Source organism: Mixophyes fleayi, chromosome 4, assembly GCF_038048845.1.
Source record: "Mixophyes fleayi isolate aMixFle1 chromosome 4, aMixFle1.hap1, whole genome shotgun sequence".
Classification (NCBI taxonomy): domain Eukaryota; kingdom Metazoa; phylum Chordata; class Amphibia; order Anura; family Limnodynastidae; genus Mixophyes; species Mixophyes fleayi.
The window spans coordinates 320448266-320520354 of NC_134405.1; the positions used below are offsets into that span (position 1 = coordinate 320448266).

The 72089-nt window shown below is 40.9% G+C and overlaps 1 protein-coding gene across 1 annotated transcript; it reads right to left on the reverse strand.

Moving 5' to 3' along the window:
• Positions 1-10165: 10165 nt before the first annotated feature.
• Positions 10166-46006, reverse strand: CRY1 (cryptochrome circadian regulator 1). The gene is made up of 14 exons (XM_075210186.1): positions 45009-46006; positions 24438-24546; positions 24105-24247; positions 23346-23530; positions 20377-20465; positions 19536-19676; positions 18521-18832; positions 17231-17382; positions 16368-16570; positions 15956-16051; positions 15569-15655; positions 14814-14882; positions 13998-14105; positions 10166-12054 (listed from the first exon to the last, which is right to left on the reverse strand). Exons 1-13 carry the CDS (start codon positions 45164-45166, stop codon positions 14002-14004), a joined length of 1848 nt encoding a protein of 615 aa, XP_075066287.1. The 5' UTR covers positions 45167-46006; the 3' UTR covers positions 10166-12054; positions 13998-14001.
• Between the last annotated feature and the right edge of the window lie 26083 nt (positions 46007-72089).

Below are 72089 nucleotides of genomic sequence, written 5' to 3' on the forward strand. Positions count from 1 at the left end.
TGTCCCGCCAAAATCAGGACTGTTGTCAGAGTGTGATGCGCTCTCCCATCTGTTTTTGCAGCTTTTACTATGAGCTGCTGCTGGTGTCTTAAGTCCTGTGGGTTCTTGTCTAGGTCCTGGAATGTTGGTTGTCCTGTTTGGAAAAGAGATTAGGGGCTAGATTTACTAAGCTGCGGGTTTGAAAAAGTGGGGATGTTGCCTATAGCAACCAATCAGATTCTAGCTTTCATTTATTTAGTACCTTCTACAAAATAATGGCTAGAATCTGATTGGTTGGTACAGGCAACATCCCCACTTTTTCAAACCCGCAGCTTAGTAAATCTAGCCCTAGGACTATTCAGCTGGAAAGTTGAGCAATGAGTGAAATAACTGTTCCTTCCTCTTCTCTACTAGCCTCAACATTCATTCAGTAAAACCCACATTTGATAAAAAAGGCCTCCTACACTCCAAACAGCCCAACATTAAATTAATAACACAAACATTTAATAAAAAGGCATCCTTCCCCCCCAAATAGTCCCATTGTTAAATTATTAGCCCCCACATTTATTACAGAGACCCCACATTAATTTTATAGACCCCTCCTTCTGCTATGTTACATGAATAGCCCCCACATTACAAAAATAGCCCACAATAGTCTCCACATTACATAAATAGCCCTACCTGTTGACACATTACATTAATACCCACCACCACCGCTACACTTGCCTTGCCTGCATACCTTGAATGCTATGAGAGACAATCTTCTTAATGAAGGCCAGGGCCATCAACGATAAGTCCAGGCCCACAGAACAAGGCCTCGATTTCCCCCCCCCCTCCTTCACCACATGCCAGTTCAACTGTGAATGCAGGGTGGACCTATAAACAAGGGGGGCCGGCATGGATCTTCTCACTGCCTAGCCTGCAGCCATGGTGGTTACGCCAATGACTGTATCATGCACTTGCCCAGCAGTAAAATTATCCTGGAATTTATTTGAAATGTTGTTTTGAATAAATATTATGCATTGCTGCACTCTGCTGGTCGTTGTTGGTATTGAGTATTTTTCGGTCTGAAAAATGTACTTGTTTCCGTTAAGTGCATAACTCAATGCAAGCAAGTAGGATATCTGGTATTTCAAGGTATATCTGCATCTCTTTACTTCTTTGCGGCAAGTTATACTTAAATGTTGTTGTTTCTTTTTTTCTTAAATCTATTTTAAAATATTATTTTGTTGTTTATTTATAGTACTACACTCATACTGCACTAATTAATTTGCTAACTAATACTGCAAACTTTCTTTTTAGATTATTGTAAGTATCGCCATATAGCTTTGCATTCAGTATGTGTTCAATGATGCGTAATGCCACCCAATGTACATTGAGCTACATGCATATCATTGCCGACTCTGCGGTCATGGGTTCCAAGCCGACCAGGGCACTATCTGGGTACACTGGTTTCTTCCCACACTCCAAAAACATAATGGTAGGTTAATTGGCTTCTGATGAAAATTTACCCTACTGTGTGTTTGTGTCTTAGACAGTTTAGACTGTATGTTTTACTGGGGGGTAATGATTGATGTGAATGATTAAACATTCCTTGTAATGTGCTATATTATTATAACACTCTTCCAGAAGTCCAGATTCTGGAACTAAATTAGCAAAAGGCAACATTGAGGTCCATTGACAAATGGAAATAAGTTTGCTACTGGTTGGGGCCAGTGCAGAAGGAGGTGGAGATACAGGAGAGCAGGATCCTAAGGTAACTTGTGGAGTCACAGTTAGAAGAACGGGTAGTGGGAACACAGTCTAGGAGATTCTGATACAACCCAATAAATATTTAGGATGTCAGAAGTAGCACTGCTTGAAAAGGATACCAGAAGCACCCAGGGTAACATCTGCTCCAGTGAAGATGGCTACAGTGCTGGTGAGGGGAGCTTCAATTTTTACCGGGCAGGTAAGGTAATCTGTTGCCAAGACCGTGAATGCCGAACAGTTTGCTGACTGCCGGGCAGTTGGATTCGATATGGTGGATCAGGTCGATAGAGTGTTAGAAGGGGCTGGGAAGGACCCCGTGATAATGGTACATATCGGTACTAATGACAAATTTAGAGGTAGATGGACATTTCTCAAAATGATTTCATGGAATTCGGCTGTAGACGTAAAACAAAAAAAAACAACTTACCTTTTGTGGTCACCTGACCGTTCAGGTCATGTGGTCAGGTGGCGATGCTGCTCCCTCCATGGTCCCTTCTTCCGTGCTGTGCTCGCAGTGAATGTCGGGCGTGACGACAGCGACGACTCAGAAAAAAGAGGAGAAGGGGATCGGACTCGGAGAACAAGGCGATTGAAAGTAAGTTAAGGGGGATTTGATTCTCTAGCTGAAGGGACACTGAGTGAGCACATGTAAAAAAAAACTGAGAATATACATATATATATGTTTAGGAAATATAGGAACTATGAGAAAAGAGAAGGGGTTTGTGTATATATATATAAAAATCGGTTTAAGACCTGCTTAGCTGGAGAAAAACTGTAAACATTATGATCATGTAGATTTCTTATGGTTAGAAATACGTGAAGTAATGTACTGACTGGGGTTTGTTATAAGATACTTATCTTAAAATGTTCTATTATTATTACAAATTGAAAGGTCAACAAAGTGTGGTTATTTTTTTTGGTTACTTTATCTATTAAGAAACTAAACTATCAATCAACAATGAAACTAGTGGTTCATTCAAAAGAAGACACTTGTTACCTATTTTAAGACAACTGGCCAGTGGTAGTAGGAACCAGCTAGAGGAAGAGTGCTGCTGGACTTATTACTACTGTACCAAGTACAGCAGCACTCCAGTTGTTGACTGTCCAATTGTTTTCCAATTGTAAAGTGCTGTGGAATTTCCTGACACTTTATAAGTAAATGTTGATGATACTATCTAATAGAACATATATGTTATCTAATGTACAGGCGAGGAGGCCTTTAGAGAATAGTACTCATGGTAACATTTGACTTGAGGTTTAATAAAATGTAAGGTGAGGGAACGACACAAAGAATGAATTTTAGAAGGGAAAAGTTTAAGCAGCTCACATAAGCATTGTATTCTTAAATAAAAGCAGAGACCAAATGGGATTTTTTTAAAATTATTTGAAATAAATTCTGTTACAAGTGTAGACTGTGTCGGAAACAAAATTTCTAGGAATAGGAGGCAATAAATGTGCTTTCATAATAAAATATTGGAGGCATGGCCATAATTAGATATTTGTGAGCCCCATAGCAAAATTTTGTTAGGGCCCTCCATGTACAACCCTAGGGTGAAAAAAACATATATACACAAGGTGTTTTGACAGTAGAGGCTCCCCCGCAACCAGGTCTGGGCACCATAGTAGCTGCCCTCCCTTCTACCATGGCAGTGAATACTTCTTGTCTGAGGCGCACAGTGTTGTGGGTCCTCATTCAGCAACAGGCAGCCTCGCGATTGACTGCTTTTTGTTTTCCACTGACCACCAATAACTTTTATTGAGATGACCCTGCCCCTGTCTAGTGGCAAACCAAAAAAATTAAAAAACAAGTGATGCGGCTGGCGATGTGTCCCGGTGTGGTGGCGGTGGCATTATCTCCATGGGCCCCGGTGTCATGCACTGCCTGTACCGCCGGTAGATCTGCCCCTGGAATAAGTATATTCTAGGTTAATGCAAAAGATTTGTCTAACAAGTTTCATGCCAAGAATGGGTGTCTAGCTAATAGAGGGTAGTATGGTGGTGTTTGAGCCGGGAACTTTTTCTATTGCCATTTTTTCTGGTCAGGAAAACATTTTATTTATATTTTTTCAATTGTGAGACTAAATTGTCAGTTATAACACTGATGGTTTTGATTTGCCTTCCTCTGGATCAACACAAGTAGTGTTCATGATGAGTTCAACTTGATGGACCTTTGTCCGTTTTCAGCCTTACTATATAACCACAGTCCTATGCCCAGCATATGATGCTCCATGTCCCGAATATCAGTCTCCACTTAATGCCCTGTGCCAATATAGCCAGTTTCAAGTGGGCCTCCAGCTGGACAAGGCTTCTCTACAATTGGTGAGCCTGTGGCTTTCACACTGTGTTGGATCAACAAAACAACTGGAGAGTCACATGCATGTTGAAGAGTCAAATGTAATTTTTTTTTTTTTTTTTTCTCACCATCCTTACCCAACCCACTTAATCCTGACCCATATCCTCCTGTTATGCCAGACTGCAGTGAGGAGCCATTGTCTGGGTATCACTGTTGTTAGATTCTATAAAGCGTTTGTGTAATAATTAAAGAGTCAAGGACTGAAGAGGTTCATTTTTTTTTGTAAGGTTTGCAATGGTTAAATTTGTATCTATTTGTAATTAGCGCCCAAGGTTTAATACAAACTTTTTAATGAGCTTTTGCAGCTGTAGAGATAAAGTACATCTTTGTGTACATGCTGACCAATGGAGTGCATCTTGACCTTGATTTTTTTTTTAGCTAAGATCTTAAATTTATTATGTGACATGCTAAGTAAACAGTGGTGGTGGGGTGTTATATAGATATTGTTAGATAAGTTTAATAATTGGATGAAGGTGGTAATCAATATTTTCTGTGCACTAATATTGGTTGCGATGCAATTAGTACACAATCAAATAATTATTATTGCAAATAACAACATGCAAATAAGCTTAATCTATTTATTTTAGTTACTATAAAGTGGTAAAGAGGCTGATTAATATTTCCTACATATAAATTGAGTTGGTATCATTTTGTTCGCAATTGCATGAGAATGTCTCCGGTGTCATTTATGTAGCGTTTGCACCTTACGAACGCTGGTTATAAATAATATCACTTTTTCAAATGCCAAATAGCCAGTACACAGGGATCATAAAAAACAGTCTATACAGGTCTAGAGAAGGACACCTGGCAATCTCAAGGAACAATGACCAGGGAATCCACCAATGCCAAGTTGAGTTCTAAGGAGGTCATGATCCAGCAACCTATGAATGAAGACTTTAATACCGTAACTGTGTATCTTTGTGATGCCACTGCTTTTATTTTTTCTTAAACAATTTTATTGAAGTTCGGAAATGCACAATTGACAATAATATGTCATGTGTTGTCAACCATTTTCAAATTCAATAAACATACATGTACATATAAGTTATTACATGCTTTGTAGGTGCGACAGGAGGAACATGGATATATTTAGTCCACCCCCCGCCCCGTTCACAGAAGCAACAGTCCCAGTTCCTAGAAATGAGAGGTCCCGTCATATTCTAGCAATGAAACTTTGCATAATATAACTCTGACTAAATCAAGAATTATAATATCACAATAGCAAAGGATATATGAAAAGCTCCGCTGTCCACATTTTACACACATAAAGGTAACAAAATGGAAGACTTTAGGCGCGGAGAGAATGAAGAGGAAATGAGACTCAACACGTTCTCCTCTATATCAATTGGAGGGCCTTGAAGAAACACTCTGATTTCATACCTAAGTGTTTGGTAAAAACATTCTCTAAGCTGTACCTGCCGTGGAATAGACAGTATGTTGATAGAACTCTCCCAAGTTTCAAAGAACTTACGGGTTAGTGTGCCCTTGTGTAATGACATTTCCAGAAAATTCATTCGCAGAAGATAAAACATTTTTTCCTTTAACATATCTAACGTAGGAGGGGAGTTCTGTACCCACATATGGAGAATGGTTTTCCTGACTGCAGTAATCCGCGTGCCAGGTAGGAGTATGCCCAATACTGCCCATTCAGGGGTGAGCGGTAAGTAGTTCACCAACTCTGCCATTGTAAATCTCCATATGCGGGTCCAGAAGGCCTTAATCCTGGGGCAGGCCCATAAACAGTGGTATAGGTCGGCTCGAGAGTCGCCACATTTAGGGCATCTACAATTACCAAAGAGACCAATTGTGTGATAGGTATCCTCTATGGAATATATTGAGGAACATTTAAGTGTATGTGGAGGCCGGGAAAAGCTTAATTGAGGTAGCTAATGCCTTCAATTACTTTTCATCCAGTAGGGGAAAGAAGGTCAGCCACCTACTCAGACCTGATTTGACTTTAGTATGGTCTAGGATAGTCCTCAGGAAGGTATAATTAGTGGATATTGCTCATCATTTGGGGGGGGGAGTAGCTAATAACAGGGTGTCATGAGGGTTGTCCCAATCAACTGCGGTAAAGAGGGAGATTACTTCACGAGCGTAATGCTGGGCTTGAATAAAAGAAGGGCCACATGGGCCTTAAAGGGGGAATAATTCCTGTGCATTATTATAGTGGTGTGATTTTTTTGCTAGTCTTGTCTAATAATTGACCAACTGTCCGCAGTCCTTTCCTCCCCATCTAGTGATGGGTGGGCTGCCATGCCATTTTGGAATTCAGGACTCTTAAGAAAAGGTAAGTGAATGGATTTATAGGGATTAAGGTGCAATTTATTTCTTAGGATATTCCAGATTTTCCTGACTCAGGTGACAAGGGGATTTTCAAACACATAGGAAGGTAATTCTTAGACGTGGAGATGGAGAAAAGCCCGGATATGAACCTCCGGGAGAAATTGTTTCTCTACTTCTAGATTGGTGTAAGTACTCTGATCCATTAGCCAGTCTCTTAAATAACGCAATTGACTCCTCTTTTTCCATATAAATGATCAGAATAAGTAATTGTTATGTTCAGAGTCTTTCTGCATTAGCAAAAGTGGCAATGTTTGCAAAGGGTACAACAGCCTAGGAAATATTATCATTTTCAAACATTTTCAGGAGGTTAGTCCTACCCAGATGGGAGGTTAAGTTGCTCACATCCTGATAGTTCCTTTTGAAAATCAGCTATGGCTTCTCCAATATTCAGATTGCAGAGAGTGGCCATGTTCTTTGGGAGCTGGACCCCCCAAGTATGGTATTGTGACTAGCTCATTGCAACAAAAGGGCTTGAGCCCCCCTAAGTTTTACTGGACCCCGTCTCACAAAATAGCTGTTGATTTGTCAAGATTCAACTCAAAGCCTGACACAGAACCAAATTTCTCAGTTTTCTTCATTATGGGGCCTCAGGTTCGAAATATGAAGCAGGATACTTTGGAGTGGTTTGGCCATAATGCGAGAGAGGATTTTAAAATCCAAAATTTAGCAATGTAATAGGGCAATAGAAGGACATCAACATAGGATCCTTGTTTGGCTTTGGTACAATGGTGGTATAGCCTGGTGGGGGCGGTGATGGTGAACAGTTCGGTAAAGTTCTAACAAGGTTGGAACCAGTCCCACTTTCAAGAGTTTATAATATTTGCCAGAATATCCATCAGGGCCAGGGGAGTTTCAGTTCCAAAATAGTATCTGAGATATCTTGTGAGGCGATATCAATATTCAATAAACTTTGCTGAGTAGAGTTTGGGTAATTTGGCTTCTTGTAATAAGTCATTCAAAAGGGAGTTGTTATGTGGGGCGACATGTCACTGCTTTTTACAACTGTACTGTGCATAAATTGTTCACCTCTGGCTTTGCAAACCAGAATGCTCCTATAGAAGCTGGTGTTAGTACTAGCAGGCGCAGGCATATGCATACCAAACTTTGCCTTGTAATATATTTTGCAAATAAAACTTGTGCTTTGGAACCACAGTGATTGCATCGGATAATCTTTATTGGTGTCGATAGTTACGGGCATAACATTATAAAAACTATAACGGCAAAACTTTCCTTTAAACACATTGCCGTTTTAAATTTTCCTGTCAAAGTTGCTGAATATAGGCGATTTGCATAAACTGGAGCAAAATACATTTACCCCAAGATGTACTACACAGGAAGTGGAACTTCTGTATTACGAAAGGTCACACCATACTGACAGATATGAATAATGAGCAGATTCTCCTCATGCAGTCATTGCGAGGAACCCAGCTACGTTAGAGTAAGAAGGAGGGTAATTGTAGGGAAAGACAGGCATTTTGTTTTTTGTTTACATGTGTCTCCGTAGCTTTCAAGCTTAGTGCTCAAAATTCTAAATGCTCTAGCAGCCTCAAAGACATTATTGACTCCTAGCTGTAATCAGTGGTCGGAATATATGCAATGCAGAATTTGATTGTAGAGTTTGGCAATGCTTAGTGGGCAGCCAATTCAAAAATAGACCTGGAGGTAAATTTATCAGGCTGCGATTTTCCAGAAGGTTTGAAGAGTGGAGGTGTTGCCCAAGGTAACCAATCGGATTCTAGCTACCTTTATGTAGAAACAAATGATAGCGAAAATCTGATTGGTTGCTATGGGCAACATCTCCACTTTTCAAACCTGCAGTTTGATACATTTACCCCCCCCCCCGTCAATGGCCCATATTACACTGGATGTGGCCAGCTTGAATGGGCTAGTCCCATCTTCCTTAGGGCCACCAGACCACACCAGTATTGTAATAGACTCATGCAGATTTCTTGTGGTTTAAGGTCACAAAAAAAAAAAAAAAAAAAAAAGCAAAAAAACAAAAAAACTTAGAAATGTAATAGGACTATTCTTATTTATAAATTTGCTTCAAATAGAAGTAATGCAAAATTGAAGGTTAGTATTCTGTGGAGACATATATAAAGAATCAATTTGCCTTTAAGACCCATGTTTGTTTACTTGATGGACATGTAACAGGTAATAATATCACAATATTTAAATGGAGTTGTGTAATTTTAAGACTAGTACATCTATTTTAGAAGCAAGGGAAATACAGATGTCAAAATACAACTCCTACGATCAGTCAGTCTGATACTGGTGAGCAATGACAAGTTATTCTTCTACGAACTAGAGACCAAATGGTTACCAGTGGGAATGGTGTCATTGGAATAAATCTTAAAACAAAGGCTTTGCAAGTTCCCGAATCTGTGGTAACATCTCTGAAATGAGTTCTAATAAGTTTATACAGTTTTAAAATGGAAAAAATATTTTTTCTTTAACAAGAAAACAATGTTTCAAGAATTGTTTCTTCACTTCACAAATACACACAGGGAATAGGCTCCTCCAATCACACAGAACAATTTGGGTCACGGTGTCAGACATGCTGTTCTCCTTCAGGGCTAATATGCCCAGGTACCCACCTAATGAACTGCAAGTGAATATTACAGTGTTGATATAGAGCTCACCTCATTGTACCCTGCAGAGTAAGGAATGACCAAACAATTTAAAGAAACGGAAGCCTCTTTATTTCATTAAGACACAAGCTTTATAATTTGGGTACCCTGTATTGTACATGACTCTGTGGCATTGCTGTAACTAGCCCATATATGTTCATTGCTTCTCAAATCTAGTCCTCAGGGAGCCCTAATAGTGCAGGTTTTCCAGGTCACAAATATAATAATTATACCACCTGTGGATTTGTTCTAATGTGCCAATCAGTAATGACTACACCAATGCACTGTTTGAATGTTTCCAAAACTAACAGTATATTTATACTAACTGCCCCAACATGCTGTTTGTCCTTTATCTAGAAAATTAAGAGCTCCACTTAGCCACTGTGCACTCAGTATGGTGGCTTAGTGGCTAGCACTTCTGCCTTACAGAGCTGGGGTCATGATTTCAATTCCCGACCATGGCCTTATCTATGTGTAGTTTGTATGTTTTCCCCATGTTTGCGTGGGTTTCCTCTGGGTGCGCCTGTTTCCTCCCACACTCCAGAAACATACTGGTAGGTTAATTGGCTGCTATCAAAATTGACCCTAGTGTCTGTCTCCCTCTCTGTCTGTGTATGTTAGAGAATTTAGACTAAGCTCCAATGGGGCAGGGACTGATGCGAGTTCTCTGTACAGCGCTGCGGAATCAGTGGCGCTATATAAATAAATGGTGATAATGATGGAGCTCTAGTCTAAGCTTTAACTTAACAAAGGGTTTGCATAATAGAATTGCAGCAAGGACGAGCAAAAAGTTTCTAGTCGCTCCTTCCACCACTATGGCGATAAAGCTCAGCTCGTTTGCAGCAGTTCTCCATTTGTTCAATAGGTCGAAATCCGTTCAGCCTCCCTCACCATGTGCAGCTACCACAGTCAGATGTGATTTAGTCCTTGCTTCCAGCCTACAGGCAGCAGTGTATAGGAGGGTTAGACATAGACAACCTCCCCAAGGGCTGTTAGACAACACAAAATTAATTTAAGGTATTTCTGACACTTTAATGTTAAAACAACTTTACTTTAACTGGTGATAGTTGTCTACTAATTTAAAGAACAAAAACCAGTACACAGCTTGTAAAATATTTTTTGTTTTATTAGAAGGGCAGATTTTGTTTAAAAATAAAAAAGGCAATGGGTGTACAGATGACGGTACATGACAGCAGTACAGGATATAAGGAGATATTGGCATGCGTGCAAGGTACAAAGCCAAGGTTCTTTAATGACATGAAAAACCAAAACAAACCCCAAAAGACATCGGATCATTGGCTGCCAGAACAGCTAGCAGCAGACTAGAATGAGATTTGAGACACTTGGGCGAGGGAGCAGTTAAACTAGGCTACTGTGGAGCTCGAGCTGTTGTGGAACTACAAGTGCCAGCATGCATAGTTCTTAAACAGCTGGAGAGCCACTTGCAGCCTACCTTAAGAAACTCCGGGAAAGTGAACAACATACAATTATACAATGCAGAAAAACAAAGTTATCCCATTGAATCTGTATTGTAAAATGTGGGCCTCCTCATTAAAAATCAGATTATGAACAAACATCTGTCTTCTAATCTCAGTCATTTCTAGAGTGTATTAATATGAAGCTTTGTGCTATACGCTGCATTCTAGGTTCACTTGTCCCAACTAAGAACAGCACTATTACATATATATCTGCGTTCTTATGTTATTCCCCTTATATCAGAGACATCACTCCTCCCTCTCTGAATAGAAACCCCAGTAGGATATTATATTACATATATTACAAGGCTGAGAAAAATAGAATGCACATAAATATATATCTTCATTCATAAACAAGATATTTACATATGTACGGACGGCTGTATAAAGGTATATCAGCTTATCATAACAAAATATATGCGAGAAAAAGCTTTTGGAAAACATTTGTCCTATACACACCAGCATTAATGTTGGTTGGTCTGTAGAGGATGCTGCCCGAAGCCCTAATCATCCTAAACTTTTTTTTCCCCCCATTATGGATCAATTTGCATTTTAAGTTAATCATTGAATTTGTGAAATGACTTCAATTAGGGCTGGAAAGGAGCAATTAAGAGGCCACGGACTTCCGGTGAGAGGGGTAGGGCTTCAAACTAATTTGCTTAAGTAAAACTATACATTAACGCATGTTATGAAAAATGCTTTTAAGAATAAAAACACACATTTTCCATCACTTTAAGAACACGCTCTTCTAATTAAATAATCATTGCTGTAGCCTGATCTGCTATGGGTTGTACCCACTTCAGTGACGGAGTTCTGTGATGGAAAACGAACACCGGAAATAAAATAAAAATACAAATACAAATTTATTTTAACCACTTCTGAATTGTATCTTGCAGCCTAAGCCAATGTTCAGTCTATCAATTCCTTAAGAACTAAAGACATTGGTGAGGCATACTAGTCCCTAGTGATTTAGTAACCTGTGCATCCATGAATATTGGTTCAGCTCACAAAATGGCTGACTGAAGCAGAGACCTCACACAGGAACTGTGTTAGGTCTCTGCTTCATAGTGAATTCATAGGCTGAATTCTCAAATATTGGTTCAGCCCGCAAAATGGCTTCTTACACCGAGTAAGCGGCCATCATACTTTATAACAAGGTGATTCTAATTAGACTTTAATGAAGAGGCCTCAAAATTGAACACCGATAAAAACAAAAAGGGTAACAATTATAGGGTTACTTTTATTTATACTTTTTTTTTTCTTGCAATACAGAAATTATAAAAAAAATAGTCTATACCTAGTTCATATGTTCATATTTACACAATAGTAAAGCAATCGTCAACAAATACTTACAGAAATATGTACAAAAAACAGAAATATGTAAAAAGATAAAAATAGAAATGCAGCGATAAATAAAGCTTACAACAGTCCACAACTGTTCTCTTTTCTCTTATTTTATATTTACACACAAACTCCAGAGAACAGAGTCATTTTCAGGTTACTTGGAGATTTCCAACATCTGTAAGGAGAAGAAAGAAGTACAAGAAAAAAAGAAGAAAAAAGGTTAATATCACAACCACCATTAAAGTGCACCATTTCCTACACTGCGGAGGCAGCCATTTTGTAGGCCGAATCAATATTCATGTAACCTCATTCTTATACGTGGGTTCAGACCACAAAATGGCTGCCTCCGCCGAATGGAGACAACAGGTCCAGATGAACAGTAGCATATATTTTAATGGTAACCTAAAACCCAGCAAAATAATTATATTCATGATGAAATTAGTAGCATACCCTGTTCGTATACAGAGTTTATCGGCTACTTCATTTACTGCTTCTATTTTAATGCACTACTCAAAATAAATAAAAATCAGCACACAACAATTTACTCTATTAGACAAAAAAGTATTTTTGTGGCTCACAAAACAAATTTGGCATTGTCGTGTTTATGTTGGAATGTAATTGGCTTATTCACACACTCCAGACCTTAGAGGCTCCCCTCCCCCAGTAGCGTTTGATCCTGAGAGAATTGTTGCCTTCTTTATAAACTTGGGATTACAGAAATTCTGAACATCACATTAAGGGTTCTCTGAAGAGGACAGAGTCCGCTGCTGAAATACTGAGGTGCGAGGTTCGTGTTGTGTCGGCATTACAGGGAAATGCTATTTTGCTATTAGGTACCAGACCAGACATGGTGAATATGGTATAAAAGTGAAAGTCAGTTACATGAGGTCTCTACTTGGGCCCATTCAGTACGAGAGGGGTAGAGTGTGTGTCTGCTGTCATGCAGTTATAGCCGTGTACTGAATGTCCCGTCAATATACCCGGGTTATATAAGTGGGTGGAAGCATCTTAGACTTTACTACCTAACCCACAGTCCAGTGAGGAGCTGACAACTACCCGTATACCATCACTACTATGACTGCAGACAATGCACCCATAACACCTATGCTGGTCATCTGCAAAGTCCTCACTGGCTATTGGGTGCACATATCTATCTAATAAACGTCCTATTTCCCCGTTCTAGAAAGAAGCCTCAGTCACGTGGCAGTTATGACCCCACATTTCCTGCACAAATGTCTTTCAAAACGTATCGCTAATGGTCCAACACTTTTGTCAATTATTTATTTTTACGGGGGAAAAATAAAGTGTGTGCCACTTTTTCCCCTTTTATAAACGTACCCCATAAAACCTTTCCTTGGACATGCAGTCCATGTTTAATATGCAGAATGTATAATCATGTGCTATCTTTCTCCAACCAATCCGTGAGTGTGACAACTGGAAGAATTAGCTCTACTACAGCTTCATAACACTAGAAAAGCCACAGGTCATCGCATGACGGCTTTCTGTGGGGTTTAGTAAAACGAAACAAAAAACATTCCAATAAGTTTGCAAAATGTTTCTAAAATTTGCCAAATGAAGCCGAAAAAACAAAAAGTCCAACAAACCTTGGAACAGAAGATAAGGTCACTAAAACGTGCAGCACTGAAGCCTGAAATGTTAGAGCAAGGACAAGGTCCTTTAATACGTCTATTATGTGATGTACAAGTAGGCATGTGATTACCATAGACTGTAAGCTCTTACCTCTCAGTCAGTATTATCCAGTATTGTTTTAGTACCGCGTTTGTTGCGATTGTAAAGTGATACGGAATTTGTTGGCACTATATAAATAAATGTGGATGGTACGGAGATTTGTGCGTGTATGCTTGGATGGCATTGTCTATAGGAAAAAATTAAATCAACAAATCCAGGTCAGGATTTTGCAGGGGGATTATGATAGGAGCTGTAATCCCTCTCCAAGGTCTTTTAAATTCCATCCAATGAAGATTCAAAGTACCCCATGTGTTAGCATGACTGACATGCTAATCGTCTGCTGCCGGGCAGTGACCCATGTAAGGACAGATGGAAACACAGAACTCAGGAAGGAACAACAGACAAAGTACCAGCACGACAGACACTCACCAGGTTAGTGGCTGCTTTGCCGCTGAACTTTAGGTCCAACACTTTGCGTCTCCTCTTCTGGGTTGTGACGTTTGCCAGAAGACACCACAGAGCTCATCGTGTTCCTGGCTGTGGGCAGATGTATATACGTTGCTGTCACATACTGGCACAAGAAAAACCTTATTCCTCTGCATTTATTGACAAGTATGGGCGAGGCCGTATCGTGGATTGTGCCGTAGCTTTAATTTATGCTTTATTCAAAAGTTATTATTTTGTTAGACATTGGACGACTTATTGTAATCAACAAAAGCTCCATGTGACACTGCTTTGAAAAAAGGTCTGGCTTTTTCCCCCCAGAGGGTACTTACCTACCTACTCCCCAAACCCACACCTCAATCTGCTATGGGCACTGAACACAGCTACTGTAATGCTGTACGATAGATTAAGCACAATTGCACAAGCAGAAATACTAGATGACCCCCATCTAATGAATGACCCCCCCATCTAATGAATGACCCCCCCCATCTAATGAATGACCCCCCCCATCTAATGAATGACCCCCCCCATCTAATGAATGACCCCCCCATTGGAACCCTCTCTCCTGCCAATCTCATGCATTGGGACAGAATCTGATCAGGACAATACATACGGTGACACTGCTGTATTGATAGAACGGCAGTGCCCTAGAGGTGGTGGCTAAATCTATAGATCACAGTAAGATCATTTAGTCTGTTAAGTGCAGCTACTACGCACAAGCACTAGAAGACACCATCACTGTAATTTTGAGGTTTTGTTTTCAGAAGCAAATTAAATTTATTTCAAACAAACGTTAACTACCTTGTATTAAGTAAGACTGCTGGCTGTCTCCATGGTTGTAATGCAGGATACTGCTCCCCTGCCAGTAACCTAAGAGAAACGACATTCAATTAATTTACAATTAAATATTCAGTGTTAATAAGCTCTGTTCCATAAATGAGCAACGTTAACCTACTCTTATGAATTTCAAGGGTTCTTTATTATACAGAACTCAGTTACATGATCATGCGCCACTCAGAGCTCAATAGAACAAAGTAAACAGCCTGTTTTATGTCCCGTTTTCCCTACTGTGCGGCGCTGCAGAGCACTGCGGTCCCTTAATAAAAAAAACTACAATAATAATAATAATAATAATAATAATAATAATAGATAGCCTTATATTTGTTAAAGACAATTGCACAATGGGTAGACATTGGGATTTGAACTAGAAGTTTAAAGCCTTCTGAATGTAGCTGCTATTACTGTACTTTAAGTTTTGCACTTCAGATATTTATAAAATACTCTACTACTCACTGAATACGGTTTCTGCCTAATGCAGCAAACACAGCAGACACAGATTAACCTTATTTTGGGGAGAACCATAAAACGGCCCATTTTTTCTCGTGTGTAAACTACTGAGCGGTAACAGATATGCCTGACTCAGCGGGACAGACCCTGGTACAAATAAAGACTAACAAGAGAAAATTCTTGCCACAAAACAAATTTTTAATTTCCCTGCCTCGTCGGCCATGTTGAAGAGTACACACAAATTACTATAAGAGGAGATGAAGTAATACCTTGCAAGCTTCCAGTTCCAGAAGGAGTCTCTCCCTGGTTATTGGAGTTGCCGGTAGAGTTCCCCTCGCTAGCCCCCATTTGGGACCCTGTAAGAAAAGCAGGATTACGTCATACAATAGAACTACGACAGATCTCCGATGAAGAGACCGTGAAACAGAGAGTGATAGTATTACATGCTACACGGACTGCTTGTAGTCTCGATTAATCTCTTCATCACTATTCAACCTTGCACTAAGGACTATCGCTGTGATCTAACCTTCATTTACCAAAGCCTAAACCATTTTGTTGGCTGAATCAATATTCGTGAGAATGCGGCCAATCAATTCCCTAGGAAGGAGTGACATTACTAGGGCACATCCTGGCGGGTTGGTTGATGTGAAACTTACCCCCATTGTTGCTGCAGCCAGGCATGCTGTCCCCTGCAGAGTAACTCATTAGACCACCATTTCCATTTGGATTTGAAGGCACTGATGCTAGAAGTCCTGGGAAAAAAGAAAACCAAACATATTATTACCATGTAACACAGACCAATCCAACTTATAAGCATTATAATAACATCTGTTCCAAAGAAGACAAGTGCTAATCTACGTGACAAGGTGGACTGGACAGCGAGAGACGTGGCAGATACTACAAGAGAAGTGTGCAGATTGCAAGTTGTCAATTGAGTATAATTGTAACTTTAAAGTCACAGACAACTCTATAGATGGTTCCACGGGATGAATGTGGAGGGTGGGTGGACACTATACAGTAGCACATAGAACCCCGTTCACACAACAGATTACACCGTGTCCAACCTACCAAGTCCTCTGTATCGGGACAGCTGCTGGTAAATCTGTTTCATCCGCTCGATGTTCAGACGGCTGGCTTCCGCGTGATTCACCATTGGTTTGGGATAATGTACCCCAATAATACACTTTGCAACTTTCTGCACTGCCTCGGGAGCATTCCAAGGGTCGTAGATATACTTCGGTGGGAAGCCTTTCAAAATCGGCAAGTAACGCCTTAAAACAAACATAAAACGCATGTCATTAGGGTATGAAGATTTATTCTAGTTTTCATAAATGTCCAGTAATAAGTGGTATAAATACATGTTCACAACCTGAATCCTAAAGAAAGATTTTTAAGCAGTCCCATTCCGTAACTGCAGGTTAGTCAGTCCCAGTCTCATTGAGTGAGTGTTAAAAGAAAAAAAAAACACCCCCCAAACCATAACATATTATATTTGTAATCTTGCTTCCTAAAGTTCAAATGGCAATAATCTAAAGCTTCTCATACATGCCGCAGATCACAGCTTGTATGGGTCCAAAAGGGACCAAAAATCCTGATCAATAAATATAAGATGCTGTCGTACAAAGACTATAACTAAATGGTGCCACACATGTAAGTATCTGAGTAGACGGACCAACTAGTGTGTGGCCTGTGTAACTCCTGCCTCTCATTTACATAAACGATGCCACGGTTATTAGCGAGAGCTAACCGCATATAAGATTGGCGAGACACATTAGAAAGGGAAAGCAAAAATAGTGTCATACAAATGATGTCTATGGTCTCTCTCAATGTACTGCTTATTTCAGAAAATATTAATTGAATGCCGAGTATGGGAGCAAATCTGGACATAAGATTAGTAAATAATAGGTAACACAATACAGAAAAACAATTACCGAATGTAATCCCCATTGGGATCGGTTCTTCTTCCAAAGCCAACCGGGCAGTAACAATGGAAAAACTGCTGGAAAAATGAGCTGCAGGACAACCACATCCAGCTGCCGGCATTTACACTCCAGTCTGCATCCAGTAAGAGCTCCTCAAAGACCTGCACACAGACAACACAACGGCCACAGTTAGTGCACTGTGACATGAGCTAATGGAATAGTAACGCCTAAGAGAGCTCATTACTAAGTACACCACTGACAGCCAATGCACCCGCGGCCCAGTTTAAAAACAGAATGCGACATGTAAAAAAGCCCTATATCTGCGATCCCCACTGTGTGTGCCGAGGCAAATCTGCGTGTCACCATTTGTCTGAATGCACAAGAATTAGTAAGACACAGAATGGTAATATGTATTTTCCTTAGTGTGAAAAGTAGTGAAATATACATTGCTAAACATTCATTGGATCTGACTTTTTTTTCATGACTACAATATTAGTCATAATATTTTAGCATTAATCGGTCACAAAAAACATAGAGACCACTGCCCTATACAATGTTTCACCTGTCCACCTCTCTTCCTACCCCCATAAATCTACCAGAATGTCATCTCACCATCACCTACAAGACACGGACTCTCTGAGCTCTCAATGACAAAAGCTGTTTATCATAATTCAACATTCCAACTACCAGACCATAGATTACCGTTCCATACATCACTTCCCTGACTCGCTGCTTTCTCTTATTGCTATAAAAGTGGCAAAGCTGGAAAGCCAACACAGGAAAAAAAAAGTACCTTATTCAAAAAAATATGCAAGGGAACCCCCCACCCCCCTCCCAAAAAAAACAAACAAACAAATAAAGCCAAACAAACTACTCCTTGTAACAAAGCCTGACAATGAATCCCAAAACGCGCCACTCGATCCTCAAGCCTGACCCAATAAAACATGAATAGGCCGATTAGATTTTCCAGATACAGACATCCTCTTTGGTTTTCTAGGTTGTTCCTGCCCTGCTGTGTTCAATACCGACATGGTTTTTTTGAGGTCATGACATACTTAAACGAGACAGCCTTGTAGTACATAACTGGGTTATTTGAATCTCGGTTCTAATACATATTAATGGAAAAGTAAAAATCTAATGTACGTGTGGATCTTCCAGAATTGTTCTATATGGTAAAACAAGCACAAATGCTGAACTTTAAATGACCCCCTCCCCCCCCATATCTAGGAGCAGATCGAGGTGGGGACATAAGTGTGCATTAGGAATAACGTGCTACTGTAAGCCAGGAGAAATTCTCACCTTCATTCCTTCTTCCCAGCTAATCCAAAGGTCCCCACGTGTGAGAAAGCACGCCACCGCGTGCCGCGCCAGGTGATGGATCCAACCTTCCTGTCGTAGCTGCGTCATGATGGCATCGATCCACGGGAAGCCTGTCCGCCCCTCCGCCCACTTTGCCAACGCCTCTGGGTTCCGGTCCCAGGGAATTTGAACGCATATGGGGTTCCCCTCCATTTTATCAAAGCGGGGATTGTTTGTGGCTGCGGTGTAGAAAAACTCTCGCCAGAGGAGCTGCCCATAGAGAGAGAGAGGCGGCGAGCTGTTTTTCTTCACCTAGATAAATTAGGGAGAAAGACAGAACTTCTGTAAATAAAAGTAAACAATGTAACATTATGTTCACCAGCTATGAAATAAACATTTGTTGTGCCATTATAAAATCTTTTACATGTACAGATTACATTTATTACCTTTGTTGAGCTGATACAAAGATTTTTAACTTGCATTTTTCCTTGGGTGTGACATATAAAACAAGTAAAAGCCTAATAAAGTAGACAAGGTAACTACACCTTGAACAGATCTATGTATAGGTTGTCTATTCAGAGAAGTCCTGTTTATGTGTGAGAAATCTTCTGGGCAGATACAAGTAATTATTAGTATTAATGAGAGTGAGAAGAGCCCATGCACCGGCAGGAGCATGCTCAGTGTCTTCCCGAGAAGCTTCCCGTGACATCACAGGTCTGCCAGCTGTCAACACAGGCTTCTGATTGGCTCTGAATGATCACATGTAATTAGCTTGACATGATCTCTAGCCCACAGGACAGCCCTCAAGCGAATTTCCTCAAGAACAGAGCGATCTTTTTATATTGCGAGTAGGCTTTTACCCAGACTGCACTATTGATGTTAAAGTTTGTGAAACCGCACGACAGGTCCACTTTAGAGTATACAGTGTCAAATAACATGAAAACAATATAAAAATTATAATATATAGCAATGAAGTTTCTAGTTCTATTGCCGACGTCTGTTTTATTCAACTTACCTTTTTGTACAAATCTGTTAATTTGAAGTAGAAGAGACGACAGGAGAGACATCCAAACCGTAGGTAAGGACTAAGTCCTGTAGTGCTTGCGAGAAGGGAGTTGGCATTCATGCGAGGCCTCTCAAAGTTTGCCACCCATGCCTTAAAAGGAAAATAGTTGTCAAGTTTTGTGATGGCATTGAAGCATAAAATCCCATTAACCGCCATTAAACGTACCCCCCATTTGTATAAGTCTAATGTAAATATTAGGACATTGGTAATATTAATTATGCAGCAATTTCTCCAGCTTTAATATAAGTGTTAGTGCTTAACTCATCTCGGACCCAGAATACCTATTACTCCAAAAACTCTTCTGTCCCTTCTAATTCAAAGACTGCTAATAGCCTATGTAGAGACATGAGACAGACAACTGTTTAGCATATATTTTGCTCTGTACTAGGTACAATTAGGCAAACAATATGCTTGAGGTTAGAGTGTATTTACTTCTTGCCAATGACTACTCATACTGCAAGAAACAGCACACCCTTATACTCAACTGTATTTTTAGTTTTACTATGTATTGATCTAATGGAAATATTTACAAGATAAATGTATAATTTGCCTATTAGAGGATTACGTGTTTTATTAAAGGTGTCTATTCCCAAATCTCATCAGAAGAGTTCCATTGTAGTCTGTCTCAATATCCGCTCACAGAGGCATCCTGTCACTCCTATTCAGGTATGACAATCATCTGACAATACCACAGCTTGGGGATGTGGCCCAATAGGAAGTGTATGACATCATCGGGGGGCGGAGCAAAGGTGCAACAGACTTTGTGCTTTCTTCTGTACAGCCAACTTACCTTTCTCTCCAAGTGTCTCTCTAAGCGAGTGAGGGCTTCAGTCTCTCCTCCAGGCCACACAGCCGATGGCAATCCCTCGGTGTCAAAACCTAATGGATAATTATAGAACATGACTTTATGTTGCATGAGAAAGAGGAAGACAACTAACGCATGATGGTGCATTATTTTCATAACCATAAAAAACAGTTTGTAAACGGATTTAGATTCCAGAATCGGTCAACACGTTAACTCCTTGGGGCTAGCAGTCGAGGCTGTTCCATTTCCGGCAAAGGGACACTCGCCAATCAAAATCTGACTCCTGGCATGAAAGGGTTAAAATTTAGAGCAAGATTTTTTTTTTTTACTGCTCTATTCTTATTATTTATATTTAGTGCTAAATAGTGTGAAAAAAACAGGGCAGACAGAACACATACTAAAACACAGAGCTTAACGCTATTCAGGACTTTAAATAATACTTTGTATTCCTTAACCCACCACAGGAATATATAATACCCAGGGGTTGTCCACCTTCAGATGAATGTTTATTTTTGGCATGCACATGTCCTAATGTAACTTCTACTAGATAATGGATTCATCTTTCTGGCTGCCTTTTGTGCGGTCAGCAATGTATTGTCTATTATGCAGTGTTATTTATTTACTGTTTGCCATTGAATAGGACACTGCTTCCTAGCCTGGATGCTGAAGAGCCTTGGAACATATCAAAGGGCATATCTAATGATTAATCATGCCTGATACACAAACATGACTGAAAACCGCAAAAATAATGCAATGTATTTAGTAAAAGTTACATGAGGGCATGGAGAAAAATATAAGTATCATCTGAAGGTGAACGCAAAAGCATCTCATGCTGCACTACCAACGTGGCTGAATATATAAGTCTGCCACTTTAAAACGGCTACAGAGGGGGAACAAGCATTTATTGCCAGTTTAAGGACCAATCTCCATGACTGCAGCTTCTGATTGGTCCTCCAGCTCACACCCCTCTCTCCAGAGAAACACACAGCACCGATTTTTGCCTGGACCGTGAGATGAACCACGTAGCCCAGGGAAAAACGGAGCTCTGCTTTAGGTGCCTGAATGAAATCCAGCAGTTAGTAATTTAGTCCTGAATAGGGTTAAGATGAGATTTTCTATTCTTGTATAAGAATCCAGGAATTCTAGTCTGTTTTGTTTGGTAGAAAACAGAACACAAGTTAGATAACAAACAAACGCTATGGACGTCTTCACTGCTCTGTGGGTTTACCCCATAGGTCTTTAGAAACATTCACAACCCCACCTGTGCTGCCTTCTCATTGGGTTATCAGACCATGAACCTCCTTGCAATGATTCCGGCTTGTGTCGGAGCAGTTGGCATCACCAGCTTGCTGAAGTCAGCGGTAAGTGATGCAACCGCCCTTTTTCCATTTGAGACGTCTTGCGGACAGAAAGCAACCCCACTAGTTGTGAGACTGCGGTCTGAGGGCGCCAGAGCACTCTGTCTAATTGAATTCCTGGCAAAAGAAGCTTGGTAAGAATAGTAAGTGAAAAATATATCTTAATTCTTAAATTCAGCCTTTTGTGTTTCCTAGAGAAATTACAATTACAACAATTACAGTTCAGAAAGAAAGCGTTCCAGAGATTCTGTATTCCTGAGATACTACGATGTTGTTTATTTGAGAGCTGAACCCTCTGGTTAGGCAGCACAATGTCCTCAAGATGTAGTTAAGTAATTGCCGTAACACCTTGGTACAGAATTATTTTTGCAATTTTTCTATCAGACCAAAAAAGCTATACGAATTTAAAATTGATCAAATTACAGTACTGGATGCAGCAATGTAATTTAGAATTACTTGCCAATGCAACGCTTTAATTATTTGCAGGACGGGAGTGAGATTTTTTTCGGACATGCATCCCATTGCTGGTAAATGTGGCACCAAAGAGTTAAACAGTTTTTCTTTGCAAATTTTTTTCTTCCAAAATTAGACATCTGCCGACCTTCCCTACGTAGCATAATATTCAATAGGTCTCACATCCATTCTGAACGAGTGTTAGAAAATAGTGTGTACTATGTATTAATAAGTGCCAGGTAATACCCAAAATAAATATTACAGGGAATGCAGCAGACATATGCAGAGAAAGAAAAGCAATCACTGCAAGACCAGCTCCATGCTCTATGGCTGACATTACTTTAATATCTCAACCCAACATGTTTTATACATGTGGGATTTAAGAATATAAAATGTGCCACCAAAATATATACCTAAAATTAATATGGCTTTTAGAGTGCACTTACAGATATGAAAGCCAGAGGGAGCTGGGGAGTCACTTTTTTTTTTTTTTTTTTAAAAGAAAATGGTTAAATGTCTTTATCTGTACACCTTTGTGCTCTATGGTGTTTCTCTAGCCAATTAAGATGTGAGATGGTTAAAAAAAAAATTTTTTTTACTGCTAAAAATACTTTAAACATACAAAACAAATTAAAAACCAACAGTCATGTGTGAAACGATTTACTGACAAAATAGTCTGCGATAAGGAAAATGTAAGTTCAGAATACAGAAAATTATTTTAGCATTACCCCAGAAACTGTTTACAGGTTTATACTAACAAGAGAAATAAAACAGAACCAATGTCAAAAGTATTCTAAACAACATTTCTAAAACTAACTTGTGCAAATCAGCCAGCACTCCAACTAATATTAGCAAGGGATATTAAGAGTTTCTGCATGAACATTTTGTTTTGCAACGTACAGATCTAATTTATCAATACAAACAGCATTTTGGAGCATATGAATGGTTCCACATAAAAGTGCGTATTACATTAGATTTGCTGGGTCTGCGTAGTAGACACAGAGTTAGAGAACAACCTGGGGCTTCAGACACGGTAAAGAAAGCAAATCCCATTATATTCAATATAATAATCCTGAATCGACCTTAATCCCAACTACCGCTAAATCATTGCAGCGAGTTACCAATAAGTATACAATAATATACCTAATTCTTCCAGAGAAGGAACCCCGTACTTCTCATCGTGGTCATCGGACACGGGGGTTGTGCATTTCTTCATGACCTCGGATGTGATGGTCTCTATCGGGATTTCCAGGGGCTCCATTTTGCTGATCAACGTCTGAAACCTTTTATAAGTTAAAGGAGGCTGCCCGCCATTTAACTCAATAATCCTAAACAAAGAAATAAATAAGAAAATAGCTGTTTTAATGATAAAAAACATACTAAACAGACACCAATAATCGAGGGGGATAAAGCTTAAAGGGCATTTTTAATTTTACCATCAAAACTTGGAAAAACAGTGATCAGGCCTTTCATGTTTTACTATTAACAGTAATAAAAAACAATGCATTCCATCACTAAGAAGTGTAGGTGTCTGCATAAGTCTAGCCGTTACCATACTGCGCACTCGGTGCACTGCCGACGCACAGACGTGGAGAGGGGAGGTGCACGTCATTGTAATGATAACACATGAAATCAGAGCTTGGGGGGTGGGACGGAACAACGTGAATATTCAGTTTCCATCCAGCTGTCTATTCAATAGTGTTACGCTGAATGCACCTAGTTCTCTTTAATGTTGTAGCAACATTAGAGGCCAAGATACACATTAGGTGACCAATCCTCTTAAAAGGGGAGGTAAACTGAACAGTGAATTGGGAAGGAAACACTGATCCCCAACTAACTTTTCAGTTACCAGTACCACAAACTGGTTTCAAGGAACTTGCACAACTCTGAGACGTTACTCACTTGTCCAGTTCATACAGCGTGTGCGAAATGCGCACAATGACCTCTACGCCGGCCTCGCTCGCCAGTTTCTTGATTGCGGCATCGCGCTCTTTTCCAAAAGGCTCAGAGTCGTACTCAATAGACAGCTTACTGATTTTCCATTCCTGGAAGATGGATACAGAGTACACTGCATTATTTCTATGCAACGGACACCAACGTTTCATATAGAGATTTCATAAACTGTGCTCCAGTTCTACACATTTTGTTAAAGATGGAACCGCAAAATAATCTAGGTCACAGACGCAACAACCGACGTCAATAAAACAAGTTACTAGACAATGCTGAGAAACATACCTTGAAGAGCCGAGGGAATACATCTGCAGGTTGTCCACGGATCACAAACAAGCGGGAGTTTAATTTCCGCAGATTAGCATCAAGGTCTTCCAGACACTGCAGCAGGAATCTAAACAGAGCAAAATGAAAACATGTTAGTAGAATAAAATATAAAATAACAAACAAACAAACAGCAAAACAATATTACAATCAGAGTGACAGAATCAATGTGCTTGTGGTTTTACAAGTCATCCAGAGCAAGCAGTACAGTACATACAGCGCTCTGAAACATACCAGACATGTACAGTAGATTATAGGACATTGGGCTCAATTCACAAGGTCATTGAATGTGCCCAAAACATGGGGGTAGATACCGTGTTACAGGCACGGTATCTTCCGTGTTTTCAAGAGGACACCAATACGGTCACAGACATCAACGGGCTTGTTGTTTCGCAGTGTCTTCTCCATTGCTACCACTGTTTGACCCATTACAGATATCCAGAAAAGCCTCTGGACATGCTGAGAGCCCTCTGGTAATGGATTACTAGCTACTTAACCAGCATTTTTTTTTTTAGTTTAATGGGAAGAATTGTATAATTGGCTGGATCGATCAGATCAGGCATGTGTACTTACATGCACTACATCCTCGTTATTCGAGGTCATCTCTGACATCATGGCCGTATCTTTCTGCACATGCAGACACCTACCCAGACTGTGTATTCTACGTGGAAGAGCTGGCCTAGTTTCACCAAGCAGGTCACACACTACTGAGGAGAGCTGCCGTCACACCTGGTGCAGCTCAGCGAACAACACAGTGACACGTGGGCGCTAGGAGGACAGCGAGGAACAAAGTGTGACCCAATTTATCTATGAAAAGGTCAGTGCAATGTAAAAATGAGATGACCAGAGGGAAGATGGATGATCAAATGAAGATTATGAATCTCTATGTAAATACACACCAACAGTGCACACATGCTACTGCGCAAAGACAAAATTAAGTTTTACTAGGAGGCCTGAGTGTATTCACCAAATACAGGTAAAGAGCACTTGCATAAGTTGTTTCTGTTTATTTATTTGTTAAATGCCCCAGCACAGATTGTAAGAGATTCTCACAAACATTCCTTTTTAACAACTGCAGTATTCACACCTAAAGCACAAAACAAGTGTCACAACAGATGTATATCTCCATATTAGGCTAGATGTGTCAGCTGAATGTAATAAAGGAGCACACTTGTCACGTACACACTGAAGGCAGCCATCCTGAGGGTATAGTCTATTTAACAAGTAAACCATAGTGGCCAACTCTCCCAGAGACTCCTGAGAGTTCAGGAAACCCTCCTGGAGAACACTTGCTTACACAAGGTGTGGGAACGGGATGTAAATCCCATCCACGTCACATAACACAGAGTGACAAGGGAGTGATGATCTGAATTACCTCAGGATGCCCGCCTGGCATCAGTGGCTACTGCTGGGTGTGGCTTGATGGCAAACTAACCCACTCACTTGATCGGCATCACATCATCATTAAGCCTCTCCCACACTCTCTTTTCTACTTCGTCTCTGCATTTCCTGGAAAGGGGTTTGAAAAGGCCAGAACTAGTATCAAATAAACTCAGAGACATTTAGTGACCGTTAACGGCTGCATGGTGATGAATATTGGTATAGTCCACTAAAACAGCTACCTCTACTACCTCTATGGAGCATTTTAAAAATGGACTGGTGGACAAAAATGATTGGTCCAGGTTACCTTTCTTTCCCTCTATGTTAACAGCTCTAGTAATCTCACCCCTGCCCCCCAAAAAAAAAAAAAAAAAAAGAAGTGTCACCCCCTTTGAGGGTGACTAGATGGCCTGAACAAAGTAAAACTACAGACAGAACAATCTGAGATGGTCCATTAGACACAGAAAGTACAAACAGTCTGACCTAGAAACTCATGTAATGCCCCTTCTCTCTGGGAACATCTGCTCTGCGGAATGTACAACAATTAGCTGCAAGACTGTACATTCTGTCTGCTGGGGGGATTAGTACAGTGTATTATTTGGACTCGCTCCTGACCTGTCAACTTGTTTATACATTTTACAATAAAGTTATCACTGTTCAAAAGAACCCAAAAAAACTGCCCTTGGGGGAACAAAACAACACTTTTTATTTTTAATAATACCCACCTGCTGTGTTATAGTATGTTCATTTACACTAAGTACCCCCTAATGCAGTGTTGGCTAAACTGTGACAATCCAGGTGTTGTGATTAATTCCATCTGAGCATTCAGAGGAAATTCAGGATCTTGTCTTGATACCTGGACAAATTCCTGTAGTAGCAGAGTCTCAGGAGCACTGCTAGTACCGAATGAGACAGTACAATATCATTCTTGTTCGGATGACATATTAAACACAAACATGTTCGGGCAATTGTCCATGGAGCCCAATGACACGTTGAAGTGTGTATGCTCCATAAGACTTCCCTATGTATGAAGCCACATTCAATGTGCTGTTCTGAGCAAGAGGCAGCTGCAGGTAGCACCTAACTCCTGCGGGTGGGTGGAAGGAAAGCCACCAACAGCTCATTCTATTTTGGCCACACAGGATGGTATTATTGGCGTTACTGCCAAGGGTTCTTCTTGATCCCATTATGTAAAGACACATTTAGCCTATATAAAAATAAACTTAAAAACTTTAAAGTGGTGATAATTATATATTGCATTAAGTATACACAGACATGTACTGTACACAGGAATGTGTCCATACCATTAATGTATGCAATGTTATTAGACATCTGAGCTGTGCTGTGCAGACATAAAGCCTATCATCTGAATGACAAAGTCACTCCAGGCTCATGCAGGGGATTATACACATTTGAACACAGGCATAAAGCCGTATTCTAGGACAAGGCAAAACTATACAGAAGATTAAGTATGCATTGGATTGAGACAGATTTAGATGTTATGTACTGTTAGTTCATGACCTAGAACAAGATTTGTCCGTTCCCAGACTCTGGACCCATAATTAATCCGGTTATAGATCAAAGCCGCTGTCTCTAAATTTACTTAGCGTTAAACTCTAGGATACGAGAGTACAGCGCTCGTCTCATGCAGGTATCCTGGCACACAATTCCAACTTCAACATTATAGAGCACATACAAAAAAGGATACACAATGTAATAGGAGGGATCTCCTATTACCCAGCATATACTTTCCTAACATATGTTCCTTTAAATGGAAACCATCAGGGTTACTGACCACAGAATCTGCAGACCTGTAATGCTTCCTACTTGCCCACCAAGTGTTTTTGCAGGTGCGCCGCCATGTTACCAGTAGCTGGAAACACCTCCAATAAGCCTAGTTTTGAGGGTCTGCCAAGTCGCCTAGTTTTGAGGGTTGGCAGAGGCTCTGAAAATGGTCACATGAAAGTCCCCCTATTACCAGAGGACTAACCCCTTTCACATTTAGGGCTAGATTTACTAAACTGCGGGTTTGAATAAGTGGAGATGTTGCCTATAGCAGCAACCAATCAGATTCTAGCTGTCAGTTAGTACATTCTACAAAATGACAGCTAGAATCTGATTGGTTGCTATAGGCAACATCTCCACTTTTCAAACACGCAGTTTAGTAAATATACCCCTTAGTCTCTTTTACTGCTCAGTCTACCTTCCTTTATGGTGTAAGCGGACATTGGCAGAGTCTTCATTACGTGAGTCACTATTGTGTGGTTGAAGGTTATTATTACACTGGGGACAGTGTGCCCAGCAATGTGCTTCATTTCTGATTGAAAGGTACAAGATACACCCATTATAAGTATAGGGATCAGCAAAGGACTGAATGTCCCTATTAATCCGCCCTTTACACTTATTTCTCATTTAAATGATACTGTCCACCTGAAGGAACACATTCACTGGTAAATTGCAGAGGTAAATGGACAATTAAAGTTATTTACGAACATAGAATTTAGGCACAAACCTGCTCCTCAGATACCTGGCTATAGCTTAGTGCAACGCTGCTCATAAATGCAAGACGGTTGCAATGTCCCCTCATCAGTAATTAATTTAAGCCACATATTTACCTAACAAACAGCATTTTTGAAGAACCCCCCCAAGAAGATATAATGAAAGTCGTGGTTCTAAAGCGGTAGGAAATTTGGACTTTGAGATGTTTATAATTTTGTATAGTTTCTCCTTCACTCCGCATATCTACGCGCACTTGTAGTTTGCAAAGGCGCCTGATGAGATGCAAGAGTACGGCATGTACCTAGATGAGCGCTAAGTGGACCATCCAGACGCACAAGTGCAGAACAGGCATTACACTGAGTAACAAGAGACTTATACCCAATGCTGATTAACTTACGTTTTCAGGTTATTTATAGTGGGTAGCCATATAAATATGGAGATTGTCCTTCCCAAATAGCCCAACGTTATGCCACGGAGACAACACAGCCACCCTGGACAAGCAGAATAAGCCGCCTTGTTTCAGAACAACGCAGCAAGATTTTCACTTTGTTTAGAGGATGAAACACTTTGATAAAATTACATGTTATGTGAATACAGAACTGACAAGTGTTTCAATAAGTCTAGATAATTACATGCGATGGAGATTTGCAGACCTTTGTGTGGATTATAAAAGTAAGTACATCCAAAAATAAGTGAAGTAGTAGAAAAAAAAAATACAAGCAATGAAATAATTATTGCAAAAGTACCCCATGTTCTAGCGATTCTCAAATCAAATCTCTTTGGCAGTCATACAAATTACAGAGTAAGAGGATTGAACTGCTAATTTAATCAGAGGTGTGTGTGCGTTAAGCCAGGACTCCGTGTCTTGGGTACTGTGGGCAAGCAATCACACCACGCACTGATACAACCAAGCAGGCTGCCACCAGAGTCTAGTCTATTGCATGCTTGTAACCTACAAGTAAAATACTGGAACAAAAATCACATCTATATACAGTGTTCTCCCACCATCTATTTCCCGGGTGCTCCACCCGGCTGTTTTTACTTGCCAACCGGCTCTTGGAGCCCAACAGTCCTAATAGAATATAATAAACCATTGTTTCTCCCATTAGAACAGGCAATGTGAGCACTACAGCCAGCAGTGTTAGACCACTGACGACCAGTCCTGGCAGGTGTGGGCAATAACCTCCAACATTTTTCCATTATTATTGTAAAGTATAACAACTGCCCCCACCTGGCTACTTCCTAATGCCACCCGGCTGGCAAAATTTTCTGGGGAGAACCCAGATATAAGTATATAAAAGGTGCTCAGCCAACCTACGTCATGTTGTAAATACTGTAGCAAACCTAATGATGAAAACCTTGTTCTCTAAAAATCAAAGCCTCAGCTCCACCATTCAGCTCACTCACACGTCCATGCTGGGAGAATAGATAAAACCTATTAGAGGTGCAATACTTGACAGTGCATCCCTGTCAGTACAATCCATTGTGCTGGTAGCACTTTAACACATGAAAGCACTATGGTGGGATGGTGCCAAACACATCATTGTCTAATTTTTAATATGCTTTTCAGGCAATTACTGTGTGAAGAAAAAAAAAAAAAAAGAAGGTTTAGACAAATGAGGAAAACCCCCCGCCGTATTTGTCATGTGCTAATATACATTAGTAGTACGACATATTGCATTGCACACTTGTCTACTTTTCTGAGGGGATCCATCATCCTGAAGGGCAACGTTTACAAGAATCTCCACTTTACAAGAGTAGAGGTGAATTCCGGGAGGAAAGTCTGCTCTCCTGGCAGAATCCCTGGGATTTTCGCAAATCTCTCGACGTATGTTGTATTGGTAAAACCGTAATGCATGAAAAGCATATTAAACGCATGCTTAAGTCTCATTGTCAGCCCTAAATCCCTCTCTTACAGTCCGTATATACATAAAACAGTTTTGAGTTTTAGTATTACCGGTTCTTTGAATAGTCGTTGCAAAGTTGCAGTTCTACCAGGACTAGTCCCTGCACAGAAACCCATACGAATACAGTTCTATAACTTCTCACTCTTCATAATGCCGACTTCTCTATAATACCACTTTGTTTTTCTATAGGAGTAGCATAAAGAGTAATCACTGCCTTATACATTCATTTATACTTTGTTAGGAGTGTTCACTCAGACCAGGGAAATCTAACTCCTTCCAGAACTTTATCTCAATCAGTGACCTGCAGCATCTGGGAGTTGGGCCGTGTACATTAAACACCTTATAAGGCTATGTTATACAACGCTGTACGGGCTGAGTTTGAACAAAGACCAGATAAAGAGCCCCCTTGCCCCAATTGTCCTTTGTGGTCCAGACAAAATAGTCAGGGCATGCCATATAATAGGCCATCCATTTAGCGAAGGGAAACAAGAAGCTATTTTCAGCCAAATTTACAGCACAAAAATAACCCCAGCAAGGCCAGATTTAGATAAAAATCAAGGCTCCACCTGAAACCATTTGTTGCCTTTTATAGGGCAGTTTTCCTTTTAAACTATTTCTCCATGTCACAACAATTTCAGAAAGTAGGTCATCGCTCATAGCAACCAGCAGGGGGAGCGGGCGCTCCAGTACGCTGACCTACTTTGCAGCTTACATGAGAAGGTTGAGTAACTATGCTCAATTATTTGCTTTTTCTGTAGGATTAGGACAAAATAGGTGTGAAGTAAAGACAGTAGGTTCCCTCAGGTTGTGATAATTAGCAAATCTGAAGAAATGTGCAAAAACATGGAATACTTTAAGAAAAACAAACAAAAACAAACCACACTTTAAAAGGATAAGCTTGTAATAAAGGATACAAAATTACCAAGTAGGACATCAGCACATTTTACACTTAACTTTATTAGCATTGACAATATAGATATTTAAAGAGCCATAAAGCCACAAGTAGAAATAGACCTGCATGTTTTACAGTCTGGACATGTATAGAAACGATTGTACCACGATGAAGGAGACGTGTGACAGGACAGCCGCAGCAATCACAGCCGTCACCGGATCCTAGCAAATGAATAGGCCACATTCTCATTAATGCTGGTTCAGCTCACGCTGTGTAGACAACAGGTACATGGTAGCACTGAGCATTGGTGCTAAAGGAAACTGTTTTATTAGAGTAGCCCATTTAAAAGACAGTTATTACTACATCAATATTTGTACAGAACATCCTTGTGTTTATTCAGTGACTGTTTGCTGCATTCACCTGCCTAGGGTGGAAAAAACAAAACAAACACCTATCCCTCAGCTCCCCTCCCAAAAGCCTGGGGCTGTGTGATGCAGGGGGTGTGGTTAGACAAACCAATACAAAAGACACAAGCATGGAACTTGCAGGCTCTTACTGCTCCTCCCACTTACACCCCTCTCGGTGGCCATGTTAGACTGGTAAACAATAATAACTCCTGCGGCTAAACAGCTCTAAGCACCATTTTTTGGGGGTCGTCTTTTCTTCCCCTCAAGGGACCCCAAATATCCCTGTCTTCAACTGCATCACTCCCCTTCCTTACTGCAGATATAGGCAGGTGGAGGATAACAAGGGACCACTAAGGACTGCTTGTGACTCACACAGTTTAAGGTCTGTAAGCCTGTGAACGTCACATGGTCTCATGCACTAAACTTTAAATTGCAAAGAAAAAAAAACAAAAAACAACTCAGCCTTAAAATAACTGGCTACAATGTTAAATGAAGTACAAAAATTGTATTTTTGGACAATGTTTCCACTTATTGTCCTTGTCAATGTATCTGTTGACTCTCACAGTGGAGGCAGCCATCTTGTGTGCTGAATGATATCTGCAATAGTCTTGCAGCTTTAGCCTAGGAATTCAGTGTCCTATCTCACGGACGCCACTAGTAGAGCTCACAAAAATCTTTAATACAAATTATTTTCTAGTATACATACACGTTTGTTTTTAATTCTTCGTTAATGGTAATGTCAGAACCTCTGGTGCCAAATATAAATCTTAAAACATAGGTTCTTATGAGGTGCAGACAAGAGCTGAAATCAGGACAATGACCTTTGTGTAACAAATACTCTTTCAAAATTGCAGACAACTGTCAATCTCCCCTTTGTATTGCCTGCGTTTTGAAAGCATAGATCTCAAACCAATTTAGAGAGTGGTACAGACTGATGCAAAGGGCTCATGAGATTTTACACTACCGTAATACAACTTATTAAATGAGTGCTTTAAAAGATGGTTGCAGGAATTCAAAACCAACTTTGTTAAAAATTCTAAGTGTAACAGCAGCACTAACAGGGTTTCATGAAATAGGCGACTTAAATAGACCTGAAAACTAAGAGCTGTGTTTGCCTAATGGTACATGGCCGGGTTAGCGAGTATGTCTTGTTAGAGAGTTATTCTGGGGTTGCCAGCCGTAAGCCTGTGTGAGAAGGTCGCCAACATAGGGATTACAGAACCCTGCACACCATATTCTCAGCATACAAACCTTTGTTCACAGCTTGTTAAACCAACAACCTTCCAATAATGCACAGTATCTAAAAACCAAAACTCTACAGGATATAGACTTTGCCACGTGTAACACAGGTACTCATCTCCTTACCATCTATGAGGGTTTGTCCAATAAAGGAACTACTGCATCAATGTGTAACATATTTTATCTGGAAACCTCATACGACAACTGTTATAGCCAATATGGATTGCAAACGATCAAACCTCAAAACAGGTGGATACACACTACAGGTTTTTCTCCCAATTATCATGCCAATCACACTATAAATGACCGTTATCTGTAAAGTTTGTTAATAGCTAAACAATACACAAATAAAATAGGTTATAAAACAGGAAATTCATACTACATAGTCCTGTAGACTAGAATTATGTACTATTCCAGCTTCAGTCCAATGCAGGTCTGAAGAGCCTGTTATTCCTGTATGATCTGTGGGAGAATGACGCAGTAGGATGGAAGGAGGAAGAGAAGTATTGATCTGTTTGCTTAACGAGTCCTTAATGTAAGAGAGCATCTGTAGACTAGCTGGGTATATACGCACTGGCAACCCACATGTAGGTGTGATTTAGCAGACGAAGAAAGCATTCTGGTTCTGTCTTCTGATTTTCACTAAACACATTGCTATATATGACTTATGAAAGTTTAGTTTTGCAACAAAGAAACAAAATGAACCTTATAATCTATTCAATGTGGCAAACATACCCAACATTCAAAATGAACAAAAATGGACACTTATATGACAATTCCACTTTCATTATACTTTGGAGCACACTGTTTTAATAGAGGTTTGGTGGGAGACCCTGCTCCTCTGCACTGTGATTTAAGGGTTTTTGTTGCCCTCTGGTGGCCATTTTCTTTCTTTTCCCCCCTCAGTTTGCCATCTCATCCACTCACTATCTGAAATGCAAGACATCTCACTAATACATTCCTAAGTCTAGAACATGATGTGCATTCATTTTAATGACACAATAAGGAAATAGTGATGCAGGACAATCATTAGAATACTTGTGTTTCCGAATGAATAGTTCAACAATAAAACATGTCTGAAATTCAATCAACTGTTACATCTAAACGATATAAAAAAATGATGCAAAAACATTCCCTATTTAAGTAAATTAGATGTTATACAGCTTAAAAATGTTGCTAAAATGCAGTTTTGCCTTTCAAACCCCACAGAAAACCATTGTAATCCCTATCCTATATTTTCAGTTTGTTACATTGTTACATACACTCTGCTAGATATCGTATCTAGCACGTACCTCTCCTGCAGACTCCAACTTTAGTGGGCTGGACCTATGAAGTCCACCGTCTACACCAGTGGTGGGCAACAAGTGGACCTCTGTGACCCCTAACTCATTCTTGCTTTATTGTCCGATTGTTATAGCTGTAACACTTGTTTATAATGCCTGCTAATATATTACAGACAAATGTCCTTTTCTTTGATTAAATTTATTATTTTAAACTAATACAGCAATTAGAGAAACAAGCTGCCCTCATGAAGGATTGAGGGCCGTGTGGACCTTGAAGTACATCAGGTTGCCTATCACTGGCCTACACCTAGGGCCCACCTCATATCTGGCTATTTGAACTGTAAAACGTGAAACGCAATTCACTCTCCTCCACTTACACCTGATGGCAGGTTTGTGCTCTGCTAGTAGGAGCCATAGATTGAGGCCTGGCGCTTCAAATACTACAATTTGCAGGACAACTGATGGATATATTTTGCTAGAGGACACATTTAGTAGAAATTAAGCACAGGTTCCAAAGTTAATCCACATGCAAACATGTTTCTGTTACTTCACATAATCCTATGAGCCCATGCAAGTTTCAAACCCCCCAAAAAATGGTGGTTTGTCAAACAAGAAAATTGATAAAACGCACATAATTTTTCATGGTAAGCAGCTACTATTCACGTCCCCTTAATCACATTCTTGCCATTCTCCTCCCCATCATCAGCTTATGGGAGCCATGAGGAGAGAAAATGGGTCAATACAGGAATCCTGAGATGTGTCACAGTGCGCTTACTGTATTACATATTGCTCTACCACCACACAGACATTATTTGACACAGAACCAACAGGAATGTGTAAGTTCTTCACTGCCGATACATGCTGCCTGTGTGGCCAGTTTAACGTATACAGTCACAAACATGTTAGGTCATCCGGTTGTTCAGTAATCTGACCCATTAACTGGATCAATTCTGGTGTGACCGGGCTGGTTAATGAAGTTGTGCAAGCGCGCGCGTGTGTGCGCACGCACGCACACACACACACACCAATCATCTTAACATTTCCAGTGATTTCCGCATGATCATTATCGCAGTCATTAAGAAGCCACATTCTGCGACTGTTTCAGACTAGCTGAACCACATCACTCACCATTGCGCAGCATTACGACCAGAATAGGCAACAATGTGTTGCTTATCGAATGCGAAACTAAAAATAAATCTAGTGACACAAAGCATGCTGGGACTTGTAGTATGAACGCTGCTGGAGAGCCACAGGCTCTATCTAAACCCGAGTTATACTTTCTGTTAAGCCTAAACCCTAGCTGCACATTTGAACTCTGCTGTGCAAAAAAAACAAACACCAGATTGTATTATTGTTGGATATTTATGAGAGCACAAAGTAGGATTGAAGCTACCAATCCTTATGCTGGAGATGAATTTTACATGTAATTAATGTATTCAACAGGGTACACAATTCAAGGAAGGCCAGGTGCAAAACCATCACTAATGAAACATTTAATACAATCAGCAAATGTAAAAGGCACTTCAGACCAGCACAAGCTGCACGAAGCTTCAGTTTAACCTTAATGAACATTAATACACGTTTTGCATTGTGCCATGAAAAACAGTACACAAGACAAATAAGTGATCTGAGAATCACATCTGAATATGTAATGATGATATCACATGTAAATACAGCCATACTCCTGGATTCTCAAGTATATGTTATTCTCTTCTTTATGGGCATATTCTTTCAATTGTCTTTCATCTCTGCATATAAAAAGTTTAAATAAAAAAAACAGGTCAGTCCTAGGAATCAAAGATCCTTATAGCGGCTCTAATTTTATTTTCTATCTTTTATAATTGATCCAATTTAAAAACCATTCACCCTGCAGTAAAACAAAAAAAACCTCCAAATGCAAAGTATATGCACGGCAAATATTTGTCAAAGTAGAGCAATGAGTTTAACAGTAATATGGACAGCAAATCTCAATACATGCCTGCATCAGTAATTATACATAAAGCAAAAGGATGAAAATACTTTGGTGCTACTTTTACAGTGTAACTATTCAAAAATGATTAGTTCTTCTGCCCAATTAAAACAATCACGCTAGGTACCACAACTGGCAGTAATAACTCCTGATACTTAGGATAGGAGATCTGCTTGATAAAGGCAGTGTCTGAGTCTTCTGCTGCCATTTTCAGACATAATACATATTTTAAGTATCAGGGTTTGTTCCAGTTGTGCGTGTGTATAATATATATATATATATAAAAATATATATATATATATATAGTTTGAGTTACACAGGTTATTTTAGCCTATGATAACTTCATGTGCAAAAAGATGACATACAATCAGTTGGGAAACGGTGACAGCTTGTTTCCCATACAGCTAACGGAAAACCTCACAGGAGACCCATGGAGCACGTGAGCAAACACTGGTCAGGAAGCACCAAATGTCAGTTGTTCCACTAAGTCAGGATTGCTTAACTCTAGTCCTTGACTACTACAGGCCATGGTGAAGTTTGCTTGTCAACTACACACAGTGGAGACTTCCATTCGGGGGACCAGAATATAGAGTATGACTCTGCCAGGATCCAGTGACATCACTGAGTTTCTTAGCGAGTGGAATAGTATGTATGAGCCGGATTCATCCCACAGAGTGTATAACTGTGGGGAGGTACGTCACCTGGCATTGGCATTCTCTAACTCCAGTACTTCTGGCACTGATAACACAGATAAACCTGTCTCTCCATTGTGTGCGAGAAACAGACAGGGGTGAATAGTATAAGCACAGCGAGTCAGGTCAACTAGTGGGGAAGCTGGTCCCAGTTAAACTAAAACAATGAGCAGTGATGGGGAGGTTTCAGGTTTACACTCCCTTGGAGCACGCACAGAGCTGCCATGGAAATGGTCTCATCTACAAGTACATTATCTTGTGAGAGACTTACAGCAGTGACCTCCTTGTAACTACAGTACATCTACGTCCCTCACAATCCTTCTCACCAGTAGACTGTGCTAAACGTACACTATATAACACCTTCCCATGCTGCACACTCCTGCACTGGTACAGGGTCCTTTTCTTTATTACAGTACACAAACCTAACTCTGACCCACAGCCACTAACTCACTGTTGCTACAATAATGTGTGAACCAGTGTTGGTCTGAAGAGTTTCACAATGAAAGCTACTTGTGCAATTCCAACTTGCCCATCTGTAGCGGAAAAACTCTGACTAATGTTACCTTTCTGAAACACAATGAAAACATATATGAGGGCTCCAAGTTATGGTACAATTGACCAGATATTGTTGTTAAACAAAAAAATGAATAAATAAATCACATGATCTCCAGCCAGCAGCATATGCAACACCAAGGAGTGACCTGTATGGATTATATCCATCATCAAGAATAATTGACAGCATAGAATGACAAATGAGGTAAAGGATTATCACTGCAGCTCTTCTATTCTAGAGGCTGACCATACCAATATTTTATGTTCAGCAATTTTCAGTTACAAAACTAATAAAAATGTTCCGATAAAGCCTGGTTTCGTGGCACAACTCACATTATCCAGCTTGGTGGACGGTTCTAGTTTGGCAACCTTTGGAGTAGTGAGTGGGGCTTATCGTTTAAACAGGTTAAATGACAAGTAGCGCTCATGATATGCTTCAAAACTGGACAAATCCCAGAAGACAGGTACCAAGATAGCTTAACATGCCTCTTGGAGCCTAGCTATTAAAATAATGGTTGTAGGTCTCGAATGGCGCATTTCTAACCAGTCTTCTTAGAAAATCCAGAATAGGCACAATGCAAAAAATAGTCCACATTTTTAATAAGCGATCACGATCTACACCTTTTATTTACATGGGCTCATATCCTTTTCATAATATGACACGTTTGGGTAAATGTATCAAACCTTCTAAAAAGGAAAAGTGAAGGTGTGGCCCGTAGCAACCAATCAGATTTGAGCTACACTGTATCTAGTATTCTAGAACATCATTGTTAGAATCTGGTTGCTACGGGCCACACCTTCACTTTTCCTTTTTAGAAGGTTTGATACATTTACCCCCTTGAGTTGATGTTGGGTCCAGAAGCTGATTGCTTGAAATAAAAAAAATAAAAAAATAGAAGAGGGGCAGCACGGTGGTGTAGTGGTTAGCGCTTCTGCCTCACAGCACTGGGGTCATGAGTTCAATTCCTGACCATGGCCTTATCTGTGAGGAGTTTGTATGTTCTCCCCGTGTTTGCGTGGGTTTCCTCCGGGTGCTCCGGTTTCCTCCCACACTCCAAAAACATACTGGTAGGTTAATTGGCTGCTAACAAATTGACCCTAATCTGTCTGTCTCTGTCTCTATCTGTGTATGTGTGGGTGTGTTAGGGAATTTAGACTAAGCTCCAATGGGGCAGGGACTGATGTGAGCGAGTTCTCTGTACAGAGCTGCGGAATTAGTGTCGCTATATAAATAAATGGTGATGATGATGAAGAGGTAAAAATGAGAATATGACCACTCAGATGTAGCATGAAGAGAGAGTTTTGAGTAAGTGGAGACATTTCCCATATTCATCCGCAGAATATCTCCTAGGTGAGCAAGCCATTAGATGAACAGATGTTAACCACAGAGCCTATATCACTGGGGTTCAGGAGGTATTGGGAGAGTGCACACTCTTACACTTGCCAGCTAGTTTTCCCTCAAGAACTTCTGAGTTTTTAATTGTTAAATAAACTTTAAGCTATATACCACGCAGCGTCTTCCCCCTCCTAGATTTCATAGCGTCTGAAAGCTACACAGTTGTGTCCAGCCTTACCGTATGGCTCCATATAGATTACATACAGCAGCGCTGTCACATAAAAGACAAGAATATAGCACCTGGGTGGAATAAACTGCAGGATAGAAATATACAGTCAAAATATAGCGTTGTTATAGTATGAAGATTGCAAACGTTCACACTGATGAGCAATACCAAGATCTGGTAGGTCGACAGATTCCAGAATACAGTAATTGAGAGGGAGCTGCTGAAAACATCAGGCTGAGCTATGCAATGCAGTCACATAGGTAGGTTTAGCACTGTCCTCTTTCCTCTGAAATGCACCAGACGCGTAAAAAAAAAAAATCTTCCTTAACCCTGTCACTGACAGAGTAAGCCATAGATCTGACGTAGCACAGAGATGCTGCTCCTATAACAAAACTGCTTACAACATCCAAAAAGACCTGAACTCGAATTGATGGAAATATTTATAAGCTTTTGAGACCTTTAAACAGCAACTGGTGAAGGAAATTGCCATGCCTGTAACAGAACATCTTACAGCTGAAGTCTCAGGCAAAAACGTACAATTCTATTTTTTTTCTTCTTCCGGAATCTGAGTGAGAGGAGAGAACAGCCTAACATTACAGGGGGAGACTGGATTCAGCACACTATGGGCTAGATTTACTAAGCTGCGGGTTTGAAAAAGTGGAGATGTTGCCTATAGCAACCAATCAGATTCTAGCTGTCATTTAGTGCTTTCTACAAAATGACAGCTAGAATCTGATTGGTTGCTATAGGCAACATCCCCACTTTTTCAAACCCGCAGCATAGTAAATCTAGCCCTATGTCTCTGGAACAGTTCCAAAAACAACCACCATTCACGGCTCATTTCATTGAAGATTTATACAAACTTTTTGTTTGTATTTTACAGAGAGCTTAAATAAAACATATATGTGTTGGGGAAAAAATGTGCGTGATTCTGTCAGAAATTCATCATCATCAACATTTATTTATATAGCGCCAGCAAATTCCGTAGCGCTTTACAATTGGGAACTAACATTAATAAGAGAATACTGGGTAATACATACAGACAGAGAGGTAAGAGAACCCTGCTCGTAAGCTTACAATCTATAGGACAATGGGAGTTAGAAACACAAGGGCATGTGCTACATCATATTGCACAATGGACCATCCAGACTGCAAAGGTAAATGTACTGAGTGGGCTGTGTGTGTTGCAATGTTGGTCAGAAGGTTGTTGTCTTGCGTTAACAGTGTAGTGGATAGTAATAGGGTAATCTAGGGAAATTAAGATGATGGTTGAGGAATATCATAACCTTGTCTGAAGAGGTGGGTTTTCAGTGAACGCTTGAAGGTTTGAAGACTAGAGGAAAGTCTTACTGTGCGTGGGAGGAAATTCCACAAAGTAGGTGCAGCCCGGAAAAAATCCTGCATCTGAGAATGGGAGGATGTGATGAGAGTGGAGGAGAGACGTAGATCTTGCGCAGAACGGAGGTGTCGAGTAGGGAGATATTTTGAGACAAGTGAGGAAATGTATGTCAGTGCAATTTTGTTGATGGCCTTGTATGTTAGTAGAAGAATTTTATATTGGATTCGTTGAAATACAGGCAGCCAATTTAGAGACGGACAAAGTGGCTCAGCAGAGGAATAACGGTTTGTAAGGAAAATTAGTCTAGCCGCTGCATGCAAAATAGATTGTAGGGGTTCAAGTCTGACTTTGGGAAGGCCAGTAAGGAGGGAATTGCAATAGTCGATGCGGGAGATGATGAGTGCATGAATTAATGTTTTTGCGGTGTCTTGTGTGAGATATGTGCGTATTCTGGAAATGTTCTTTAGGTGTATGTAACATGATTTAGATATAGAGTTGATGTGAGGGAATAAATGACAGTTGTGAATCAAGGATTACACCTACAGCTAGATTACACCTAGAAATTACATCAGATTGTTTGATTGTTAGGTGAAAAACAAACAGTGCAGCCTCTATGGAATGAAAGGTTGGAGTCCCAAATTACTGATTCGTTTCCGAAGGGATCTAGCCCAAAAAAAATAAAAATCTATCCGTGGCCTTGTCTCTTGCAGTTCTGAAGTCAGCCACACATCGGCCAATGTAGTTACTCTGCAGAATACTTGGAACGGGAAGGGGGAGAGAGAAGTGGGGATATCAAGCTAGGAGATCTCAACAGGCACGTAAAACTGATTTCACTGCAAGCATTTTATTTTCTTGGGGCAATTACATCCATGCATTTCTATTTGACATCGATTGATTCACACACATGTCCTATGATTAACACATTACAATGAATCATTAGGACACAATGTTCTTGTACCAACCCTGCCATATAATTAAATTCACACTGCTTATTAATTTGTTCTTTATTTTCATCAAAGATTCAGTCAAACCTATGAGTGTTTACATCACTCTGTTTCACTTTAGAATTGTTTTAACTTTTTTTTTTTTTTAATAACAGAATGTAAATAGTAATTACCTTATTTCCCCATGTATAAGGCGCACCTTTTCCCCAAAAATTTTGGCTCTAAAACCTGGGTGTGTCTTATACAGGGGTAGCAGGGATGCAGGGGGGGGCAGTGTTACAGTGACAGCAGGGGGGATCGAGGGGGAGCGGGGCAGCATTACAGTGGCAGCGGGGGGGACCGAGGGGGAGCGGGGCAGCATTGCAGTGGCAGCGGGGGGGGGGGGGGGATCGAGGGAGAGCGGGGCAGCAATACAGTGGCAGCGGGGGGGGGATCGAGGGGGAGCGGGGCAGCGTTACAGTGGCAGCGGGGATCCAGGAGGAGGGGGACAGAGGCACAGTGGCAGCGGGGATCCAGGAGGAGGGGGACAGAGGCACAGTGGCAGCGGGGATTCAGGAGGAGGGGGACAGAGGCACAGTGGCAGCGGGGATCCAGGAGGAGGGGGACAGAGGCACAGTGGCAGCGGGGATCCAGGAGGAGGGGGACAGAGGCACAGTGGCAACGGGGATCCAGGAGGAGGGGGACAGAGGCACAGTGGCAACGGGGATCCAGGAGGAGGGGGACAGAGGCACAGTGGCAGCGGGGATCCAGGAGGAGGGGGACAGAGGCACAGTGGCAGCGGGGATCCAGGAGGAGGGGGACAGAGGCACAGTGGCAGCGGGGATCCAGGAGGAGGGGGACAGAGGCACAGTGGCAGCGGGGATCCAGGAGGAGGGGGACAGAGGCACAGTGGCAGCGGGGATCCAGGAGGAGGGGGACAGAGGCAGCGGGGATCCAGGAGGAGGGGGACAGAGGCAGCGGGGATCCAGGAGGAGGGGGACAGAGGCAGCGGGGATCCAGGAGGAGGGGGACAGAGGCACAGTGGCAGCGGGGATCCAGGAGGAGGGGGACAGAGGCACAGTGGCAGCGGGGATCCAGGAGGAGGGGGACAGAGGCACAGTGGCAGCGGGGATCCAGGAGGAGGGGGACAGAGGCACAGTGGCAGCGGGGATCCAGGAGGAGGGGGACAGAGGCACAGTGGCAGCGGGGATCCAGGAGGAGGGGGACAGAGGCACAGTGGCAGCGGGGATCCAGGAGGAGGGGGACAGAGGCACAGTGGCAGCGGGGATCCAGGAGGAGGGGGACAGAGGCACAGTGGCAGCGGGGATCCAGGAGGAGGGGGACAGAGGCACAGTGGCAGCGGGGATCCAGGAGGAGGGGGACAGAGGCACAGTGGCAGCGGGGATCCAGGAGGAGGGGGACAGAGGCACAGTGGCAGCGGGGATCCAGGAGGAGGGGGACAGAGGCACAGTGGCAGCGGGGATCCAGGAGGAGGGGGACAGAGGCACAGTGGCAGCGGGGATCCAGGAGGAGGGGGACAGAGGCACAGTGGCAGCGGGGATCCAGGAGGAGGGGGACAGAGGCACAGTGGCAGCGGGGATCCAGGAGGAGGGGGACAGAGGCACAGTGGCAGCGGGGATCCAGGAGGAGGGGGACAGAGGCACAGTGGCAGCGGGGATCCAGGAGGAGGGGGACAGAGGCACAGTGGCAGCGGGGATCCAGGAGGAGGGGGACAAAGGCACAGTGGCAGCTGGGATCCAGGAGGAGGGGGACAGAGGCACAGTGGCAGCGGGGATCCAGGAGGAGGGGGACAGAGGCACAGTGGCAGCAGGGATCCAGGAGGAGGGGGACAGAGGCACAGTGGCAGCAGGGATCCAGAAGGAGGGGGCGATTGCAGGGAGAGTGTGCTGCCCGGCTGTTCTGACCACAATCAGAGCAGCCGGCCATTACACTCTCCCTGCCCTTTTTGACAGCTACCGTCTTATACATGGGGAAATACGGTATGTGCTGTAACCCATAAAAACAATCAAAGGCACCTTTCATTTGTCTGACTGCACTTGATTGCTAAACGCTGACATGCGGTTGGTTGTTACTGCACTTACGCTCATTTAAACTATGTTAGTACATATGCACCAGACAGCTCAATATATTCAAATAAAACAGTGGCCCACTGGTAGTAGAGGAGAGGACAAGCAAAAAAAATAACGCCAAATCACGTATGTATTAACTAAGCATCTCAATGATACCTTTATTGTACTCGGCAGGAAAAGCCATATAATATTTTTTTAGTTTAAATAATGTGCCAATTTAATCTCCCATCAAAAGGGGGAATTATAATATTGCACACACAATGCTCAATAAAGACCTGAGCTTGTTTCTGAAGCAAAATAATCTACTCCACCACTTGTCACATTGCTCCTCACAAAGCTATGTCAAGCACAATAAGGGATGTCACATACGTTCATAACAGTATGCATTCTGAGTATTAAAAAGCCCTCAATATTTTCTGCATTCACACTGCAAGGCCACAAGTGTCACACTGGAGTATATTTTCTCCAAGCGCTTTCCTGATGTACAAAATCCATGATACAGACTGTTGAACACTGAAAAAAAATCACAACATATACTGTATATATCACCTCATATTTGACACCACCACCAGTAATAGATTCTCCCATAAGACTTGTAAGGTGTGCAAATCCATTAAACAGAAACTTTTCTGCAGTTGCAAAGCAAGAGCTCAGTATCTATAATGGCATTTTTTGTAAGATTACATTACACAATGATTATCTACCAGCGCTAGCAATTTGGGACCATCTAATGATCTCTATTTATATACATTAACTGAAGAACTTACAAAGTGCACATCCAAAATTGTTCAATAGGCTATTATGTACAGTCCATTCCCTTTTCAAACAAAAGTCAGCAACTAACGTAACTTAAATATTTTCATTTCTACATCTAAAACATTATGCGGTAGATGCAAACAGAAAGTATGACAAACATTTTATATATATATATATATATATATATATATATATATATATATATATATATATATATATATATATATATTTATAGCTTGTTGCTTAGCACATTTGCAGATCTGTGCTACCAGTACTCAGAACAGCTAGAAAGATTACGCACAGAGAGCTGTTACACCCTTTTATATAACTCAGACCAGTTCTTTCCACATGTCACATTTTCCTGCTGAAGGCAGGGGGAGCAGCACCACCACAAAGATGCCCATTTTCATTATTTATAGTGTATAGACCCCCAGACAAGTATAAACAGGCTGAAGCAACAAACTTTAAAATGTTGCAGTTACATCAGCAGTTTACCAGTAGGTAGATCTTTGGCATTAATACTTTTTGCGTGATTTATTGGTCTATTAAGGATCAGCCATGTTTTAATAACTAAATACAGTAGGTCTTTAGCGAATCCATTGGTTTGGTAAAACAAACAAACAATGGCAGTGAATACACATCTACATACAACTGGTTCAAGAAAACGGCAGTGTTAATATTCTTTATAGTAAAGTCAGCGAGTCTAATAGGTGGTCTGCATGACCTACATAGAAAATACTTTGTTTAGCCATCTGGTGGCAAATATGTAAAAGCAATATTACATGAATAACACTTATATAAGCCTTATATGGCTAAGCATTTTCATTTAAAGAATTATCAGACATCCCCCCTTAACAACTGTCAATGAACTTTTGAACACAATTCTACTTTGTGTTGTTTTGTTACATTTGACAAGTATTAGAAACATTTGGCAAAATACACTTTCTGATGTAGTTAGAGGCATGGAAACCAACTATTCTCCAGAAATGACACTCACATGAGTTTTTAATGAACCAACACACAGTAATCCAATGGATCTTACCTCCACCTGTTGATTCCCACATTAGAAGATCCAGCAAACCAGGGATCCAGGATGTAGACACAGCGGACAGTGTCAGCTCCTTGGATACACTCCTTTAAAGCTGGGTTGTCATGGAGCCTAAGCCCTTTCCTGAACCAGTGGACAGCATTCACCCCCATTTTTGGTTTTTAAACAAAAAAACTCAATATAATTACAGGAGGGGTAATAAATTGGAGTGCACCCCTGAGCAGTAAGCAGATAGGATATATAAAGGAGTCAAGTCCAGAGAAGGGTCATTCTGTCCAGGTTGAGTGAATGGGTGGTGGAGAGATAACCCTAGAGGGGCTTAGCCTCTGCGACCCTCTGTAGAGGAAGCACACAATGGGGGCTCAGCCTGGATATTAGAGAAGAGCAGTGGTCTCACTAACATTATATGCACAGAAGCGAGGACGTCCCAGGGCTGTGTGTACCCCACAGATAAGATACCACAGCCGTCAGCCTAGAGCGCCCCACAAACCACTACCAGAGTCTGCAGCAGTCTCAGCCAAGTGCGCACAGCTCTCCCAGCACACTGTACTGCACGTCCCCCTGGCCCCGCCCTCCTCCTGTGATTGGCTCTACCGCTACCACGTGTCCCCTTCAGCCTCACGTTTCTCTAGCGTGTTTTCTATACCATCCCCTCAGCTCAACGCGGGGACGATTCTTTTCGCACCGTTTGCCCGCCGGTTATTATAGACGTTCACCTCCGAGCTCCGCTCAGCATCCGCGGCGTCCGGTACACAGGAGAAGTCGTTGTTCCCTTCAGTCTATCTAACTGTTATTGCTGATGACGTAGGGACGGGGAGGAGCCCGGAGAGTGGGATTGGCCCAGCTCTGGAAAGTTCCCGGATGAGCACGTTGACCAGCGGCTCGCGCGGTCTCCAGGGTGCGCGCGCAGTCTCCTGCTCCTCGTCTCCTTTAGCGCAAATAGCGGCGCATTTACCAACACTTCGCAGTCAGAGCGATGGGTGCCGTGCGGTCGTCTTTAGATTCCCAGCAGTAATGGGTTTTTTTCAGAGCGCAGCGTCACTTCAACCTTGTTTGTATAAGTAACCTCCAGGCTGCTGGTTATGTAACTCTCATTAAGGACACACCTGACCTACTTCTGCTGTGAGCTGCTCATAACAAACAACATGTCACTCACACAGACAGTGTGATGCAGACAATACCCTACAATGTATTTAATGTTAGTTATATTGTTAAGAAACCATTAGTTTGTGCATTGTGTATAGAGTCCATATTAAATGTAACAAATTTATTATTTGCAAAAAAAAAAAAAAAAAGTCTTGTTGATTGTACAGGGAACACTTGACATGTAGGATGAGCTGTGCAGGGAGATCTGTCTGAGTGTCTCGCACTCCAGGAAGATGCAGTTCGGGCTCCTCTCACCGCCCAAAAGTCAGGGGTTGGGTGCCTTTGTACTAGTGCTGAGGGTGCAGGGACCCAACTTCCCTGGTTCAGGAGTGGCAGCTGCCACCAGGAGCGAAATACTGCCAGGATCCTGCCTATTAATTTCACCTATTCTAACTCCTACACTTTATTCTCCAGGGGCCTGATTCATTAAGGATCTCAACTTGAGAAACTTCTTATTTCAGTCTCCTGGACAAAACCATGTTACAAGGCAAGGGGTGCAAATTAGTATTGCGTTTTGCACATAAGTTAAGTACTGCCTGTTTTTTCATGTAGCACACAAATGTCAACTTTAAATTTCAGTGTACAAATAAGCTATCAAGTATTTGTGTGCTACATGAAAAAGCAGTCCGTATTTAACTTGTGTGTAAAACAGAATACTAATTTGCACCCCTTGCCTTGTAACATGGTTTTGTCCAGGAGACTGAAATAAGAAGTTTCTCAAGTTAAGATCCTTAATGAATCAGGCCCCATGTCCTTAAAAAGCTGGGAAGTGGTACAGCTCAGTCAGCAGTGGACGGGTTCACGTTAAGTAGCACTGGCAAGTTGCAATGGTGCATTTAAAAACAGTAATTTGATCCTTTATAGAGTTTTTCAAATCTCCCTCTGCCAGGAATAGTAATCTTTTCACCGACTTTAGGCAGGCAGCGGTAAATTTGAAACAGCGGTTTAAATGGAAGTGGCGTTGGTAAGTTTTTATATTGACGCCCTATAAATAGCTAGAGAAAAATTAGTATGATTCTGGAATAAAGTCATAGGGCCTGATTCATTAAAGAATGTAAGGCAAAATAGTAAATTGCCCTACCCCAACTATAAGTCTGTCGCCACATTTTAAATTTACCTCTCCCTCTAATGAAGCATGGTTTTGCCAAGGTATAAAGTTCCTTCTTTTTTGCTTTACTTTCCTTAATGAATCAGGCCCTTACTTTTTAATGGTAACAAGATTTTAGTTGAAAATTTCTAAAACATAATTCACAAGAGTCGTTTCTCTAAATTACATTCAATGATCGCAGGTAAACCATTAAATTAAAAAGGTCCTTCACATTAACACTACTTTGATTACAAACCATGTGATAAATAGGCTAAAATTAAGCAATTAAATATGTTATTGGAAAAATACCCATAATTAATTTAAGATGGTGATATAGTTGGGTTAATATCGGTGTCCTTAATTCAGAGACTGCGCTATAGAAATGTTTGAACTAATATATACAAAACTTTGTACACGGAATTCTTCAGGAGCCACAGATGTTCAATAGCATATTTACCGATCTGCTACCACATTAAAACCACTGGCAAGTGAAGTGACTAACACTGATTATCTTGTTACAATGGCACCTCTTTAGGGGTGGGTAACATTAGGCAGGGACAGAGCATCTCCATCTCCTGGCAGGTCTTGTAGGGTTCCCAGTATGCAGTGGTTAATGCCTCACAAAAGTGGTCCAAGGAAGGACAACCCATGAATCAGTGACAGGGTCATGGGCGCACAAGGCTTATTGAGGACCGAAATGGAACCTGTCTTGTCCAATCCCACAGAAGAGCTACTGTAGCACAAATTGCTGAAAAAGTTAATGCTGGCTGTGATAGAAAGGGCAAGAACACACAATGCATCACCGCTTGCTGCATATGGGACTGTGTAGCTGTACACCGGTCAGTGTGCTCATGCTGACCTGCTGTCCACCTCCAGTACCACCAGAACTGGACCATGGAGCAATGAAAGAAGGTGGCCTAGTCTGATTAATTATGTTTTCTTTTACATGTGGATGGCAGGGTGTGTGTGTGTATTGTTTACCTGGGGAACAGGTACACCCCTTCATGGCAATGGTATTCCTGGATAGCAGTGACCTCTTTCAACACGATAATGCAACCTGTCAGACTGCAAAAATTGATCAGGAATGGTTTGAAGAACATGGCAAAGAGTTCAAGGTGTTGACTTGGCCTGCAAATTCCCCAGATCGTAATCCGATTGAGCATCTGTAGGATGTGTTGGAAAAACAAGTTCGAGCCCTGGAGGCCCCACCTTGCAACTTACAGGATCTGCTGCTGATGTCTTGGTGCTAGATACCAAAGGACACTTTCAGAGGTCTTCTGGATTCCCTGCCTTGATGGGTCAGCTGTTTTGGCGACACAAGGGGGACCTACACACCAAAAGGCTATGCCACTTTTAAAAAAGAAAAAACAAACAAACAAATTTACTTTCCTCGAGCCTCCACACTTTCAAGTGTTCTCTGAAATCTCACCACTTCAGGCAATATTATCAAATTCTCCAACCACCCTCTTAACTACCCTAGGCATTTCTTCCCATATTCTACATATTCATAATCAGGAAAACAAACTATGCCTAATATGTCAAAAAGACCTACATGGCAGGGAAACAATAGGATAGAGCAGTGGTTCCCAAACTGTGCGCCTAGGCTCCCTGGGGTGTCTCGGCGATCTTACAGGGGTATCTCGGACAGGGCCAGTGGTAAGCAAGGCGGGGGACTACTTGGTAACTATTTTGGCTTAGGGGTGCCTTGAAAAAATTATGGAAACCCTAAGGGTGCCTTGAACTGAAAAAGTTTTGGACCCACTGGGATAAAGTATTGATACAAATAATCAATATTTTATAGTAATGTTTCATGTCTATATGTTGGTAAATTCATACTCTGTTGATTGCATGTATTATGATTCTGTGATGTATGAGAGGAAACGTATGGCATGTATAAGAATTTCTGGCTTTTCCTGAAAATAATGTGTCACATCCAGGTGTGAATTTCTCCCCTAGTAGCCTATACACTGCCTGAGTGATTGCACACAAGGAGGGTGGGGGGACTGTGAGCATAAAAAATGTGTTTACAATCTTGTGAAAAACTGTAAGAGATTGTAATATTCCTTAAAGCTAATCTGTATCCGTGAAATCATCCTCGCTGCTGCGTCCTTCCACAACAGATAAGAAATTGTGTAAGTTTTATCTTTTTCTGTATTTCCCTTTTTTATTTTATGAGAAATTTGCTTGCAGAATATTATAATGCTGTGTGCCATATTGTTATATTGTTTTTTTTGTTTTTGTTTGTTTTTTACACCTTAAGCATTGTGACCATTCATTGTATTAGATTCCATTTAAGAACGTACTGCATTTGTGTTAAATTTACAAGGTAGATAGCTTGGTTATTAAGCATTACATTACTAAAATACAAGGGATTATTTGGCTAATGGCTTTAGCTCTGGTTAAATTAAGTTGATTGTAGTGGGATGTAAATTGTGATGGACTTCCACAAAGGGAAATCTATGAAACCAAATCTTATGATCTTTGTGATGTCATATGGGCCCTTCAGAAACATATCATTCTATTTTTAATGTATTTTCAGGAATTAGCATCTGAAAAGTACATTAACACTATTTTACAGGCAAAGCAGCATGGTTTTAACACATACTTGCCAACCTTATGTTGGCCAGGTCCGGGAGATTCTGGGCAGGAGGGGTGTGAATTGCGTCATTTTGGCCCCTCCCTGGTGACGCAAATCGTGAAGCCCCTCCCGTACATTCCAGGTCTAATTTTATTGAATTGGGCAGATGGGCCAGATGCGGCAGAATTGCCAGCTCTCCTGGGAGTCCGTGAGACTGACCCGAATTTCGGGAGTCTCCCGGACATTCCGAGAGAGTTGGCAACTATGTTTTAACAATGCAAAATAACTAACAGTAGTTACATTTTGGAGCAGAGTGTGAGAGCCCAGACTACTATGTTTTCAAACATACTTGATACATGTTAGCAATGTCAGAATCTCAGACAGCTTATTTTCTAGGCAGTAGAAATGCTAATAACAGTAATTTGCAAATCATTGCCATATCTATTGAGGGATTTTTTTAACATTGCAAATTGGAATATGATGACAACCTCAATTGTTGTGTGTCTATTTCAGGAATGAAATAAACACATTATGTTGAGGATCGCAACTCTTATATCAATTACAGGTAAAAAGTATTTATTATCTAACGCTGATCATTTAGCAAGTCACAGCTATAAACAAATGACTTTCATTCCATACAACTGTACAATGTTGTGTAAAACAGTTGTTGGTGTAATAGTGGCACGGGCAGTATGGAGGTTCTGTGGTTAGAATTACAGCCTCACAGCGCTGGGGTCATGAGTTCCGCTCCAACAGTGTGGAGTTTGTATGTTCCTCCCACCTTAAATGTTGTGTACTACAGTGCAATTTTCTATATAAATAAATATATATATATATATATATATATATATATATATATATATATATATATATATATATATATATATATGTGTGTGTGTCTTCTATCCTCTTTGTGAAATTAGCACTGTAGATAAAAACAATTACTAATGAAGACAACAGGGCAGCACAATGACCTAGTGGTTAGCACTTCTGTCTCACAGCACTGGGTTCATGAGTTCGATTCCCAACCATGGCCTTATCTGTGTGGAGTTTGTATGTTCTACCCGTGTTTGCGTGGGTTTCCTCCGGGTGCTCCGGTTTCCTCCCACACTCCAAAAACATACTGGTAGGTTAATTGGCTGCTATCAAAATTGACCCTAGTATCTCCCTCTATGTATCTCTGTCTGTCTGTCTGTGTGTGAGTGTGTGTCTATAGTAGGGAATTTAGACTGTAAGCTCCGATGGGGCAGGGACTGATGTGAATGAGTTCTCTGTACAGCACTGCAGAATTGGTGGCGCTATATAAATAAATGATGATGATTGATAACATCGTATTGTAGATAACCAATTGCAATTATCAGCAGATAAACATCATTGAATAAAATTATACAACTTTGGTAGTCGTGTATGGTACATATATTATTAAAGGGTGCAATAAATAAATTAAAACACAGTGTTTGTTATAAGTTGCACACAAAGACAACTATGGGAAAATCAATTAGAAAAATTAACTGAAATCAATATTCTATTTTTTACTAAGTTCTGTAGGAAATAGAGTGCTTGATTTTTCAAACCATTTAGCCTCCTATAGTAGAAGTAATTTATTTAAATTGCTTTCTTATGGGAGAAGGGACACAGAAGATTTGCCATGGTAATTGTGCTACACTATATCGTGTCGCAAAGTAGTGTCTTCTAATAGAAATTAGCCTTAAGGCAGAAATCTCTTTAGATCAGGATTCAAATTTCTATTTCACCTGTTATGTTCAGCAAGCTAGGTTTTGCTTTTTGAGCCAGTCTGATCGACGGGGTAGAACACTAGGACAATAGTGCTGTAACAAGTATGAAATTCAAAACAAGGAAATAGCATACCTTTGCTGAGATGCCAGATGTTTCCACCTTTAATTCTCAAATTGCAACAGAGACGTGATTTTATCTAGATGCCAAAATATTTGCCTTGGGGTTTTTTTGTGATCCTTTAATGCAGCAATCCACACAGAAATTTTAAATAACAAGTGAAGTACCTTTTTAAGAACTTTTTCTTAGCTGGCAAACTAAAGTTGACTGCCAGGCACAGAGTCTCAGCATGTCATGTGATGGCAGAGGGAGGAAAAGAAGAATGTCACAGTGCAGACAGAGCTCAGAGAGGATTTCCAAAGCCACTCTGCTCACTACATCATGTGCCATGTGACTGCGGTTGCCATCATAGCCCAGTATTAATATCCAATAGCAGTAGATCAGTACAATTCATATGTCTTACTCACACTGGATATTTTCTAAATGGGATTAATTATAACCTCTATCAATTTATTTATTAGTAAGTATTTGTAAGTAATTTGTATTTAAAATGTTTTATCACTTTCTGCTATCCTTCTCAGGCGCATGTATTGGCTTTTAGGTTGTTTGTGGATCAGTGACCTGATTTTACGTGATCTTCTGCTTTATGGCTGAGTTGCTGTTGTTCCTAAACACTTCCACTTTCTAATAATATCACTTACAGTTGACCATGGAATATCCAGCAGGGATGAAATTTTACGAACCGTCTTATTGCAAAAATGGCATCCTATCACAGTACCACGCCTGAAGTCGCTGAGCTCTTCAGAACAACCCATTTTGTATCACAAAAGTTTACAAATGGAGACTGCATGGCTAACGCTGGCGAAGCTTCTTTGTGCAAAGCATGGAGGAGCCTACTGAACAAGGACAGCGGCTGAACAAATACCGTCACTATCCCAATGCACAAGACCCTGGACTGACTGGTGAAGCAGTAAGAGTACACTTACCACTGCCAGCAAGTATCGCTCCACTACCTTTGAGAAATTTTGTTCATAAATCAGTATGAGACCAGACTGGTTATCATCTGGATAAGCAGCAATAGATAATCTAAGTTCTCACCCACCAGATAATAAATAGGCCCCTCTGTGTTCTTTCAGTAATATTTGCTTACATTTGTTATGTCACCATTTTTAGGACATAATACTTATTTGCATGGTACTCTAAAGACAAGATTACAAAACCTTGCCCTAACAAGATAAACAGGTGAAGAATCAATATATTCATTATGGAATTACACTCAGCCTCTTGAGAAACTAGGTTAGCAACACTGTTAAAAAATTGAAGTACCACTTAAGCCTTAAAATTTTAAACACATTGTTAGCAACATGACAAGTCTTACCACAACACACAAATCATGTTATTGCTATTATTCAAACTGCATATAAGGGGTAACTGTAAAATTATGCTGTGGAGTTGGTCAGTTGGGAACTCTACAGCCTTGTTTATCTGCAGCCTAAGGGCCTAATTCATCAAGGCCGTATCTTCTGATTTTGAGCATATCGTTTGCAGAATTATTCTGCGCGTGGCCAGAAATGGGAGATATGTCTGAATGCGGCCCTGTCCGCTTTGTCCGCAAACATAAAGGACACTTACTGCAGCCTATGATTTTGGGAAGGGAAAGGGACATTTAGCCATAGTCAATGTGCAGTAGGAGCGTGCGAAACTCAAGCATACGCAGCCACGTCCGGATCAAGGCTGTCTCAAAGTTACTTGTTTTTCTGCCGTATGTCTTGCTCCAGCTACAGGGCTAGTCTAAGTCCTGATCAGTAGTGATGACAGTCTTGTATGCATGCTATAACGTATGTTTGCAATCACCAGCAACTGTGCAAATGTATTTTATGCTCAGTAGACAGTAACAAGATCCTAATAACAGTATTTCATGGGGGGGGGGGGGGATTTTGTAAAAACACTTTTTTTTTAACTGTTTTATCATTGATGTCTATGTTATTAACAGATGACATTATTTCTATAGGTTTCATTTTCTTGTACATTCTTTTGCGAATTTATGATCCACATATTTCTTGGACGTATCCTGCAGCTTCTTGTGTAGTAGAGCAGAGTATACCTGACTCCGATTTCAACAGTGCATGTATGTTGAGATCTAGTGACATACTGTACCTGCAGTCACATCTTTGGCCTACCACCTTTATAGTCTAGCCCAGGGGTCAGCAACCCTCAGCCATCTTTAGCTGCTTTAGTGAGGCAGCAGTGGAGCTCTGGCATACCAGATAGAAGTGGTCCATGCGCCTTCTATCTAGCACACTGGAGCTCCGCAGCTGCCTCACTAAAGCAGCCGAAGAAGATGAAATGGAGCTGTTTCACATGCGCAACAGCTCCTTTTCGGCCATTCGGATGCTTCAGTAAAGCAGCTCCCAGACGTGTGTGCTGACTCCAAAGGTAAGTATTATTATTATTATCCTTTATTTGTTAGACGCCACAAGGTATCCGCAGTGCCGCACACAGTACTAACAGTAGACTATACAGGGTGAAACCATACAGAACAATGAACAAAAAGTACCAATACTCCAGAAACTCCGGCCAGTCATATGCAGTAAAGACGGAGCGGAAGAACAGGTGTGGAGACAGGAGGGGAGGGGGCCCTGCTCATACGAGCTTACATCCTAAGGGAGGGTAAACAGACCAGGCACAAGAGGAGCCAGTTGAGGCAAGAGGAGAGAAGGGAGGACGAGCTAAAGGGAGGAGATGGGGGTTATGTAGATGGTTGGTAGGCTTTGAGGAAGAGGTGAGTTTTGAGTGCATGTTTGAAGGAGCACACAGTAGGAGAGAGACGGATGGAACGAGGGAGGTCGTTCCAGAGAAGGGGGGCTGCACGGGAAAAGTCTTGGATTCTGGAGTGGGAAGAGGTGATAAGAGTGGAGGAGTGGTGGCGTTCGTTGGCCGAGCGCAGGGAGCGGGCAGGAGTGTGAATGGAGAGGAGGTTAGAGATATAAGGGGCAGTAGAGTTGGAGAGAGCCTTGTAAGTGGTGGTGAGAAGTTTGAAAAGGATTCTGTAGGGGAAGGGGAGCCAGTGTAAGGCAAGGCAGAGAGGGGAGGCAGAGGAGGAGCCGCGTGAGAGGAAGATGAGCCTTGCAGCCGCATTGAGTATAGAGCGGAGGGGGGAGAGATGGGAGTGGGGGAGGCCAGTGAGGAGGAGGTTACAATAATCGAGGTGGGAGATGATGAGTGCGTAGATGATAGTTTTGGTGGCATCCTGAGAGAGAAAAGGACGGATGCGGGCAATGTTGCGTAGTTGGAAGCAACAGGCTTGGGCAAGGGAATGCATGTGGGGGGCAAAGGAGAGGAGTCGAGGGTGACACCCAGGCAGCGAAGTTGGGTGACAGAGGAGATGGTGGTGTTATTGACGACAATAGATAGGTCATGGTGGGATGGGAGTCTGGGCGGAGGAAAGACAATGAGTTCAGTTTTAGAGATATTGATTTTGAGAAAGCGCCCGGACATCCAGGAGAAGATGGCGGAGAGGCAGTCGGATACCCGAGTGAGGAGGGTGGAGGAAAGATCAGGAGAGGAGATATAGAGTTGAATGTCATCAGTATAAAGGTGATACTGAAGACCGAAGGAGGAGATGAGAGCACCAAGGGAGGAAGTGTAGAGCAAAAAGAGTAGAGGGCCAAGAACAGAGCCCTGCGGGACTCCTACGGGGAGAGGGTAGGGGGAGGAGGAAGAACCAGACGTGGATACAGAGAAGGAGCGGTCCACGGTGTCAAAGGCTGCAGAGAGGTCAAGGAGGATGAGTACGGAGAAGTGACCCTTGGATTTGGCTGATAGGAGATCATTAGTAACCTTGGCCAGGGCGGTTTCGGTAGAATGGAGGGGGCGGTAGCCAGATTGGAGAGGGTCAAGGAGGGAATTGTCCGCGAGGTGCCTGGTTAGGCGGCTGCAGACAATCCGCTCAAGTAATTTGGACAGAACCATAGAGGCCGAGAGAGAGAAGAGTTTGCAGCAGGAGGGGGTGGTCCACGGTGTCAAAGGCTGCAGAGAGGTCAAGTAGGATGAGTACGGAGTAAGTAGCAAGAAGTAGTAAGTTTGATATTTAACTGGGGTACAGCTATGTATAATAATATGAATTGGGGGCTCTACTATGTGCAATAATATGCATTGGGGGCACAGCTATGTGGATCAATATGCATTGGGGGCACAGCTATGTGGAATAATATGCATTGGGGGCACAGCTATGTGGGATAATATGTATTGGGGGCACAGCTATGTGGAATAATATGCATTGGGGGCACAGCTATGTGACATTACATGAACTGGGTGCACTACTGAGTGGCATAATATAAATTGAGGGTACTACTATGTGGCATAATTTGAACCAGAGGTACTATTGTGTGGCATACCATGAGTGTTTATTTGTTGGTCCCATTACTATTAATATTATTGTATATACACAACTGGCACCCCTGAGCTCGACTAGAGTTTAGCCAGCACACTGATAGAAAAAGGTTGTCAACCCCCGGTAAAGCCTAAGTAGTAAAGATTGATCCATTTCCATTGCATGAGCAGGTTCAAGTTTTAAATGGCTTCTATACCTTTGTTGAACCCCTCACCATGGTTAGTGCCTCACCCAGCTACCAGTTACATATTGGTCCCTCCACAGGGAACCACCACGTATCCCTTGAACTTAAGTTGTTGTCAGCACACCTAGTGAACTTACAGAGCACTTTGATCCTGATGCAAAGTTGAATGCAATTTGGGTGTAATTAATGTCCCAAAAATACAGCCACTAAAATATTGTACCCATATGCTGAGTCAGACACATCTGAAAGTGCGTTGTGCTCTGCATCTGTGGAATATGCACCAGGTTTACGGTAGGTTTACTTACCAGGTCGTAAGCTCAATATACACTATATGGACAAAAGTATGACTACACCTGTTCATTAATGAATTAAGGTGTTTCAGTCAGAACCGTTGCCAGATGTGTATAAAATCAAGCACCTAGCTATGCAGTCAACTGTAAGTGATATTATTAGAAAGTGGAAGCGTTTAGGAACAACAGCAACTCAGCCACGAAGCAGAAGACCATGTAAGATCACAGAACGGGGTCAACAACTGCTAAGGGACATGGTGCACAAAAAATTGCCAACGCTCTGCTGATTACATAGCTGAAGAGCTCCGACCTTCCACTGGCATTAATGTTAGCACAAAACCTGTGTGGCGGGAGCTTAATGGAATGGGTTTCCATGGCCGAGAAGCTGCATGCAAGCCGCACAACACCAATGCCAAGATTCAGATGGAGTGGTTTAAAGCACACAGACACTGGACTGTGGAGTAGTGAAATGTGTTCTGTGGAGTGACGAATCATGCGACCTGAACCCCATCGAACACCTTTGGGGTGAACTGCTATGAAGATTGCGAGCCAGGCCTTCCCATCCAACATCAATGCCTAACCTTATAATTGGTCTACAGAATGTATGGGCACAAACTCCCACAGAAACACTCCAGCATCTTGTGGAAAGCCTTCCAAGAAGAGTGGACGCTGTTATCTCTGCAAAAGGGGGGCAAACTCCATATTAAAGTTTATGTATTTGAATACAATGTTTTTACAGTCCCTGTTGGTGTAATGGTCAAGCGTCCGAATACTTTTGTCCATATAGTGTATCTTTATAAAAAGTTGTTTTCGTAGGGAAAAGCGCATATACTTTTAGGCTTCATACAATACAGCATAAAAGTAACAATAATTTACCACCACATCCCCATTCCATTTTACAAACAAAATCCTAAAATATATGTATGATCAATGAATGGGGCACCCAACAGCTTCAGAAGAGAAATCTCAATCAGCCAATCAGAAGCAGTTATCTAGTGCTGACGATCATTATCAGCATGCATTTGCATCTGCCCCTAAGCTGGTGCAAACAACATGGCTGTAAAAGGCATACCTGTGCCTGTATTCGGCTCGCAAGTCCGCAAACAGGCTCTAGGTTAGAACACCTCTTACCTCTCCATCATAGCTCTTCAGGTACAAGTGGGGAAGCGCGCAACTCTCAACAGATATAGGTACTTGCATTTTTTGTGGGCATGTGCAGAGCGAATTTGCACAGTTTACTCTACACAAACAGGCACAGGGTTTGTGTCTGGAATTCAAATGTAATCTGCAGTTTGTGACTTGACATAAGCATCTAACACCAGCTAATTAAAAAGCAGTATTGTGCCTCCGTTGTCATCCCAGTTTGACGTTTTTAATTAGCATCCTTTCATCAAATCTTGACATGTTTTTTATCAGACAATTCACACATTTGTAGTTTTGACTATCGTGCTCTACATTCTGTAAATCTGACGTACCCCATTGAACACTGACTGTAGCACATTTATGATACACAAAATGAATTCAAACCACTCAGCACATTGTCCCTTTGATCATACCAGAGTATGTGCTGTAAATTGTTCTCTTGTGATCAATAGGACGGGGGTGGATGTATAGTACACATTCTAAGTCCATTTGATATAACCCTTTTCTCACTTTCCACTTCTCTATTTTACAGTTTACTAAATATGTGTTAATCATCTACATATAATTGGAATCTAATGAAGTGTTATAAAGAGAATTGTGTCTTTCATATGTAACATACAAGAATTTACCACACATTATTATTCACTTGTTATTAATGTATACTTCGTATTTTCACACCTACTGCAATACATCTAGGATCTTTATAAACAGCCTTTTCCTGCAATGTCATATTTCTTGCTCATTAACAATGAAACAAAAAAGCTCACAGCACACCTTAATCCTACTCCTGGCACACACACACAAAGGATAAACTTCCACCTACAGAACAGATCACTCCCGAACACATGTTCTAAAGTGATTGTAGCTTCCCTGCTGCCTGAGGGAAAGTTTGAAATGACAATTTCAGCCCCTTCCTTCAGAACCACCACATCCCCGTTCCATTGGCTGTATACCAGTTGACATCGTTAGGCGTATTTATAGTTAAGAATTTGAGTTTAAATGGCTATATTATTAATTATTGAGACTCTGAGATTTGTATTAATGGTTTTAATTATTTTGATTGTTTAGGTCTATAATTAACCTTATTAACATTTAGGAAATCCATTTCTCATGTTATGGATTTTGGACATTTGATTGCTCCACACATTTGATTGCTCCACACACACACATATATATATATATATATATATATATATATATATACTGTAGTGTTCTTTAACGGAGCAGCAGCATCTTTGAAAAAGTCCACCCTCTCTAGGACGAAACGCGTTAGTTAAATTAATGCTCCACATTTATATATATATATATATATATATATATATATATATATATATATATTATATGATAAACATTGGTAGACACAACAGGCGCTCTACTTAATAACTCGTTAACACAATCTTATACAAAACATCTGAACACAAGTCCCATATGTACAGGTGGCTGCACCACTCCAAAACCTGGTAGGTTAGTCCAGGTAATACACGGTTAATTCCACAGAAAAAAAGAGTAGACGCCTCATATATATATATATAATCAGAAAAGTCTACTGATGTATACATACCAGAAGGAAGAATAAAACATGCACTTCAACAGCTTATTGTGCTGCCCAGATCAACCTCCTGGATACCAGAATCCTCTCATGGAAATAGGGGAAAGCAGAAAAAAAAATCACACAATAAATATCCACTTTCTATATGTGGATTCCTCCACCACACTAAACACTCACATGTGAATGTGCGTACCAACAATAAATATATATGAGCCAATCTGTAATCCTCGATGTCTTCAAGTTTTTCTGACATCAGGCTATCTGCTGATAACATAACTGGCACCAAGTCTGCGGGTGTATATGCACTGGGTGTTTCATTCTGTACCTCTCTCTCTCTCTTTTTCTCATATATATATATATATATATATATATATATATATATATATAATTATAATTCTATTGTAGTGTTCTTTAGCAGAGCAGCAGCATCTTTGAAGAAGTCCACCCTCTCTAGGACGTAACGCGTTAGAAAACTTACACAACTTTGGAGATTCCTGCGTTCGTCTATACAAGAACGCCGATCATATGATCCCATTTTTGGGAACTCCTTGTTACAAACAAATGGCAATTGGAGAGGATCTGCACGAAACTACACAGAGGATACTAAAAGGTTTGAAGCACCTATTTAAATTTGTGAGCTGGCCACTCACTATTTAATAACGGCTTTGTGACTGCTACAAGTAGTTTTGGTTATTATATGTACCTCTAAAACGTGATATAATCTATAATATAAATAGTGGCGTGTGTTAGTGTGTCTGTGTGTGGAAAAAATAAAACCAAGCTGCAGCGCCACCTGCTGGGTGGATTTATACAATGACCTACTAAATTCTTAGTGTGTGTGGGGAAAAAAATTCAGAAAGGGCTGAAATTTGGTATACTAAGATGTTTTTAATTTGTTAATTTAATTTGTTAATTGTTAAAAGTGTTTATAAAGATTTTAAAAAAATATATATTTCTTGAAGGAGAAGTGACAGTTGGGAGTGGTTGGTGGTTGCCGGGGGTGACAGTGGGGAGGGGTTGGTGGTTGCCGGGGGTGACAGTGGGGAGTGGTTGGTGGTTGCCGGGGGTGACAGTGGGGAGTGGTTGGTGGTTGAGGCCTGGGCTATGGCCCAAATGCATGACAAGAACCTTTTTAACACCTTAAGTAGCTTGATTTGACTAGAATGCATGAGTATCATGCACGGGTTAACTTGTTTTATACATGTTGCCATGAGACGAATACATTTGGCTACCATTACAGCTGGTTACTGACTCAATCTTTAAGTGTTTATTACAGGAGTGAATATTTGATGGACACTGATTGTAGGCTATAAGCCATCGCGGATCGGAGCTCATCTCTGCATCACAATAATATAATCAATTGGATTGCGGATTCTCTAACATACTGTTTTCAACTTTACAGTTGTATATGTTATCATTTCTATATGGAAGTCTCGTTGTCATTTGCAAATTTACCTCTTACATAGGAATGAGGTGATCTCCATACTAGTAGGTTAATTGGCTGCTACTAAAATTGACCTTAGTCTCTGTGTGTGTGTATGTTAGGGACATTAGACTGTAAGCTCCAATGGGGCAGGGACTGATGTGAGTGAGTTCTCTGTACAGCGCTGCGGAATCAGTGGCGCTATATAAATAGCTGATGATGATGATATTTATTTGCTGCTGTCTATTTTATATATATTTATTATTTATATTTTATATTATCTACTTATAGTTTTTAGATTGTTTTAGTATTTAACATTATTGAAGTACTCCCTATGAATTATTGTTGTTTTTGTATTTTTACTATTTTTCATTGTGTATAAAATAAAATATTTTTATATATTTATACTTATCCCAGAGTATGAATTTTGCCATTGGTTAATTCCTTACCGATTGAGATTTATTTATATTTTTATATAGCTGGACATTTATAGGTATTATAATCATTTGTTAATTTTCCAGTTTATTTATTAAGTAGTATACAGAACAATACTGAATCCATTTTCAAATACAACACTGACAGTATTTAGAACACTTAGGGGCATATTCAATTGTTGCGGTTTTCTGCAGCGTTAAAACTACTACCGTTATTACGGTAATAGTTAGCTGGATTTCAGCTCGCGGCTGAGGGAGCTGCGAGCTAAAAATCCAGCGAGAAAACTACCGTAATAACGTTTTTTACGTGCACTATTTCCGTAATAATAGAGATTTACGGCATTTCCGCCGACAATTGAATATATAGCAGAATATACAGTATTTACTATACATAGGGATAGATGTATCAAACTTTCTAAAAAGGAAAACTGGATGTGTTGTGTACAGCAACCAATCAGATCCTAGAATGTACTAGATAAATGAAAGCTAGAAACTGATTGGTTGCGATGGGCAACACCTCCACAGTTCCTTTGTAGATGCTCTGATAAATCTACCTCATCGCACAATACTCGGGGGTAGTAACATTTCTATTATTACCCATCAGCAGTGAAATACACAGTATTTTCCCCAACTAGAAGCCTACATTAGTAGAAATACTACAAACAGTAGTAATACCAGTATTATCATTTATAGAGAACAGTGTGGAGGAACCAAACTTTCTCCGTGAAAGTAAGTGCAAGGTGATGATGGTAATAGTCTGAAGTTGTAATTTATCTTTACAAGCAGTAAATAAAAAAATCATAGCAGTAGTAATTCCCATTAATATGCACAGTTAAAATGCACAGTAGTAGTTATGCTCCCAAAAAATTATTCCAGTAATATGGTCAGTATTAATGCACAGCATTAGTAATGACCAGTAATATTCCATAACTTACCATACACAACTAGAGACCCCACAAACCACTAGACCACAGTGTCCCAAACTCAGTCCTCAGGGACCCCTAACAGTGCAGGTTTTCCAAGTGAAATTATTATACCACCTGAGAATCTGTTACAATGTATCAGTCAGTAATGAACACACCTGTGCTCCAGAAAGGAGATATGGAAACCTGCACTGTTGGGGGTCCCTGAGAACTCGGTTTGTGAAACATTGCAGTAGACCACAGTTTCCCAAACTCAGTCCTCAGGGTCTCCTTACAGTGCAGGTTTTCCATAACTCCTTGCTGGAGCACAGGCATAATCATTACTAAACAACACACTGTAACAGAGCCACAGGTTGTGCTAATTATTTCACTTGTCACCTGGAAAACCTGCACAGGGGGCCCTGAGGACTGTGTTTGTGAAACCCTGCACTAGACACCTGGGGGACTCTTTTAGAGTTGATCCTAATTCCACTTGTGGCACATAAAATTGTGGCCAAATTTCAGCGTAACTTGAACTTGACGTCCCTTGCACCTGCAGCAGTAGATAGCAGAGATCAAGTGCAAGTTTTTAATCTCTTTACAGATCATTATTAGGTTGATGATGATGACTTGTGTATCTTTGCTCAGTCCGCATCTATACGCTTGATACGTGCTACTGGAAATCAACACAGAAATAAACGTTTGCACATATTGTTGCATGTATGTTCAGATCACTATCTTACTTGCAACTCTACAGTAAATCAGACCTGTTATGTGCAGGTTCACTGCTATAATAATTTTACAAAGATTAGAGCATACCCAAAAGAAGGACAATTGATAGGTACAATAGTATGAAACTGAAGGGAAAAAAAATATCCCAAAAGCAGAAGAGTGGCAGAATGGAGGGTGGCTGATATCATCCTTCTAGTCCAGACTTACTGATTAAAATATCATCAAAATCTTTTGCACTGTCTTTCCTAACACACAGCCTCTTGCATTAGCTCATACTTGCCTAGTCTGGAATTTTTCGTGAGGCTCCAGAATTTTGGGGAGTCCTCCCAGTCTCCTGTAAGAGCAAGCACCCTCCTGGCAATGTTGAAATTGCATCATTAAACCCTGGCAGCACAATACAGCGAATTGAGTCAGGGTTAGGGCTACAGTGACGTATGCATTAGCTCCACTTTGTTGGGCAGCAGGAGGTATGTACAATGTATACTATATGTATTGCATACTTGCCAACTCTCCCTGAATGTCAAGGAGACTCCCTGAAATAGGGGTGATCTCCCTCACTCCCTGAAGAGTCTGGTATTCTCCCTGATGCTGAGCCAGTACAAGACGTGGTTGGCTTCGCCATCTGTGGCATGATGACACAGTTCAGAAATTGTGTCCTGTGTCCATGTATTGATGCCTATGGAGGTGGCCATTTTCATGGAGACCAAGATTTAATCAAAGACTGACATGTAAGACAACATGACTTCAGTAATGGAGACAGAAATGTAAAAGACACTTCAGTCTCTAGAGATTCATTACCTGCTTTTCTTTAACGCATAGTTGCCTACTCTCCCGGAATGTCTGGGAGACTCCCGCATTTCTTGGAAACCTCCCGGTTCTGGCCCCCGCAATAGATAAGTGGGGGGGGGCTTAATAACACAAATATTGTGTCATCTTAGCCCCGCCCCCTGCTGTAATTGGCCAAAATTGTTTAGGCAACGGTGCCAAAATGATGCGATTCGTCAAGCCAAGCCCCCGCACACCCACCTCCCCCGGGATCTCCCTGAAGCCAACAAGGAAAAGTTGGCAAGTATGATGTATTTTATGTAGTACTTGTAGTGTATTTTTTGTAGAAATGTAATATCTTGGTGAAAGGCAAAATTGGAGTCCCCAGTATTAAAATACCATTTTTTGCAGATTATTTAATAGAAGCCAAATCTGTATCTGGTGTATGTCTGCAGCCCTGTGTTCCCACGCTGAATTCAGAACTCATCAGAGTGACATCACCGACACAATGCATAACAGGGCATGGTAAATGCAGACTATATAACTGTACACCTGCTTGTATATAAAGTTACGTAATTATATTCACTGCAGTATCATTAACTAGTTTCACAGTGCATTGTGTCATAGAAGCTTTGTCGTTAAACCATTTCATCTGATTTGTCCGTTTGTTCTGTAATCTGATCTCCAAGTATATAACAGTAGCGTGTGGCAGAGTCTGATTAATGGCTTTACAGTCTGAAGTCTGATAGCCATGATTGCTGCCACCTGAACATGTGACCACAGTTCCCACACACTTGGCACATGGTAAACGCGGGTGACTGCATGTTGTAGACTGAACTACAGAATCCAGCCTATGAATTCAATGGGGACTAGTTGCCATGTTAGTGTACATAGTGGCATCATTCTAGCAGCTAATCAAATATCTGAATTTATTGTCCAACTTGCACTAAATCAAACAAAGCGAATCACTAATTTGTTGCTATGGGTTACAGTACATTTGTTCTTTGATAATAAATGATCCCCTCTACCAGCTTATTATGACTGTAGTTACAGGCAGAATATCTATTCACTATAATAGTGTGGTTAATAGACTCAGAATTATATATACATTTTAGAGTAGACTGAAAAGGTAGAGGAATATGGAAATATCCTTAAAATATCTAATGACTATGTTTGATAATTCAATGCAAAATATACACAGGAGAGAAGTAACTGAGTTTATTTGAATATGTTGAAAACATCCAGTGTTACCGATCATCATATACAGGGAGAAAACAAATTGCTACTGATTAAAAGCACAGAACAAAGTCTCTAGTAATGGCAGTCTCTGACAGCTGTAATGAATTAAAGCTATCCAGAGACACTGGCAGTCTGTTGTACTTCACAGAGGATAATAAAAGTTCAGATAATAGCAGCAGACTCAGTACTCACATAATGCAATCATGGTAATGGATAGTATACAATATTCCTGATCACCTAAAGGCAGCAAAATTCCAAGCGCAACTGAGACAAGCACAGAGCTCTTCAATGCTGTATCGGCAGGCAGAGTGATACAGAAAGATATTCTTTCTAGCCAGTAGATAATAGTTCTATATATGCAGTTCTATGTTCAAGCTGCAGTACTCACAAAGAGAATTCAAAGTAAGCTGGATGCCAGAATACTGAGTTGGAGTAGTAATACTGTTTTGCCAAGGTAGAGAGTCTGAAATCTATGTATACGGTTTGCCAAGCAGAGACCAATAAACTGAAGAATCTCAGACAGCAGGCCGTGCAAGAGTCCAGAGTAAAAACTATCACTCACAAAAAAATGGTAGCACAGGAGGGGGTTTAGATTTCAAAAGTCCCATTAGGTCATCAGAGTAGCACATCTTAATTCAGGCACATATGCTGCTTCTACATCTCGAGATGTGTACGTCTCTGCAGATGGAAATGTGCTATATTATCTTGTTCTTTTCTTTTTAGAGTAATTTACTCCCAGTATCTGTTCAACTCTGCATCAACCCCTTGATGCTTTTTTTTTGTATAGGTGAATCTAAATGGTCCACCCTGCTCACATCGAGGTTCACGCATACACTTTGCTCTAGGAAAATGCCTCCACAAAGTAGAATTGCTATCAGTGTAAACATCACATCAAAAGTCCAACCTCCTACCAGTTTAGAACTGCCCCTTTCATTAAATAAAACTATTCAGGTTTCCTTTTAAAATATTTCTTGTATGGCTTAATTTAATCATGAGCATGAGGGGACAACCAGACTGTCTTTATTGTATGTGTCAGTATTATTTATATTTATCTCATGTCAATAATCTCACTCCGCAAGCTGATGGCACATTTATGCACCCTGCTTAACTTGGCCGAGTGCATCTTCCCCATACCTTCCAAGGAATGCCCTCTCTCCACCCACTTTGACACTGATCATTGCCAACAATCCAGGTTCTGCTTACGGGGAGCCTGACCCTATTTGCTAAATGGGGGGAGCTGTGGAAATTGTTAATTACAAATCTCATACTTGTTAAAATAAGCCATCCACTATCATAATAGGCCTCATTAATTTATTTACTTATTGTACTATGCTACCTTAAGCTGGGTACACACTACACAGTTTTCATCCAATAATCGGCTAAATCAGCCGACATACGACCGCTCGTTCAAAAGTCGGGTCTGTGTGTGCAGTGACACGATGGTCGAAAGTCTGCCCAAATGGACGATTATCGCCTCATTTGGTTGGTCGTACCGTTTAATATTTTCGTTCCAATCTCGTTTCCGCTGTGTAGTGTGTATAAACTTCCGACCGATCCACAACAGTGAGTATGAAATTACAGTCATTGCTCACGACAACATGGCTGTAAAAAGTCGCTAAAGAGACGTCCGCTCTTTCCTTTATCGTCCTAAACAAGGCTAGTGTGTATGCAGTCCATGGACCGAGCGATCGGACCATCGATCGCATGTAAAATCGCTCGGCATAAAAAGTTGGTTGTAATTTCTGTAGTGTGTACCCAGCTTTACTGAGCGAGGTGACATCTGTATCAGAAAATGTGTTGTGTTATGCACGTTTTGTCGCTATCCAATAACGATTGTCGAATCTCGATTTGTGTTTCTAACGCACAAATATTTATTCTCAAAAAGTAGCAGAATAATTCAAGCGAAATAATAATAAGTACAGCCGTTACTTATCGCAGGCGCTCTGGATCCAGTGAACAGTCATTCGGTCCTGAAGTCTGTGGTCAAGATGACTGAACACTAGGGGGTAAATGTATGAACATGCGGGTTCTTCAACACCCGCGTGTTCAGCGTGTTCGGCGATTAAATTTCAAGCGGCGCTGCATCGTAAAGGGAAACTTCCCTGTACAATGCAGCGCCGCTTGAAATTTAATCGCCGAACACGCTGAACACGCGGGTGTTGAAGAACCCGCATGTTAATACATTTACCCCTAGATGGAAGCTTCTGCTTATATGCAAACAGAAATACAGTAAAACAATGCAGATGGTGTGGCTTGCTTCTATTGGTCCAGGTTTCAGGAAGGTCCAGGGGGTTGCAGATCATAGGCTAGTTCAAACTAAAGAATCCAAAGGTGGGGGTCATCTCTCCAGGGGATGTGCTCCGATCTTCCCGCCAAGACTCCAGTTACAACTAAACTAGTCCATTAGCATTTTATAGTCTGCATCATATTAAAGGTTTATACCATAACATCAATAACTAAAGTATGCAATGTGCGATCTCCTCGCCGAATGAACCGGACAGCTGCTGATCTAAAGGGGATTAATATGATACCAGACATGACACCTTTCCTTTAACCTGTACCATATGTATTACTAATATGCATATAACTTATAATATTACACACAAACACTACTATATTTCGACATAAATAACTATATGTTGCAACTACAATTCATGTGTACTATTTACAAATGTGTGTTTGTGCGAATGTACATAAAAGTGTAAAACTGTTATTGCCACGTGTTGCGGCTGGATACGCCCTTCCACGCCATAGCGTGCTCTACGCATATTTTCAGACAAAGGCAACCAAGTTTGCTCGATATTAATTGAAATGACTTTATCCAATTTTCCTGACTTCGATAGCTGTCTCGCTATTAACTCTCAGTTGATGAATGACCAATGCTCATTAAACACTGCATGATAGAGAAGTTGTTTTGTCACAAGTAAAGTTCTCATCAAAATGGATAAACCGAGGGCTGGGACAGGGGAAAAGGCAACAGAAGCCAGAACGTGGGGGGACATTTTTAGCTTGAACTGTTGCATATAATCCTCTCCCATTCGGGAGAACAGACTTCTAGGAATTTATATTAAAAAAATGGCAGTTCTTTACAGCCATACTTTACCCCACTGGGTAGTGAGAACATAATACAGATCAGTGCTTATCGCAGTGATATCTCAGGGATAGAAACCCATCGGTTGCATAATTAATCATTGCAATGCAAATTTAGGTGATTTTCCTGTACATTAGTTTGAAAAAAATGCACAAGTGTTGTTAATATATGCATACACTCCTGTAGCAATGTCTGTGCAAACAGTGCGTTTAATGTACTTTATTATGTATATTAGAAGTTGCCTCAGATTTTTCTGCCTACAGCCTCAAGTTTTTATATGGTCACAAAAGTCCATATCCATGTTATTTGCTGTAAGGAATGCATTAACCCACCTCTTCAGACAAGCTTATAATATTCCTCAACCACCATCTTAACCTCACTAGATTACCCTATTACCATCTGTTACACAATTTCACAGAAAACAACTGCCCCCTGACCAACATTGTTGTGTGGCGGGATCATTTAGCTTACAAATCACTTTTACCTTTGCAGTCTGGCTGGACCGAAATGCATAATGTAGACTTAACCTCATGTGTCTAACTCCCATTGTCCAATAGATTGTAAGCTTGCGAGCAGGGTCTTCTCACCTCTCTGTCTGTTTTACCCAGTTTGTTTATTAGTTTAATGTGTTTGTTCCTAATTGTAAAGTGCTACGGAATATGTTGGCGCTATATAAATAAAATGATGATGATGATGTATCATTCACACAGCATACTCTGCCAAACATTGCTTTTGGCAATGACGAGAGTGGAGAGAAGCAAGGGGCACCATTGGGGTGACTGACAAATTTTAGTCTGGGGTATGAGACTTTTAAAGAAAAAAAAATGCAGGTAGCCCACCATGGGACTGGCCCAGGGGGCAGATGCGACTTCATATAATATAGCTGACATGCTTAAGCACTGTAAGCTGGAATATCAATCCACAGTCAGCCAGCCAATCAGAATACTGATCATCATCATAGTCATCATCATCTTTGTGTATTTTTGCACCTGCCCCCCAGCACCCGCAAGAGAGAGATGTCCATGCTTAATTGTAATCCCAATTACATGAACATACCCTTACTGTGCTCGGTCTACACTTTCCCCCGCCGGTCTCAGTTCCCCCCCAAAATTTGCAGTCATTGCAATGCAAGATGGTTTGTCCAAATTTACACCCTTTAACTGGATTTTCTCAAAATGAGGAATGTCATGTCAGAAATTTGTGCAGACAGATGACACAGACCACCTTAAATGCCTTTATTGTATATGATGAATGTTTTATTTAGGACAAATCTGCAGTGCAGAAATGTTGTGTGGGTAGAAGCTGTACAGCTTAATAACATGATGAAAGACAATGACATAAGAATGACATAACGTATACGTATATTATGTTAACCTTTCAGAATAAGGGGGTTTGCAGTCCTCTAGTAAAAGGTCACCTCTCCTACTGTAATATCACTTGCATGAGAGGAGATCTCCTACTGTGACACAGCGAGATATAGTTTTCTAGATAGACACACACATTGCAGGTGACAAGGAGAGAGGACAGTACGATACAGTACAGATAAAAATGGACACACACATTCTGCATGACATACTGCCAAGCATACACTGTCATGTACAGTGACAGGGACACATGTTTATACAGAAGACAGACAGGCTGCATCGACCCCCTGCCAGCCTCAGATGGTAATGTAGTATAATTCAGACACAAGGGGCTAGATTTACTAAGCTGCGGGTTTGAAAAAGTGGGGATGTTGCCTATAGCAACCAATCAGATTCTAGCTGTCATTTTGTAGAAGGTACTAAATAAATGACAGCTAGAATCTGATTATTTATTTAAGACTCCAACAAGCAGCATATTAGGAGACAAGGGGGAAGTTGCTTTTAATTAATGGCAGGGCCGTCTCTTACATTGGGCACAATGGGCAGGGGCCCGTCCGAGGCAGCTCTGTAAAAAAAAAATCCTGAAAAAAAAAAAAATGAAAATACTTACCTTGCGGTCACGTCAGCGGCGATCCGGCTCCCTTCCTGATCCCCTCTTCCGTGTTGTGCTCGCAGTGAATGCTGGGCGTGATGTCACACCCAGCATTCACTGCGAGCACAGCACGGAAGAGCGCAGAAGAGACTCAGCGGCACGGAAAAAAGGAGAAGGGGATCGGACTTAAGGTAAGTTAAGGGGGCCCCTATATATATATATATATATATATATATATATATATATATATATATGTAAAAAAAAAGTGATTATATAATCACTTTTTTTTAACATACATATATTTTTTTTTTAAACACACACACACACACACACACACACACACAATATTATATATATATATAAAATTTTTAGGGGCCCGGTGCACTGCATTGCCCGGGGGGCCCATGAAGTAGTTAAGGTGGCCCTGATTAACGGGTGGTATAAAAGTCATACACTTTGAAGCGCAATGCTTTTACTTTTGCTGGCATAAGCAGCCCTGCAAAGAACCACAATCACATAAATGGTCACATAGTGTTACTGGCACTTCCAAAAAATGCCACAGATGTGTGCCTCCGTGTAATTGTATGGTGGTCCAATAGAAGCATTTGTACAAATATGTGTCTTTAAGGTTCATAATTGTTGCTTAGTGACCTACAGACATAATATTCAGAAGAATTCAGAAAAGAACCGACTGTAATTTTTTTTTGCACAGCATACCAATAGTAGATGTTAAATAAATATATATATATATATATATATATGTATTGCTTATAGATTTTTTTATTACATTAAGTACATACATATAGATGCTTTTAATGAGTACTGTGCATACAGGGCCTTTTGGTACTAAACACACGTATTTTGGTTTTGCACACTCAATTCTTCAAGATACTTGCGCTGTTGATGTCAGGTGTAGGTCTACTGTGCTCTGCTAAACAAGACATTGCACAATACGTTCAGTTCCTAAGTGAAATATAAATTCAGCAAAGAACGTACCGAAAAAAAAAATATATACAAGTAATATCACCTGTTAATAATAAAGGCATTAATGAGCAAACAGTAAAAAAATTTAATTTTTTTTAACTCATGAGATAGATTTATTAGGCTGCAGTTAATCTCTACTGAACAGAAATATATATTTTTACAGTTGCTCCTAATTGCAAACACATCTTATAGCATGGATACGAGACTGTCATTACTAGTGCTCAGGACTTAGACTAGACCCTGTAGCTGGAGCAAGAGATACGGCAGAAGAACAAATAGCTTTGAGATGCCCAGAGTTTGATTTGGAGGTGACTGTGTGTGTTTGAGCCCCTACTGTATATTGACTACCACAAATCGCCCCTTCCCTCCCTGTTCACTCCCCAAAATCATCGGCTGAAATAAGAGCTCTTTGTGTTAGAAGATGCAGCGGACAGGCCTGCATTCACGGATATATCTCCCGGTTCTGGGAGTGCGCAGAGTCATTTTGCGTACGATATGCTCAATATCGGCAGATTCGCGACTTGATGAATCAGACCCACTCTGTGTTTTTATGGTCTGTCGTACTTGCACACACATGTTCTGTATTAGTATCAAAACAAAGACTATACCGTCTCAGTCATCACTATCAGTCGGCACTTATGCTTAGCTGGTGCAAGTGATACCACTAAAACCAAGCGTACTTACGACAAACCCTGTACTTGAATCGGGCAAATCTGGGTCGAACATTCTCGATGCACCCTTCTTGTACATGGCCTATGTTAGACCGCCCCTTCCCTCCCCGTTCCGCCTCTAATGTCGGAAGTGTCATTTGAGTTTGTATATGAATTGCATTCAACTACATTAATTGCAGTGAGGTCAGTTTTTAAACATGCACAGAGATATTTCAAGAAAACTGTACTACTTCCCACGGACGTATGTTCAAACATGAATCAGGGCCATCGTATATAAATATGGTGACATATGTATAACTATCTTGCTCTACCATACTTGTATTTAGATATATTATTATCTCTCTACCTCCTTTCTGCTTAACTGTTTTAGCCTTGCAGGCTTTTGTTTTAATCATGTGTTCTATATCCAGGCAGATATCACACTGTATGGTACAATTAATTAGAATATGTGATGTAATTTGTTTGAGCTTATATTTACCTAATGAATCTTCATAGAAAACATTATAAAAAGCATGCTATTTAAAAGATGAAACCCATACTTTATATTCATCATAAGTAAATTTAGCCATGAATGAATGCATCACAATGTGTGTGGGTGGCACAATGAATAGCATTACTTCCTCACAGCACCAAGACCTTGGGTTGAATTCTGAGCTACAGTATCTGATTGGTGTCTACACTTTCCCTGTGCTCATGTGGATCTTCGGTTTATTC

Bases quoted from the DNA above. Each gene is read 5' to 3' on its own strand.
- CRY1 (XM_075210186.1), bottom strand. From the start codon at position 45,166: ATGGGGGTGAATGCTGTCCACTGGTTCAGGAAAGGGCTTAGGCTCCAT. The intron at 23,531-24,104 runs GTGAGTAACGTC...TTCTTTGTTTAG, and splicing joins ACGCTGTATGAACTGGACAA to GATTATTGAGTTAAATGGCG. The intron at 18,833-19,535 runs GTAAGTTGAATA...TAATTTATCTAG, and splicing joins TAACAGATTTGTACAAAAAG to GTGAAGAAAAACAGCTCGCC.